Source organism: Nansenia antarctica (assembly GCF_963989245.1).
Source record: "Nansenia antarctica genome assembly, chromosome: 18".
Lineage (NCBI taxonomy): Eukaryota > Metazoa > Chordata > Actinopteri > Argentiniformes > Microstomatidae > Nansenia > Nansenia antarctica.
In genome coordinates this window covers 16416531-16488619 of record NC_137691.1, presented here as the reverse complement: position 1 = coordinate 16488619, position 72089 = coordinate 16416531, and the positions used below count along the sequence as shown (strand labels likewise).

At 45.3% G+C, this 72089-nt stretch overlaps 1 protein-coding gene across 1 annotated transcript; it reads left to right on the top strand.

The window, feature by feature from the left end:
• Positions 1 to 50984: 50984 nt before the first annotated feature.
• Positions 50985 to 69604, top strand: LOC308173025 (ankyrin repeat and SOCS box protein 3-like; the record flags this gene model as incomplete). Its single annotated transcript, XM_080547991.1, has 9 exons — positions 50985 to 51124; positions 65216 to 65376; positions 65625 to 65795; positions 65888 to 66000; positions 66126 to 66261; positions 66569 to 66746; positions 66938 to 67147; positions 67855 to 67988; positions 69558 to 69604. The coding sequence occupies 9 exons, from the start codon at positions 50985 to 50987 to the stop codon at positions 69602 to 69604; spliced, it is 1290 nt and encodes a 429-aa protein (XP_080404117.1).
• Between the last annotated feature and the right edge of the window lie 2485 nt (positions 69605 to 72089).

The window sequence follows — 72089 nt, the reverse complement described above, 5'->3', positions numbered from 1 at the left end:
AGCCGTTGTATGTGGCCCTGGCCCGGAGCAGGAAGGACCGCCAAGCACACCAACAGGCGTTTATCACAGAAGAGTACAGTGTCTGCGGCATGCCCGACCTAGTCATCGACCCCTACCAGCCTGCTCCACCATCTGGATACGTCATGGCTCCCGTTCCACAGCCCCAGACCTGTGGTGGTACTACCTACTACCTCACCAACCAGCTGGATCAACTGAGACCTCCTCCTGGCTGGGCCACCAAGAGTGTGCAACCTCAGTACTTCCAGAACATGCCCTCCTACATCATGCCTCACTACCCACAGCAGCACATGGCTCCTCCCCAGCTCCAGGTCCCCATGCAGCAGCAGCAGCCTGCTTCGCTGACTGCCTCCATGCTGGCCGCCACTCCTCCTGAGGAGCGGAAACAGCTGCTGGGTGAGTCTACTTTACGATCTTTAGATCCCCCATTAGCTATACTGTATAATAACTGTTACTGATTGGTTTGATTCTCCATCCCTCCAGGTGAGCATCTCTTCCAACTTATCAAGGAAACTCACCCCAGTCTAGCTGCCAAGGTTACAGGGATGCTGCTGGAGATGGACAACGAAGAACTTCTCTACATGCTGGAGGCTCCAGAGTTCCTGAGCTCCAAGGTGGATGATGCGGTCGCTGCGCTGCAGGCACACTGGGCTAAGGAGGCTGCACAGAAGTCTGACCCCCGACCAGCTTGAGTTCAATGAGACTAAGACAAGGGATGGAAATCCAGACATTTAAAACCTACTCCTACAACATTTAAACATATTTTAACATAGAACAGCTTTTGCTATATTTTTTGATATTACAGTATTAATAAATTATTTCATTACCAAATGAACAAAATGTACTCTGCTATGTCTGAGTGTCCTTTACTGTGTCAGTGATCAGAATATCAACAGTGTGGTCCTGTAGAGAGAGACTTGATAGCTCTGCATTTTAGATTGTACATTTTGGAAAGTCATTTGGAAAGTCATTAAATACCGCTGACTGTGATCAATTCTCAAACTATCTTCAGAGGCCAATACATCTCTGTGCTTCTAGATCTGGGACAAACAATAACATTTGAGATCAGCAAGATTTGTTTACCTCTATTTGATTAATCTCATTTTGGAAAACTAAGTAAGAGCTTTTATTCAAGTGCAGTGGGCTCATTTATTATACAGTATACAATCGTTCAATCATTTGCTATACACTATTTTAAAAAAATCCATTCTGTTTGCAAGATAGGACTTTGATTTCACTAACTAGTCATTTCATTTACTACACATTATTGAAAAGGGATCGCTATTCTGTAGCCGTCATCAAACATCAAAACATCTCTGTGTTTATAGATCTGGGAACAAACAATACGATTTGAAACTAGGGATGTACCTGAATACGAAAATGTTATTCAGAAAAGCATAAATAATGCAATACACATACAGTTTCTAGTTGCTCATTATTATTCTGAAAAAATTTCAATATTGACATCAACGCAATCAGTCATTATGTTTCTTAAATCAATTCATATAATTGTGGATGGCCACAAGATAAAAATGCCCATTATGTTTGCGATATATGAGTTTGATTTCACTAACTAACTAGTCATTTAATTCACTGAAATAGATAGTTACTGTACTACTGACTGCAGCATTCATCTCTGCTCATTGATGTAGCCATGTCACACAGACACATAGTACACATATTCACAGGGTTCGAGTTATGTGGGAGCCAATGGGAGCTGAGCTCCCATAGAGATGGTCTGAGTCTCTCTGAGCTCCCATGAAGGCAGTAAAATCAAAAATCTGTGGGGGTCGCTAATAATACATTACCACAACTATTATTTGATCAAAATGTCAATGTAATGAATATTATTTAATTTATATTATAAATATTGTAAAATAAACACGTTTTCCAAAAGAACTACGCGCACCATTAATCTCCTGTGAATGACAGTATGCCTTTGACTGCCTGCACTTCACCACCAAGACACCATGGGGCGCAGTAGAATATTGTGCAACAGCAAAAGGTTGATTAATCAGCTGTGCGGTAAACCGTTGGAACACACAGTGCACAGCTGATTAATCAATTAAACCAATAGAGTGAGACACCAGTTGCCTTTCAGGAAGTAGTGAGATCGTGCACCTAGCCTATTATTGAGAAGCAAACATTCATTCATTAGTTATACAGGAGTATATTATACAGTAGCTACCATGCCGCCCAAAAAAAGGCCACTGCTGCCGTCATCAAGCCTAGAACATTTCGGGTTTTTATCAAAGAAACCTGCTATGACACCTAACGTTAGCCCTGCTGCTACTACTGTTACTGCTACTACTGCTGCTACTACTGAGGACTCTGCTACCAGGCCTGAACGCGCAACACCCACACACAGTTCAGATGAGGGGCAGAATGAAGAGGTAGGGGAGGCAACGCCACAGAACTGGGGAGAAGATCAGTGGAGATCCTGGAAAAAAAGAAACCCCTGGCTATTTGCAAATGAGGATGGCCTTGGATGCCTTGCCTGTAAAGAGGCAAAGACTCTTTTACTTTCAGAGAAAAAGTGGGGAGTGCATTTGGCGGATGCCTGGATCAATGGGACAGTAAGTAGCCCCGTTCAAAAGCAGTTGCGGAAAAAGATTTATATACACCGCGACAGTCATGCTCATAAACGAGCTGTTGAAATAGCAGAGCTTAAACAAAAGGAAGTGCTTCCTAAGAACGTAGCAGCACTCACTTCCATTATGTACAAGGAGACAGCAAGTTCGTTCAGGGCAGCCTATACTGTGGCTAAAGAAAGGATGCCATATACAAAACTGAATCCAATCATGAAGCTTAATGAGATGAATGGCGCGATAGTCGGCCCTACTCACCGATCAGATCATTCATGTGCCCAGATTGTAGAGCACATTGCACAGGAGAAGAAAAATAAATTCATTTCTAATGTCAAATCACTTAATTCGAGTATTAGCATAACAATAGATGAAAGCACAATTCATGGACGAGCGTACATGATTATTTATGTCAGATGCGATGTCACTGGAAATGGAGATGTGGACAATGTGTTTTTTGACATAGTTGAACTTGACCAGGGCACAGATGCCGAGTCCCTGTGCAATGCACTGAAAAACAGCCTTCGATCAGCGGGAATGGATGACGAATTTCTTCGGAAAAACCTAATCAGCATAGCCACAGATGGGGCGGCCGTGCTAACAGGGAGAGTGAATGGACTCATAGCTAGACTGAAACGGGACTTCCCTCGGCTGCAGGCAGTTCACTGTCTCGCGCATCGGTTAGAATTAGCGGTGAATGACTCATTGAAGGAGGTGACTGGCTGTAATCATTTAGAGTTTTTCCTCTCAAAACTCTATGCTCTTTACCACCAGTCCTCGAAAAATGCAAGGGAATTACAGGAAGCAGCTGCGGAACTGAACCTGCAGATACTGAAAATAGGGAAAGTGTTTACAATAAGATGGGTGTCCAGCAGTTTCAACACTGTCAAAGCTGTGCTGAAGGATTTTCCAGTGTTAGCACGTCACTTTAAATCAGCTAGTGAAGATGGCTCACGTTCCGGTATGGAGAAGGCCAAGTACACTGGTTTACGTAAGCATCTGACATCCACTGGATTTCTCTCTGATTTAGCGACAATGAAAGACGTGTTACGTGAACTACAAAGTCTCTCCCTGAAACTACAGAAACGCGACACATCCCTGATTGATGCAAGCCGCCACATTCACCAAACGATCGAGGTGCTCTCTGCCATGAAGGACCAGGGAGGGAAAACAGAAATGAAAGTCAAAATGGCCATAACCAGCGGTCAGTTCAAAGAGGTTGCTCTCACCGAAACGCAACGTAAAATAAACAAGTCCCAATTTTACCAGTCAATTATTGATAATCTCACCAAGCGTCTCCCTGACAGTGAGCTGGTAAGCATGTTGAAGCCTCTGGATCAGCACTTCTGGCCAAAAGAGAGGGCAGAACTTGTTCTATTTGGAGAGCGTGAGGTGGGGAAGTTTGCTAAACTTCTCGGAGAGCCTTCGAGTGATGCTGTCAGTGAGTTCAGAGACTGGAAATTACAAGACAAGGAACAGCAGGGTAAAACCTTGAAAAGACTTATAGTGGCGAGCAACACTTTTCTTCCGACCTCTGCAGAGTGTGAGAGGGGCTTTTCTGGATGCAATGACACTGACAGTCAGAACAGGAACCGGCTGCAAGCCAGGAGCCTTACCGCATTGTTGTTCGTGGACTTAAATGGGCCTCCGATCGACAAATTTGACCCCCTCCCGTTCATCCAATCTTGGATAAAGAAAGGACATCGGACGTCAGCATCATGGGTTCCAGGACCGCGACCGCAGCCTACTGAAAACAGACCACTTTGGTCTATCTTGTCTCCGTAAAGGTAAGGTGGCTTTTACTTTTTACTAACCTAGTGTACTAACCTAAACTGTTACTGTACCCAACCCTAACTATATGTTTACATGCCAACTAATTAGCTAATTCATTTCTGTCATTTAGAGCTGAGGGGAGCAACAGAGAGACGGACAACAGGACAGCTACAGAGAGACAGACAACAGGACAGTAACAGAGAGACAACGGGAGAGGAGAGCAATAGAGACAGAACTGAATGCACTGAACCTTTTTTTTATTCTTTGCATTATTAACACTGTTGTGTTATTGTGTTATTAAAGTGTTTAAGTGTTTTATGGTAAAGCATTATGAGTGGTGTGTGTGTGCAGGGTGCTCGTGAGTTGTATATTTTGGGGAGGGGGGAGGCTTGTGTATGGGGGCGGGGGGTCCTCACACAAAGGAGTAGCCTAGGGCCACTGACCACCTTAATCCGCTACTGCCTATAGCTAATTAAAACTTGTAAGTCCCATCGCTGTGTGGGCATGATTCGCGCGTGCATGAGAACATTTCGCACTGTTATTTTGGAGACCCCCACAGAGTTCATCTTATAACTCGAACCCTGCATATTCATCTGCTACCTTTATTAACCTGAGTGTAGCTGTGAGGCCTGTACTAGCCTTGTTGACTAGACTTCCTCCTTGTCTGACACTGGGTATTGGACCGTACCGACGTCCATAGACCGGTCACTCTTCCACCTCAGTGTCTGTAGTTGACAGGGTAACTTCTCCATGGCCCACACGGTCATTTTAAGGGTGAAAGTTGAAATTATACAGTGGTTGTAATGCCAGTGCGTGTTTTATGCGCGTGCACGCGAAAAAAATTCGTGCACGCGAAAAAAATTCGCGCGCGCTGTGCGCGCGAAAGAGTACCCCCCCGCCACACTGCTGTGCTCCACCCAAATTTTTTTGCACCAGCCGCCACTGATGGATACAAAAATTGGAAACGTCTCCGGCAGGCCTGTGACAAACACGAGTCTAGCAAGCCGCATGCTGTTGCCCTCACCAAGTTGGATGGGCAAAGCCATGGACCCCAAAGCCGTGGGACAGTGTTAAATCAAATGCACGGTGATGCCGTTTCATTCATAGAGCGAAACCGGCAACACGTTAAAGTTGTGTTAGACATTGCTATGTTGTGTGCCAAGTTGGAAATTCCACTTAGAGGTCACAGAGAAACGGAAGAGGCGCTCAATAAAGGTAATTTCTTGGAGCTATTCAAGTTCATGTCAAAATATGATCCAGAAATTGAAAATAGACTGAAGGAACTGCCTCGAAATGCCACGCTCCTAAGCCATCACATTCAGGATGAGCTGCTTGAGGCTGCAGCCTCACTGCTAATTCGAAAGATAAAGTCTGAACTGCATGAGCAATCCACATATTATGCCATACTTGCGGATGAGTATAAAGATCTATCCAAGCGCGAGCTAGTTGCTGTCTGTATTCGATTCATTCATGGAGGGGTAATTAAAGAACGAGCAGTAGGCTTTGTGGAAACTGCGGAATTGTCTGCTCAAGGAATATCACAGAGGATCCTAGTGTGTATTCGTTCATTTATTTGTTCATACATTCATTTATGTACCTATATATTTATTGTTAATTCTGTCAGACTTGGTCCTCCATAGTTGATGGTTATTGGTTAATTCATTGAATTGCGTGCGCTTGAATGCCTTGCGTGTGTGTATTATAATAACTTGTTTGGCTGTCCGTTGCATTGGGTAGACAGGTACTTTATTTATTTTCCGTTCGTTTCATGGTCTGCATAGTGATCTCCTCCAGTCCCTGCGAATATTTTGCGTGTGTGCATGCGTGTTGGTCGTACCCAAATGTTTCGAGCACCCACGGGCAGAAACATAAATCGGCGCCTATGATCGCGAGCCCGGTTGTGTTCCATCCATCTGGCTGCTCATACATAGGTCTAAAACGTGCGGTGATGAGTTTCACTCAGGCCCACCCAGATTTTTCCAGGCCTACCCATCAGCCACTTTCTGTATCCGCCACTGTGTGGCTCCCATATGAATCAAGTCAATATGAATCAAGTGGATATGAATCAAGTCAATATGAATCAAGTGGATATGAATCAAGTGGATATGAATCAATTGAATATGAATCAAGTGGATATGAATCAAGTCAATATGAATCAAGTCAATATGAATCAAGTGGATATGAATCAAGTGGACATGAATCAAGTGAGTTTCAACCTTGAGGGGTGTGATACAAAGTATTCTTGGTCCTTTCCTGCGTCCCAACAGTTAAAAGTGCCACCTCTAGATTGCATAGGGAACCCATAATGGACTGTACACCAACATATTTCCAAGGCTATAAACATGATCCCTACCACTGTACTCAGCAACACTTGTAGAATATGGATCAAGTGAGTTTCAGCCATGAGGGGTGACATACAGCTGTGTCTTGTCATGTCAATTCTACTAATTAACCACTAATAAAGACACACGTGAGTTGCTAGGCTCACAAGAATTGACCCCTAAGGACACACAATGTGATGAAACTAAGTCTCCTCAGGTTATTAACACTAGAACAGCCATGAGGGGTCATGACCCCCCTGTGAGGAAAGAAAAATGTGATATCTTTGCACTTTGATCACATTTCAGGACCCTCCTTTCATGACTTGTCCGAGATATGTGCGTTCTACCACCCAGTATCCTTACATTTTCAAAATCACATCAGGATAACCTCTTCTTATCCACGGACCCAGATGGGCATCCGAAGTGATATAAAGAGTTTACCTCGATCAATTCTCTTCATCGATATCACATTTTTTTCACAATTTTGCATGCTATACGATGCCACATTTTTTTCCCGAGACGGTAAACACGGCCTAAGTCACATCCAGTTTTCTCCAACTGGAGAATGTGTCATGTCCGGTTTCAACGCCAAATTTCCATACCATTGGTCGGCCAACCCAAAAAAAAAAAAAAAATCTGATACATGAGAAAGGTCAAAGGTCAAAGATGGTGCCAAAATATCTCCAAATGGCCTAAACATATAGGTGTCCGCCTAAACATACCTGTACTAAAACAGGTACAAAGTTGCATTTGCTCACATTACTAGCATCAACTTTGGCACAAGTACTAATAAGACCCTGAAGTACTGATTCCTAGATGATTTGGGCTTGGTTATCAGGTTTCCAAGGTGATATTCACTGTAAAAGCTGTTGTTTTTTTAGGCGGAGACTGAATTTGAGATGTTTTATAATGTTCTAGCTCTATTTGCTCTGACACAGTAACATAGATTTTGATTCTGACACTTCTACAGCCACCCCACAGGTGTTAGCTTTCATTTGATAACAATATCATTATGAAGGCCCTTGTGATTGTGGAGATATTCTATATTCACTGTGGGCATGTCATTTCGAGCAGAAAACCAGAAAAATTAGGTGGATAAGAAGAGGATAAGATAGTATAAAGCTATTTTGCAGTTTTTCTGTGTAGGAGGTAGGCTAGTTTACAAGCGGCCAACTAGTGGTGGTTGTGTGAAAGTAGCAGGTTAGCATTGTAAAGAGGGGGTCATTTAGGAGGTAAAAAGGCACGGCTGTTCTAGAAGCTGGTAGAGGAGCAAGAGAAGCGAGACCCAAAGCAAAGCTCTGGCTCAGTTCTGAGGGGGGCTGAGGGGTCACTTCCCCAGCAGACAGCATCTGGTACTAATAACACAACAAGGAAGACAACAGGTTAGCACTTCTGGACATTTGGGATTTGATTTGATTTGTATTTGTCCCAAACACAATAAACATATCAAAACATAACAACATGTCTGTCTCAAAGCTATGTATCTGTGTATTTTTTCAGTTTTTTTTGTGCCATCCCACCCTTTTGCTCCATGGATATGATTTTGTTTGTGGTTGCTCTTATCTTATTGACATAAAGCAGTGACAAGTGAATGCAGGAGTATAAAAGGTTCAAACAACATCACTTTATTAGCACACAACACACGTGTCAAATATGTCACCTAATGGCTAGATGTTTGGGGAATTGTAGTCCTAGATTTAGTGGACTACAAAAACACGTACACAGCTGAACTGAAATACAAACATAACACTGAGACTACAAACTATGAGTAAAAGTAAGTTATGTTAAAACTATTGTTTGTTACATTGAGGCTCTTCAACCTTTAAACTTTCATAACATCAAAAATAAGAAAATCACATAAAAAAAAACATCATTAAACAATCTGTACACGCAGGCTAGAGGCCAATCTAACAAATGTGGGGGAGGAACAGTGTTGGAGTACGTCCAGGCGTATGTCCAGAAAATAAGCTGTTCTAATAGAAAACTGAGAAGTGATAGGATCTATATCTTAAGAACATATCTGAGAGTGGTGTCCTGGGGTAGGAGTCAAACCCAAACCCGAAGGTACAGCAAGAAAAGGTCAAATCTCTGGACCGTTACAATGTAGCTGATGGATCTCCCTATCTCTCTATTAGTGAGTGTAGCTGATGGATCTCCCTGTCTCTCTATTAGTGCCGTGTTGCAACAGTACAGGTACACACGTTGATTTCGTTGAGTATGCGTTAGTATTTTTCGCACAACAGTGACTGAAATTCACTTTCTCTCCAGCAGGGGGCGTCAGCAGCACTGGAAGCAACCATCCCTCTCATATCTACAGCAGTCACAGAACAGCAACAACAACAAAAAATGACCGTTTTCATTGCAGTTTAAACCTCAACACCGTTTGTTTGTTTTATTTAAAATTCTTTATTAGGATAATAAGATTAATCTTATCGTCGTCGCGATGGCGTCCTCTGTGGACCCTTAAGATGTGTCATCTCGTTTTAGAGAGGGTCCCAACATATATCACAATCATAACAAGAGTGTCAAAATAATAAAGAGTACAATTATGACAAAGACAAGAGACAAACAACAACAACAACATTACTTAATGAAAAACATTGAAAACATTACAACCACAACATGCCCAAAGTGGCCAATAAACTAAGGGAAGGTGGATCTACATCTATACTTTAGACAGCTGAATATAAAATATTAAGTGACAACTTCAGAGATAACAAGAACAATCAGTCACAAAGTAAGAAGTCAGTGCATGCTTAAATCTACCAACAGATGTGATGGATCTAATGTTAACTGGTAAATTATTCCAATCAGCTGGGGCTTTAAAGTTAAAGGCTCTTTTGCCAATTATTTTCTTACCTTGAGGAAATGGAACTGAGAGGAGTGCCTCGACTGGAAATGTGATGTTAAAGGAACAAGATACTGTTTTAAATAGGGGGGATCCTTTAGATGAATACATTTAAATATAAATTGAAGCCTGTGTCTTCTTACATACGGAGATGGGAATTTAAGTGTCTTAGATGTCGTTAGATCCCACAAAAAAGGTGGTGGAATCGCCTCTTTCTTCCGAGACAGTTTTAACTGCAAACAGACATCCTTCTGGGAATTTCTATCATTTGAATATCTTTCAGTTGTTTTTAAATGTTCCACTCGAATTCTTTTTATAATTTTATACAGACCACACCAATACTCTACTAGCTTCTTTAATCAAATCAAATCAAATCAAATTTTATTTGTATAGCGCATTTCTTACAAGATGCAACTCAATGCGCTTCACACAATGAAAATGTTCAGTCAATCAGTCAATCAATCAATCAATGCTGACAGAGCCGCGAGCAGGCAAAAGTAAAAACCTGTACACTATGTAGCCAGGAAAAATTCCCTTGCAGCCCTCTACCAATAGAGCGACTACTAGCCAGTTTGCCTACCAGTACCCAGCGGTGGGCCCCCACACCCCCCCCCAGGGAGCCCCCGCCGCCCCACGCACCCAGCCCGCCCCACCACCAACACACCCGGCCCAGCCAAGCAAGCACAGACCCAAGGGGCCCCTTACAAGGACGGCCAAGCAGGTGCCCGGCGGCGGAACAGACCAGGCACACGGGGAAGCCGGGGGGCCCCAAGGGGAGGCCAAGGACCACCGGCACAAAGCAAGCAAGCAAGGGCAAAAACCTGTACACCATGTATCCAGGAAAAATTCCTTGCATATTATCGGCGTACACACTGTCCATACATTTTGTGTTATATCTGCATCGTTCTGCATCCAGCATGAATGAATGAATTAATGAATTAATGAATGGACTTTATTGTCATTGCTACAGTACAGGTACCAAACAACGAAATTTAGGAGGGGTGGCTCCCCTGGTGTTAGGAAAAGAAAGAAAAAACAGCATGGTCACAGGTCCTGCCAAAAGAGAATCTTAAGCACAGTTATGATGCAACAACACAATAAAGACAATAAAGATGACAGCAATACAACCTGATGGTGGTCCTGGTACACCCTTGTACCGGTTCCAATACTGCTCTGGGTGCTATTGGGAGCTGACAGTGCCTCATCAGCACCCGGGTCCATTTTCCTGTCAACACAAATCTCAAAACACGAGTATGGTGTAATGGCCTAGTGATCCTAGTTCTATAATGTCCAATGTCTCCCTTAGTATCAAAAGGCGACATTGAATAAGTAGTTTTTGAGGTCACGCTTAAAAATGTCCTGAGTTTTAGACAACCTCAGGCCCTCAGGTAGGGTGTTCCACAATCTAGGAGCATATATGCTAAAAGCTGATCCTCCAAATCTCTTTGTCCTAGCCTCTGGCACTATTAAAAGTTCCGTGCCACTAGACCGTAGGGGTCTAGCTGGTGTGTATCTTATGAGCATGTCCACCATGTAATTGGGTGCATCACAGTGGAGTGATTTATAGACTAGTAAAAGGATCTTAAAGTCTATTCTATGACTGACAGGGAGCCAGTGTAGTGATCTCAAGACAGGTGTAATGTGCGCTCTTCGTTTGGTCCTAGTAAGGACACGAGCAGCAGCATTTTGAACCATTTGTAGTCTATTAATCATTTTTTTGGGGAGACCTGTCAGGAGAGCATTACAGTTCTATATCGTGGAGCTCCGCCCCATAGGGGAGCTCTGGTCCTATTGGTTTACCCGCTACCTAAAGTAGCCAATGACTGAATTTTTCAATGCCTGCGCCCACCTGGGGTGCTATATAAAGGGGCGTACTTCGCTCCATCATTCTCCCAAAAAGTTCAGCACGGGTTTATATCTGAAGACTGAGAAGGACGACTACTAAGACTGGAGAACCCGCCAGACTTTTCCCTTCAAGATATGGATCGTCCGCCGCCTATGGAGAAGTTCCTCCGGGACGCCTGCCGCTGCGACTTCCAAGCAGCGGAGGACACTTTTCAGCGGAGGATACTTTTCCCTTCAGCGATGGATCGTCCGCCGCCGACCACGAAGAAGTTCCTCCGGGACACCTGCCGCTGCGATTTCCTAGCAGCGGAGGACAAGCACGACTTCTGCCACGTCTGCCTCGGCCCCGAACATGCCGAGGCGGCGTTGGTCGCCTCCCCCAGCTGCCTCCCCTTCCACCTCCTTTCCGTCGCGGAAAGGCGAAAGGGGATGGCCTGGTTCAAGGAGAGCGTTCCCCTGGCGGGCGCTATCTCGGGGATGCTATCCGACTCGAATAGCTCTGCCGATGATGCGTCCGGACAGGCCCCAGAGCGGCGTTCTGGGCAGGCGCCTCCCCAAGTAGGGATGGTCCCGCCCGCTCAGCCGGCCCTGACATCACGCCGCCCTCACCCAGCTGAGTGGTCGGTACCGGTGTCAGAATCAGAATGCTCTGATGAGCTCGGTGCGCAGGCGGCGGCGGCGAATTACATCACCACAGACCGACCCAACGGTCTGTCTGCAGCGGAGGCGGAGTTTCTGAGCAAGCTCAGTGCCGCGACGATGTACCTGGTCCACCTCTTCTTCTTCCGCCGTGGTGACGACTAGGCCGTCAACGGCTGCGAAACTGAGTTTTCGGCGTGATGCGGCACTGGCTCCACCTCTACCGACGGAGCCATGCCCCACTCGGCATCCCCAGCCCCCGCCGCTGACCACTGGGAGGGCCCGCTACGGCCCCCCACGGCAGCGTGACCCGGTTTCACTGGCGGAGGGGTCGGTAATGACCCCACCACCGGTTTCCTCTTCATGGCTGCTACCTCATAAAGAGGCAAAGGAAGGAAAATCCCCACCTTACTTTTTCAGTAAAGGTGATTTTCCCATGTTATCTACCAGAGCGGAGACCCACCTGCCTTGTCAGAGTGTGGGCCAATCGCTACCGGTTAGAAACAACGCGGAGACTGGCCCAGCTTACCGGCGTGTGGCCAGCTCTCTGCCTAGCGGACTTACCCCTATCACGACACGAGGCGGGTTAAACACCCCTGTCTGTAGCCGTATGGAGGGACCGTTATTTACATCAAAAACTCCTCCATGTCTATCAAGACCTGGCCCAGCTCATGAGCGTGCGGCCGTTTTTTTGGTTATCAGGCATAATAAACCTACGTCGATAAAGGGCATTGTTACTCAAAACAAACACTCTTTACAGACGGCAAACCATCCCTAAGGAGGTTTTTCCATGGTATCTACCAGAGCGGAGACCCACCTGCCTTGTCAGAGTGTGGTCCAATCGCTACCGGTTAGAAACAACGCGGAGACTGGCCCAGCTTACCGGCGTGTGGCCAGCTCTCTGCCTAGCGGACTTACCCCTATCACGACACGAGGCGGGTTAAACACCCCTGTCTGTAGCCGTATGGAGGGACCGTTATTTACATCAAAAACTCCTCCATGTCTATCAAGACCTGGCCCAGCTCATGAGCGTGCGGCCGGTTTTTTGGTTATCAGGCATAATAAACCTACGTCGATAAAGAGCATTGTTACACATAACAAACACTCTTTACAGACGGCAGCCCATCCCTTTCGAAATGACCCCACCTTGGGCTGTGCCACCTCCTCGGTGTGCAGCGGTGGCTGGGATCATACAGAAATTCAAGTTTTTTCTGTCGACTGCACCACAACAGACGGTCCAGCCGCTGTCGTTGCGTTATGCAGAATGACTAGAAGGGACAGGTATTCTGTCGGGCTGGCTAGACAGGACATTGAGGAGAGGATATGCACTACAGTTCATTCAGCCTCCTCCGCCCTTCAGGGGCGTGAGAGAGACTGTTTTTTGTCCTGCCCGATAAAGACACGTGCGCTCCAGGAGGAGATTACGAATCTCCTAACAAAGGGCGCAGTGACATTGGTTCCGAGGGACCAGTGGGACATGAGATGGTACTCCCCGTATGTCCTTGTCCCAAAGAATTCGGGAGACATGAGACCCATACTAGATTTCAGGGTCCTCAACGAGAGAGTGGCGAAACGCCCCTTTCGTAGATACCTGAGGGTCGCGTATTTCATGTGCCAATCACAGAGTGGCACAGGAAATTCCTACGTTTTGCTTTCCAAGGGAAGGTTTACGAGTACACGCGCCTGCCCTTCGGGTACGCGCTTGCTCCTCGTTTTTTCTCCAAATGCGTGCAGACAGCACTCGAACCACTGAGGCGAAACGAGATACGCATATTAGCATATCTCGACGACCTACTGGTCTTGGTCCAATGCCCAAATCGAGCCATTCGGGACGCAACCTCACTGGTGCAGCACCTCACTCAGCTGGGGTTAGCGGTAAACTGGACAGAGAGTGCTCCGTGGCCGGCTCAACAGTTTTCCTATCTAGGCATTCAGTTGGATACTGCCGAGATGAGGGCCAGTTTATCGGCACCACGGAGAGCGACACTGACGTCAGCTCTCCGGGTGTGTCGAGTAACAAATACAATCACCGCTCTGTCAAGGATGTCCTTACTAGGACTGATGTCTGCAGCCCATGTAGTGGTCCCCTTAGGCCTGTTACACATGCGCAGACTGCAGAGGCGGTTCGCACGACTGCGACGGGTTCCAGTGAGACGCCGTCGCAAGTTGATTGTAATACAGAGATCGGTCAAAACTGACCTGAGCTACTGGAGTGACCCGCGCGTCATCGCGCGCGGAGTCGCCTGAGTTCGATGAAAGCTCTCCACATTCAGGTCTGCTCAACGAAGGAGCAGATCTGTTATCACGGGGAGGCCCGAGGGACGACGACTGGAGGTTAGCACCCTCCATTGTGTCGCTGATTTGGGCACGGTTCGGGCAAGCAGAAGTGGTTCTGTTTGCGTCACGGACGAATGCGCAGTGTCGCCTTTGGTTCTCCCTGCGCGAACAGGACAACCCGCCATTGGGAGTCGATACATTCGCACACCACCCATGGCCGAGGGTCCTGTTATACGCGTTCCCACCCCTGACATCTATCCTCCCACTGTTGGCACGAGTGAGGTCAGAGAGGCTAGAGTTAATTCTTGTAGCCCCGGACCGTCCCGGAGCCCCGTGGTTTCCGGAACTGATGGAGATGTTGGTAGAGGGCCCATGGCCCATACCTCATCGACAAGATGCACTCTCTCAAGCCAGAGGCTTGGTGAAGGGGCCGCCTATGAGGGGGGGCCCCTCATGGCCTGGTTACTGAGAGGGATTGTTAGAACGCAGGGGTCTGACAGACGTGGTCATTCAGACCATTCAGAGTGCGCGCGCGCAATCCACTGCAAAGGGATATGCGGCGCGCTGGCGAGTTTTTACACAGTGGTGTGAGGGACAGGACGTTGACCCTGTCTGTTGTCGGATCGAAACGTTCTTGTGCTTCTTACAGTCGCTGTTGACAAGGGATTGGCGGCGGGAACTATTACAGTTTACGCGGCTGCCATCTCAGCTTGTCATGAGGGTTTTGCGACAACGACACTGGTTTTTCAGTCATTCGCTGGTTAAGCGTTTTTTGACTGGAGTGTGTAGGCTTAGACGCCCTCATAGGACTCTAATGCCAAAATGGGACCTGTGCGTGCACGCTGTGCGTGCCCCCATTCGAACACTTTGTCACTGTGTCGTTGCGTTTTTATTGTCTCTCAGGACGAGTCTACTCCTCGCCTTGACTACGGCTGAGCGAGTGAGTGATTTGTGCGCTCTCTCGTCACGGGCAGATTGTTTGATCATATCTGATGACGAAACAAAAGCTGTATTACGCCCTAACCCGGCTTTTATCCCTACGGTTAATCGTGGGTTTAGGGTTCAGAGCTATGCTCTGAGCGCCTTTTTTTCCTCCTCCTCACGACGGAGAGAGGGAGAGGCGTTTTACATTGTATTGTCCGGTGCGCGCGTTGGCACAATATGTGAAGCGCACGGCAGGACTGAGATCTTCTCCCCGGCTTCTGATCTGCTATGGCGGACAGAAAGCCGGGACACCACTCTCGAAGCAGAGGCTGTCCCTTTGGATTTGCGAGGCTATTCGCATACGAATCGAAGGGGCAGCCCGTGCCGACTGGCATTCAGGCTCATTCCACCAGGGGCATGGCCACATCAGTGGCCATTCTCAGGGGAGTGGGAGTGGAGGAGATATGTGTGGCGGCGTCTTGGTCGTCGCCATCACTTTTTATACGGTATTACTTGAAAGATATTTCTTCCTCATTCCAGATTCTATTCAAGTGCTGTCAGGATGAATACGGATGTGCCTGGGGAAGGGACCCTCCTCCAGGACATGTTCCGTTAGATCAACAACCCTACGTGCTCACGTAAGGGTTAGGTCAGTGATATTCTTCCTCAATCCTTTCTCATTCTGTCCTCAGTTTTGCTGATGACTGATGTTGTGGGAAGGGCACTTGGATTACCCTGGTCATGGGGATTCTATTCAAGTGCTGTCAGGATGAATACGGATGTGCCTGGGGAGGGGACCCTCCTCCAGGACATGTCTGTTAGATCAACAACCCAACGTAAGGGTTAGGTAAGTGATATTTCTTCCTCATCCTTTTCTCATTCTGTCCTCAGTTTGCTGAGGACTGATGTAGTGGGGATGGCACTTGGATTACCCTGGTTGGGGATGCTATTCAAGTGCTGTCAGGATGATTACGGATGTGCCTGGGGAGGGGACCCTCCTCCAGGACATGTTCCGTTAGATCTACAACCCTGCGTGCTCACGTAAGGGCTAGATCAGTGGAGCAGACTCGGTGTGGGTTGGGCCAACTTTTTAAGGTTGTCTTGAACCAACATCAGTGGTCAGCTCCGGGTGCCGCTGAGATTGTTTTCGGATTAATAGTCTCAGTGGGGGTACATTTGGCCTCGCTCGCTCCGCCTAAACCAATAGGAGCAGAGCTCCCCTATGGGGCGGAGCTCCACGATATAGAACGATAGTTATGGAGATAGACTCCAGTTCTATGAGTGGAGCGGAGCCCCATAGGGCTGCTGGCCCACTTCGACTCGTTCAAACCCGGCTGTTTTGTATGTTTGGGAGAATGATGGAGCGAAGTACGCCCCTTTATATAGCACCCCAGGCGGGCGCAGGCATTGAAAAATTCAGTCATTGGCTTCTTTAGGTAGCGGGTAAACCAATAGGAGCAGTTTAATAGAGCAGTGTTAAGAGCTAGTGTTTTCAAGTGTGCAGATCATTTCTCTCTCCCAGTTTTCTCGCCAATGATCAATACCTCTGTTTTTTCTTGATTGAGTTGGAGAAAGTTTTGTGTCATCCAAATATTAATATCGGCAATACAATCTATCAGGTGGTCGATCATCTTGTAGTCGTTGGGAGTTACTGAGATATAAAGCTGAGTGTCGTCAGCATAGCTGTGGTAGTTAACGCTATGCTTCTTGATAACAGAACTGAGGGGTAGCATGTATAGGCTAAAAAGCAACGGTCCTAAAATGGACCCCTGGGGAACTCCACAGGTTGTGCTATAATTTTTGGACTTATGGTCACCAAGGGCTACAAAGTAGTCTCGGTCAGTCAGGTAAGTCCTGAACCAGTTTAAGACCGGACCTGAGAGGCCAACCCAGTTTTCAAGTCTCTCAATAAGTATGGAATGGTCTACCGTATCAAAGGCTGCACTTAAGTCTAAGAGTACAAGAATCGAGAGTTTTTTCGAGTCTGCATTATCCTAAGGTCATTAGTTACCTTAAGCAAAGCGGTTTCTGTGCTGTGGTATGATCGGAAACCTGACTGAAGTGGGTCATACCTATTATTTAAGACTACAAATTCATGAAGCTGTCTATACGCTGCCTTTTCTAAAATGTTGCTTAGAAAAGTGAGATTGGATATTGGTCTACAGTTTTTTGGATCAGAAGGATCTAGGTTACTTTTCTTCAGGGTGGGTCTAACCAGGGCAGTTTTAAGCGCCGCTGGAAATATCCCTTTAAGTAGGGAGTGATTTCCAATGCCTAGTATGTCATCAGACACAGATTCAAAAATGTCCTTAAAAAAGGTGGTAGGAATAGGGTCAAGAGGACACGTAGACGGTTTAAGCTGTGACACAATTTTACCTAATGTTTCCGTACTAATCATGGTGAACATGCTCATAGTCATGTTCTGTGGTGGTGGATCTGTAGTGTTACACAAACCTAGTCTTTCCTGAGTAATACACATTCTAATATTTGTTATCTTATCCCTGAAGTGGGCTGCAAATTCCTCGCATTTGGTGACAGAGGCTGCGCCGTCTAGAGTTCTAGGAGCAGGGTTTACAAGGCAATCAATTGTCGAGAACAAGGGTCTGGGGTTATTCTTGTTTGTAGATATTATATTTGAGAAGTGATTTTTTCTAGCATTTCGCATTGCCAAGTTAAAGGCAGATAGATGTTCTTTAAAAATATTCTGATCAATCTGTAATTTGCTCTTTCTCCATCTGCGCTCAGCTTTCCTACATGTTCTCTTTAGGAGATTTATTTCACTGTTTCGCCATGGTGCTCTCCTCTTGGCTCCAACCTTTTTTAGTTTGGTAGGAGCCAGGGAGTCTAGGGCCATTTTTACTTTATTGTTAAAGGTAATTACTAAGTCGTTTTCACATAACGTGGGAGTTGTGTGATTACTGTTCATCAAAGCTTTGAAATTCTCAGCCACTGCAGGGGTAAGATAACGTTTTTTAACAACACGTTCAGCATTGCTTTCAGCTTTACGTGTTACAATGGTAAAGAAAATACAGAAATGGTCAGAGAGGGCCAGGTCGCTGATACCTGATATTGAGACCTCAAGACCCTTTGTAATCACAAGATCAAGGGTATGGCCATGATTGTGAGTGGGTTCATTGACATGTTGGATAAAATCCATAGATTTCAAGAGGTCAATAAAATCCCTAGCCCTCAAGTCAGCCTCATTATCAACATGAAAGTTAAAATCACCAGTGATAATAATCCTATCATAGTTGGGATGGATAATGGATAGGAACTCAGAGAAGTCAGGTAGGAAGGTAGGGGCTGGTTTCGGCGGCCTGTATACAGTTACCGTTAGAATAGGTGGTTGGCATGCCATAACTGTGGCATGATATTCAAAAGAGGAGAATATATCAAAGGATATGCTCCTGCAGTTTAAGTTATTTGAAGCTATGGTAGCTGTTCCTCCCCCCTTTTTCCCATTTCTGATTGATTGGAAAAAACTGTAGTTGGGGGGAGATGCCTCAATAAGGGCTGCTGCTCCATTTGTATCTAGCCAGGTTTCTGTGAGTAGCATACAGTCGAGTTTTCTATCACAAATGAGCTAATTTATGATAAATGTTTTTTTGTTCGATAGGGACCTGATATTCAAAATTGCCATGGAGAAGTCATTTTGACACTGGGACTGACTCGAGGGAATACTTAATGAAATGGGTAATACATTTCTCAAATTTGCGCCATGTATTACCTTATTTGTGGTGGTGGGAGTCCGATGGGAGACAATAGTCGGGATGGCATGTTTGGTGTTAGAGGAATGGATCGGACTCATCCCACATCAGCGTTGACAGGGCACCGGCCAGGTCCAGGGCTGGGCAGCGAGGTCCATGGACATGGACAGCAGGCGGGCACCATACCTGTTTGGGTGAAAACAGGTAACAGCTCACTACGGTTAAAGAACGTGGTGAAATTGTCTATAAATGGGATTTGCATACGACAGCAGTATCCCTGTAGCCAAAGGTGAAGACTTCGAATTCTACTGTATTTGGTGTCGCCATACCTGGGACTCGGGAAGGGGCCCGAGATGATGCAGGTCTTACCTGTGCCCTTGACGGTGGTGATGAGGGCTCAGAAGTCGTCCTTCAGCTCCTCCGACCTCTCCCGTCCGATGTCGTTGGCACCCACGTGGATGATGACAGAGGTGGCCTGGGGGGCATCTTCCACCAGCATCGGGACGACCTCGGCGACGTCCCTCACCTTGGCACCTGGGATGCAGTGGGTTCTGGCCTTCGGGACTGCAACATGGCGGACCATGGACGAGCCTATTACAAGCACAGAGGGGGGGGGGGGGGGGAGAGCGGGTGCGGGGGGGGGGAGGAGACACGAACTGTAGTTTCCTCTGCTGGCGGCGTGATGGACCTGTAGGGGGCACAGGGTGGGAGAGGGGGAGAGAGAGAGGGAGGGGGGGGGTGGTGGTGCAGGCCCTGGCTCTCTTCGGCTTCGGTGTGGACTGGTGGCTCTGCAGCGCCTCGTAGCTGTTCCGCAGCAGGAGGGCCTCATGGGGGTTGGTGCCAGGGGAGTTGATGGTACGACTCCTCTTCCTGACGGTGGTCCAAGTCCCTGGTGATGTAGGGACAGAGTGAGTTTCACCTGGGATTGGGCTTACAGGTGGAGGTGGAGGCTTTGATGTTGTGGTTTGTGTGCTTTCTATGTCTGTAATTATTGTTTTATGTAATGTGTCATAAAGTGAACTAAGATGCGACTCCCCTTGTCTGATCTGGTGGAGAGTTGAGATTCGTCCCTTCATCTCCTCAACCTGGTAGCTAAGCTCCAGGCAGCACTGGCAGGCCATGAAAGAGAAAAGTGGTGTTATTTGCAGAGAGAGAGAAAAACTATTTGATTATGGAAAAACAATTTGATTATGGTGAGCTACAGGTGGCCAAAAACAACATCGTTGGGGATAGCTGTGTGATTATTCTGACCGAAACCTGGCTAAATGACAACATTGTGGACGCTACTGTTAGCTTAGAGGGGCGCACGCTACATCGCGCTGACCGAACGGAGCTTAGCGGGAAGTCAAGAGGAGGTGGGATCATAATATCGACGAAGGATAGCTGGTGCTTAAACACGAAAACTGTAAGTAGCCACTGCTCCCCAGACCTGGAATACTTGACTGTTAAATGCCGACCCACATACCTCCCTAGGGAGTTTAACGCGGTGCTAATTACATGTGTGTATATAGCGCCTAGCGCAGACAGCAAAGTAGCATTGGCGCGACTATATGAGGTCATTAGTAGCCAACAAAGCACTGATCCACAGGCTATTCACATCATAGCGGGGGACTTTAATCATGTCGACCTGAAGGCAGTACTACCCAAGTTCTATCAGCATGTAAAATGTGCAACGAGAGGAGAAAAAACACTGGATAAGGTATACACCAACATCAAACGTGCTTACAAGGCTAGTCCGCTAGCTCATCTAGGCATGTCTGACCATGTGTCAATCCTCCTGATTCCTGCATACACTACAATGGGGAAAAGTGCTCCCATCACCACTAAGACTGTCAGAACCTGGCCAGAAGGGTCCGCTCCACTGCAGATCTGCCTAAATGACACCCTATGGCAGGAATATGAGCATGAGGACCTGGAACAGTACACGTTGTCGGTTCTGAACCACATAGTGAACTGCACCAACTCAGTCACCGTGGACAAACGGGTCCGGGTCTACCCCAACACGAAACGATAAATGAGAGGGACAACGCCTTCTTCGCAGGGAAGCGCACACCGCTGTACAGCTCCACCAGGGCCAACCTAAAGCGCGGCATCAAAGCGGCCAAGGCAGAGCACAGAGAGAAGATTGAGGAATGCCTCCTGAGCAACGACTCCAGGCGGATGTGGCAGGGGGTTCAGCAGATGACAAACTTCAGAGCCAACAGGCTCACAGCCGCAGAGGACGACCCCCTGCTGGCGGGAAAGCTGAACACCTTCTACGCCCGGTTCGACGAGGGGCGAACGGAGGTAACCACAACACATAACACTGAAGGCGGTGGACCCCAGGAAAGCCTCGGGGCCGGATAGCGTCCTGGGACGGGTGCTGAGAGACTGCGCCGACCAGCTGGCCGGGGTTTTCACCAACATCTTTAACCAGTCCCTGTCCCAGGCCACCGTCCCACCCTGCCTGAAAACCTCAACTATCATCCCAGTCCCGAAGAAAAGCACGGTGAGCTGCCTAAACGACTACCGCCCGGTGGCACTCACACCAATCATCATGAAGTGCTTCGAGAAACTAGTCCGGGCCCACATACTCACACGCCTCCCGCCCAACCTGGATCCATACCAGTTCGCCTACAGAGCCCACAGGTCCACAGAGGACGCCATAGCGACGACTCTCCACGCCACTCTATCCCACCTGGAGAGGGGAAACAGCTACGCGAGACTGCTCTTCGTGGACTTCAGCTCCGCCTTCAACACCATCCTTCCAGACAGGCTAGTGACCAAACTACTAGACCTGGGTCTATCACACTCTATATGTGCGTGGATCAAGGACTTCCTGACCGACCGCCCCCAGAGGGTGCGGGTGGGCCCCCACACCTCCACAGCCCTCAGCCTCAGCACTGGGTCCCCCCAGGGCTGCGTGCTAAGCCCCATCCTCTACAACCTCTACACCCACGACTTCACCCCCGTCCACCCCAGCAACTACATCGTAAAGTTTGCAGACGACACCACCGTGGTGGGATGTATCTCGGGGGGGGACGAGGCGGCGTACAGGGATGAGGTAGAGCAACTGAGCAAGCTGTGCAAGGTTAACAACCTGCTGCTAAACAAGTCAAAGACCCAGGAATTCATCGTAGACTTCAGGAGGAAAACGTCAGAGATCCAGCCCCTGCTCATCGACGGAGAGAGTGTGGAGAGAGTCTCAACCCTCCGATTCCTGGGACATCACATGCGGGATGACCTGGCCTGGAAGGACAACACAAAAGGCACCATCAAGAGGGCACAACAGCGGCTATACACCCTGAGATGCCTCAGGAAAGAACACAACAAGCAGGAGATACTGGTGGCCTTCTACCACGGCGCAGTGGAGAGCATCCTCACCTACGGCATCTGCAACTGGTTCCACAGCTGCACAACAGCGGAGAGAAACGCGCTACAGAGAGTCGTGAGAACAGCACAAAAGATCACCGGCGCCCCCCTCCCCTCTCTGGAGGAGCTGTACAACACACGCTGTCTCAGGAGGGCCTCCAAGATCTCCAGGGACCCGACCCACCCTGGGCACGTACACTTTGTCAGGCTGCCCTCGAACAGGAGGTACAGGACCCCGGCCGCTAAGACAAACAGACTGAAGAACTGCTTCTACCACAGGGCCGTCAAGGCCCTGAACACAGAAAAGGCCTAAGTTCTGGGCCCAGGACAGTCCGGACGGATTGTATGGCAGCTAGTGCTGAGGCACAAACATGTACATTTTCAAGCCTGCAAACTGTGACACTTTAAAATAACGTGAAAAAATACTTTTGTGCAATATGACAACCCTAGTTGACTATCTGTGCAGTATAGTACAGTGGATTGTGTACATAGCCTTTATTGATGTAAACCAGCTCCTTACCTTCTTGTGATTTTATGCTTTTATGCTTTTTCTAAAATGTTTTTTTTTTTTCTTTCCTAACACCAGGGGAGCCACCCCTCCTAAATTTCGTTGTTTGGTACCTGTACTGTAGCAATGACAAATAAAGTCCATTCCATTCCAGCTAGGAGTATTACAGAGATATGTGATATAAGAATATATAAGGTTATATGGATATATGTATGGATATATGTATATCCAGTGTTTCAACTCTTGCATCTCTTCCCAAGAGAGGATTTGCAGCAAGTCTACCCAAAACCGCAGCTGATGAATCATATGCAATTCCCACTCTGTTTATCAGAGGAGTGTAGAGGCGCCACCTAGCGGAGGCAAGGAGAACCTGCAGCCATGCAGCCAATGATGACAGATCTGAGTAGTGGTCTGATTCTCAACCCTTCTCACTAATTGTTCCCCCTCCTCTGACCCTCCGCGTCAGCTCTGCAAATCGACAGTAGAGGAGAATCTTCCTGTGTATTGCAGTATATTGTACCTTTTTGTTAGTTAATTATTTACAATGAAATTGCTCATACATGTAGTAGGCACCTCTATAGATATTAATATCCAGGCTAGACTATATTTCTATAGTGGAGAAAATACCCGGTGGAGAGATTTGAATCTTTCACTTTTAAAGGGAGGGAGGAATGATTCTTAATCATAGAATGAACATGTATTTATTCTTAATCATAGAAGTAACATGTATTTAATGATAGAATGAACATGTATTTAATGATAGAATGAACATGTATTTAATGATAGAATGAACATGTATTTCGTGGTGCAACATGGTGTTGTTGTCCTTGTAGCGGCATCTCTTGTGTGTCTTCAGCAGCGTGGCTCGTCAATGCAGCTTCGCCCATCGCATCAAGTTTGATCGATTTGCCGCAGGCTTTGCATCGGGCCATATGTAGGTTCAGTGAATCTTTAATAATCCATTGCTTGTAAATGTCTTTAGTGAGCCACACTATTATTAGTATTCTGTAGTGAAGAAAGTAGTTAGGAAAGAATCAGACCGGGAGACACGCAGCTGCTTTTCACTTCGCACGTTTATTCAACTCCTTCTCTTCACATCCGGAAGTGCATACATCACTTCCGTCAGTGCATACATCACTATCATACTAGCGCCCACTGGCGGTATAAACAGGACACAACATTTCCCCCTTTCTTAAAGGAATTACAGTACTCCAAGAATGCAATATTCTGTAGACTGGTGTCAGTACAATTGAAATAAAATAAAAACTAAGGAAATGAAAATGAATGAATCAGCAGAATGAATAACAACAATAAACAGTTTATGACAGTGAAACATGAAATGAACATTCACTTTTGTCATTGCATTGTAGGACCTTTTTGTACTAAGTTAGAACCGTGTTCTATCCTACCCTTTTTGTACGTTCTCTACGGCACAAAGTCTACCAGCCACCTAGGTGGGTTTCTGACTCTAAGGTTCCTTCTTGGACCTGGTTCATTAAACACATTCTCTGTCTCGGGCACCATGAACTCCTCTAGCTCAATCTCCTTTTCACCACTGGTGCCAGACAGAGCATCCTTGGGGAAGCGTGTAAGCTTGGATGCATTCCATTTTCGACCATCACTGAGCAGGTATGTATTCTGTCCTGCTTTACTAACTACTGTCAGCGGTTCTGTGAATCTTGATGATCCCTTTTTTACATGCTCCGGTCTGCGGACACGTACGGTGTCATTCACTTGGAACATGGGCATTTTCGCTCCCCTCATTCTGTCTGTGTACTCCTTACTCTCCTGTTGCTTGCGTCTCACTGTCTCCTGCACTTTCTCATGTGACTTAATTTGTTGTGAGACAGGGAGGACATTTAGTTTTGTACGCATCTTTCTGTTCCTCAGCAACTCAAAGGGAGTAGCTCCTGTAGTAGCATGCGGCGTAGCGCGATAGTTCAGTAAGAACTCTGTTACTGCATGTTTCCATGGCTTGTGCATTCTCTCAGCCGTCTGAATACACTCTTTGAGAACTCGATTAAATCTCTCAATAGCCCCGTTGGCTCTTGGATAATAAACACTGGAACGCAGGTGCTTTATCTCTCTCTCTCCCAGAAAGCTTGCAAAAGCATGGGAGGTAAACTGACATCCGTTGTCAGAGACCAGGAAGGAAGGGTTACCTTCACGACTAAACACTGTAGTCAAGAAGCTAATAACCGCCTCTGTAGTTACAGTAGAGACAAACGCCACCTCTGGCCACTTACTGTAATAGTCTGTGAGTGTAATAGCATAACGGCAGTCCCATGTCGCACAGTCAAAGGGACCAACAATGTCAATGGCCACCTTCTCCCATGGTCCACCTGGCAGTTCCACTGGGGTAAGTGGTGCAGGCGCAGTTTTGGCTGTTTTGTCATTGTATTGACAGGGTACACATGAGCCTACTAATGTCTGGACACATCTGTCCATTTGCGGCCACCAATATAGCTCTCGTAGTCTCTGTTTAGTACGCACTATTCCCTGATGCGCTTCATGAGCTAAATTTACAACTTTAGACCGTAGTGTAGTAGGAACCACCACACGGTCGGAGCCTCTCATGACAAGTAGTTCATCCACAGCCAGTTCATCTCTCACTCTAAAATATGGAGCAAGTTCCTTTGTCACATTCTTACTGCATTTTGGCCAACCTTTCTGTATCTGCTGTCTCAGTTGAGTCAGTTCAGGACAGACCTCACAGGCAGCAGTGAACTCGGTCACAGATATGGCATGTGAGGAACCTGTGAACACAGTAGCCACCATGTCTGGCTCCTCCTCCACCTCTCCTGTCGAAGGCAGAGGGAGTCTGGACAAGCAGTCAGCAGTCACATTACGTTTCCCTGGATGGTAAGTGACATCATAAGTAAAGCATAGTAGACGTGCAGACCATCTCGCTATTCTCAGACCTGCGCGACCCGTACCCCTGGAAGTGAGTAGGGTTGTCAACGCTTGGTGGTCTGTGCGTAGGACAAAACGATGTCCCCACAGGTAGGTTCTCCACCTTTCCACCGCCCAAACGCATGCCAGCGCCTCACGCTCGACGGTAGAGTACTTTCTCTCTGCAGGAGAAAGTGTCCTGGACGCAAAAGCTATGGTTCTCTCTGTATTGTCTGGGTGAATCTGGCTCATTACAGCCCCCAATCCATAGTTAGAAGCATCGGTAGTGACATAAGTAGGTAACTCAGGATCATATAATGCTAAGGTAGGACTCTCAGTAATCAGTCTCTTAACCTCAGTAAAACTGGACTCTGCATCCGCTGTCCATTCAAACTTAGTGTCAGTAGATTCCCTGAGTGTAGCACGTAGCGGTTCCACCACAGTAGAGAAGTCAGGTATGAATTTACTGTACCACGATGCAAGTCCTAGGAAGGACCGCAGGGAGGATGTGTCGTGCGGGGCAGGCGCGTTCGCCACAGCACTGACCCCGTCTTGGTCAGGATGAAGACCATCTTTGGACACAGTGTGGCCCAGGAAGCGCAGAGCTTTCTGGTTGAACTTACACTTGTGCATGTTCAGTTTAAGTCCCACTTCATTTAGAGCATGTAGCACTCTCCGTAGGCTGACATCGTGATCCTGCTGTGTGATGCCGTAGCAAATCACATCATCCAGGTAGGCCTGTACGCCTGGCAGGCCTGTCAGTACAGTCGACATCATTTTCTGAAAAGCTGAAGGAGCAGAAGCGAGGCCAAATGGCACTCGGCAGAAACGAAAGAGACCCTCATGCGTGATAAACGCAGTTAAATCATGGCTATCTGGATGCAATGGCAACTGGTGATAAGCAGAGGCTAAGTCTATAGTAGAAAAGACTGTGGCTCCACGGAGCTCAGCGAACAGTTCATCCATGTGCGGTAAGGGATGACAGTCACTGATGATTGCCTTATTAGGTTCTCTGAGGTCAACACACAGGCGAGGCTTTCCTCCCCCCTTTCTCTGGGTCACAACTATAGGGGAAACCCATGGAGATGCGTCTATACGTTCTATAACGCCTTTTTCCTGTAGATCTGCGAGCTCATCGGTCACAGCCTGCCTCACTGAGAACGGAAGCCTCCTCAGTTTCTGCTGTACTGGCACAGCATCTGGTTTAACCTGTATTTTGTGCATAAAACCTTTTGCACACCCTAACTCCTGTACTAGAACCTCTGGTTCGGTCTGTGGAGTGGTACTCTGTACAGTAGGTGCTCGGAGCACAGTAGGAGAGCTAGCAGAGCTAACAGTAATAATTTTGTTACCCTCAATGCACATCTGCAATGCTACAAATAAATCTAGTCCCAGCAATGCATTTCCTGATTCAACCACTATCAATGAACCTGTAACTGAATGTCCATTAACAACTGTAGCATGCATGCAACCTTTAACAGGAATTTTCTCTCTGGAGTAAGTAAGCAGATTCACTGTAGGCTCAGCAAGGACACATGTATGGAAAAGTGTCTGGTAAGTACTCTCTGGAATAATAGAAACAGATGAGCCTGTATCCACTATCAGCTCAACATCATGGGAATGATAATTTGCATCAACTCGTACAGTACACATAATTTTATCATTCACGACGGCCCCCTGCATGTAAAGCACAGTAACGTCATTCACCACTACCTCACGCACCTCTTTTTGAGCCGATCTACACACCTTGGAAAAATGTCCAACTTTTCCGCATGTATTGCAAGTCACCTTAACCGCCGGGCATGTAGGCTTGTTAGCTAAGTGTCCTGTGGATCCGCATCGGAAGCAGGCGCGCTGATTCCCAGTTGTAGCTGGCTGGCTGTAGACCGTGGCAGGTGCAGTCGTCGTCGGAGCTTTCTTCTTGCCCTTGTCGAACCTCCTCCTCGTCGGCTGTTTCTCGATGGCTCTCACCGAAGCTGTAGCTCCAGAGAGAACGTTGGAGTTCCGTAGTCCAGCCTCGATTTGTAAGGCCATTGAAGTAGCTTTGTCCAGAGACAAGTCCGATTCAAGCAAAAGTCTGTCTCGTATGCGTGTATTAGCAACACGCTCAATCAGTTGATCACGAATCATTTGTTCCTCCATGGCACCAAATTCACAAGCTGCAGCTAGCTCGCGTAATGAAGCAAGGAACTGATTAACCGTCTCGTCAGGACCCTGAGCTCTCTGTCGAAATTTGTGACGTTCAGCAATCACATTCACCTTAGGAACAAAGTACTTTTTCAGTCCATCCACGGCAGAAGTGTAGGTAACACCCGTATCCTTTAGAGTGTAGAACAGTCTTTGTCCTTCGGTCCCAAGTGCATGGAGAAGAATCGCGCGCTTTCTTTCCTCCGGCCATTTTTCTCCGGTAGCATCAATTACGAGCATGTAATTTTCAAACATTCTCAACCAAGTAGGAAAAGAAATAGCAGGTTCGCCTGGCACAGGCATGAACGGTGTAGGTAAGGGTACGGAAATAGCCATCCTCGTCGCCAAAAATGTGGTATTCTGTAGTGAAGAAAGTAGTTAGGAAAGAATCAGACCGGGAGACACGCAGCTGCTTTTCACTTCGCACGTTTATTCAACTCCTTCTCTTCACATCCGGAATTGCATACATCACTTCCGTCAGTGCATACATCACTATCATACTAGCGCCCACTGGCGGTATAAACAGGACACAACACACACATCCTGAAATGTACATTTGCCAGGCATAACTACAGCTGCTTGCTGCCGCTTAACCTGCACCGGAATGTCCTTGAGGCGCGTGCGTGGTGCGACTCAGATAGCGGGAGAGACATCCAGACAGCGTAACGGAGCATATTTACTAACATTACGTTCAAAATAATTGAATTGAATTCCCCCCTCTCTCCCTCTCTAAAACAAAACAAAAATTGAGAGAGAGGGAAATGCAAGCACTTTCAAGGACCCATGTCTATTTTTCAAAACTTTCAAGGACTTCAAGGACCCATGGGAACCCTGCATTTTGATCATGCTGATATTTTGATGATATCATATTATTTTTATGATAAAGGGGCTTTAATGATCAGAATGAGAGATGAATACATATGGGGCTTTTAAATATTATTATTTGTATTATTATCATTGTTTTTAATTATTTTCTTTGGTTAAAAATGGAGCTCCTGAGATCAGAATGTTCAGAAAACATGCATTATGACGTCATAATCAGTCGAGAGGACATTTGACGTCACAATCAAATGTCCGCTCCAAGAGCCACGCGCCAGTGTATCAGGCCAGTTGAACTTCGGTATGAGAAGGAGCAACACGCAAGGTAAGCCTGTGTTAGCTACTTGTCAAAGTCTATGGGCTTGTGATATTACAGGGTTGCCACGCTACCTGGAAAACAGGGAAAACATGGAAATTATTGAGCCCTGTTCCATACCTGGAAAAGGCATGGAAACTGAGCAAAATTGAAAATGTACATGGAAATCTTGTGTTGTCCTGGAAAATTTGATAGGCTTTCTAAAACATTTAATAATTTAAGTTTATTCTCAAATTTAAGTAGTTGGCTTGGAACTGTCTGTGGCTGTTTTAAATGTGGCTTTATCAATGTTGGTTGACATGGTTCATTGTTGCAAACTAACATTGATGTGCTTGCTATCTAGAGCTTGGAATGTGTTGCTAACGGTAACGGCCAATAGCGCTAATACTTCCTGATATCCGCGAGTGGGGGGCGTGGTTAAAACGGTCTCAGCGTAGGAACGTTGGATTTACTCAGGAAGTGGTAGAAGTTTGACTGGCGATCAATGCAAATGTGTGATCTTTGCTACTTTAATAGATGATGCATTTGCCAAGTGATCAGTATTTAGCCTGTATGGTATATATAGTACATGTATGTGTGTATATATATATATATTTATATGAAGATGTTATAGCTAGCTAGCTACGATTTATTATCTAAATAATAAACAGCAAGCAAGATCCAAAACTTGGGCCGGTGGATGAGGGCAAGTGTCACATTGGACAGACTACCAAAACAGAACGTATCTTAACTACAGCAAGTGACACATCAACCTCTATTTCATGATTTTTAAAATATATAACGACGTAGATCATTGATCGGCAACGACACTATATAATTGTTTGCCTGACTGGCCATCGGATTTGGGCTCTTAATAGCTAAAAAGCAATACTGTTTTCTTATTTTAACGTATAAAAGTAGCAAAGACCATACATTTGCATTGACCGCAAGTCAAACTTCTAACAATTCTACCACCCAGAAATTGGGTCGACGGGTGGGGGCGGAACGTTTTAACGGTCTAGATATCATCACAAAACATGGTACGTGGAAAATCAAGAGGTGGTATGGAAAATGATTTCAAGGCAAGCGTGGCAACCCTGTATTAGTGATATTATTAATGTCTAGCTAGCTAGCCTGCCCTGTACTCACTGTGATATTAATGTGGAACATAGAAAGGAAGTGGGATGACCTTACTTTGCCTTTGTAGAATCCAATTGATAAATCTTCAAGCCTTAAGTTCAAGCCCTCAAACATGTGTATGAAGCATATGCATCTCTGTAACTGATGTGGCTATTGGAACTTGTATTCCACTCAGATGGGCAACGTCAGTCACTTTTGAGGTTCAAACAGCCTCACAGTCATCCATGAACTCAAAGGGGACAAGTCATTCTATAATAATAATAATATATAAATATAAAATACGTAATTTCACATTCTCTTTCCTTGTTCAGAAATGGCAAATAAAAAAGAAGAGTCAGGGAGGTCAGGGAGTCTTTAATTTTGACGAAGCTTGGAGGTTGGAAAATCAGTCGGACGATGAGGAGATCACCTTAACCAAAGCCATGAATGCAGCCAGCCTGGAGGACCAACTCAGTGGTGTGTGTGTGTGTGTGTGTGTGTGTGTGTGTGTGCGCTGAGTAGAGATCAACGTGGGTCTTGTGCGTAAATTACCAGAGAGTCTTGAATTACAGATTTGCACATAAAAAATTTGCCTTGACAAGTAAAAGTCTATGGGCTTGACGGCCTGACTGTATTCATAGGATTGTTGTAACTGTATAGGTTACATGATTAACTTTATAGGTTACAGGATTAACTTTATAGGTTACATGATTGATTAATATGTTACATGATTGACAATTAAAAGAGATTGATTAATATATATTACATAACATAAAGAAGTACATTTCTGTTGTATTGGCTAAGAATAGGTAGAACTGCAGGTCCCAGAAGGCCTTGCGGCAAGACGTCATGGAAGTTGACAGTTTAGTTTGTTGGTTTTGAGAAATGCAAATTGTAACGTCCAGAATTAAAGTGAATATCCAATAGCTCTTTTATTGTTTGAAAGTGATCAAAAGTGTAGGCCAACAGATTTTTTATATAAAGAAACTTTCGCTTTACAACCCGACGTCCTAGCCATCATTTTTTAAGGTAGAAATACTACAAGGATATGGCTTTTTCCCACGTTGCACCTGTTGTCATGACAACAAATGCTTCAATCATAATGTCGCGCAATATCAACAGTCAGTCACTTTTGAAGTTTAAACAGCCTCACAGTCATCCATGAACTCATAGGGGACAAGTAATTATATAATAATATATACAGTACAGGCCAAAAGTTTGGACACACCTTCTCATTCAATGTGTTTCCTTTATTTTCATGACTATTTACATTGTAGATTCTAACTGAAGGCATCAAAACTATGAATGAACACATGTGGAATGATGTACTTAACAAAAAAGTGTGAAATAACTCTAAATATGTCTTATATTTTAGATTCCTCAAAGTAGCCACCCTTTGCTTTTTTGTTGTTAATGAAATATTTTTGTTGTTGTTGTTAATAAAATATATTATAATAATATTAAATATATATATATAATAACATATTATTATTAACACATATTATATTAAATATTATTATTATATATTTTATTAACAACAAAAAAGCAAAGGGTGGCTACTTTGAGGAATCTAAAATATAAGACATATTTTTCAGAGTTATTTCACACTTTATTGTTAAATACATAATTCCTATGTGTTCATTCATAGTTTTGATGCCTTCAGTGAGAATCTACAATGTACCAGTCATGAAAATAAAGGAAACGCATTGAATGAGAATGTGTGTCCAAACTTTTGGCCTGTACTGTACATCTAAAATACTTAATTTCGCATTCTCTTCCTTGTTTTTCATATTGTAGCCATGTGGCCACGGTTGCCTGTGGCCACGGTTGCCCCCATCATGGCCGCCCCCGTGGGCAACCAGGTCCAGGGAGCAGCCTCCCCCCTAGAGGTCCAGGCTGAACCCGAGGCCACCTCTGCCTCTATGGCCGTGGCTGCTCCCGGGGACAACCAACCCAAGGCTTCATATGCCAATGTGACCAAGGTGAGAGCAGCCGAGAGACTGGCCCAGGCCCAGACAGCAGCCCAGGCCCAGACAGCAGCCCCACAGAGAGCAGCCTCACAGAGAGCAGCCCCAAAGGCCCAGACAGCAGCCAGCCTGGAGGACCAACTCAGTGGTGTGTGTGTGTGTGTGTGTGTGTGTGTGTGTGTGTGTGCGCTGAGTAGAGATCAACGTGGGCAGGGCTGGACTGGGACAAAAATTAGGCCCTGGCATTTTTGGCCCAGACAGGCCCACCCCAATCGGTCGGACCACACCCACCAGCACAAAAATACTTGCCTTATATACTCGGCTTATATACTGTGCTGTACAGTCATATGACAAACTGTAGTATTCCCCCAAACCACTACAAAGACGACTACATACAGTAAGCAATGGTACCAGTGCAAGTAGACCAGTGTACTCAGTGATCAGATTCCAGAGCGAATTTACGAACGCAGCCTTGTTGTTCTAGATTTTTTTTTCCATTATCAACCTATCATTGCGCTTTAGAGTAAAACAAAGCACGCAACTGTCGCGTCTATCTTTTCATGGCAACTCTACATTGTGATTTACAAGGGATATTAACTAATATTAAGTAATATTATTACTTGGTTACATTTTGCAATTGATCCGCGGTACACATGCGTGCCGAACCGTGGGGGGCGATCCGTTACACCCCTACACAGCTACCTATATTTTCCTTACCGGGTCAACGGTTACAGGCTGACTCGGCCCCGCTTCTTCTGTATCCTCTCTATCCTCTGTATCTGTACCCTGCTCCCGCTCCTCCCTGCCAGCCTCCTCTTCAACCTGTTGCTGTTGCTGCTGTGGTAAACTTGAGGGTGCAGCAAACATGTCCCTAATGTTTACACATTTGGCAGCATCTGCCTCGAGTTTCTTTTTGTTTTTCTCCCTAAGTTTTTCGCAGCCTCCCTTCCGTTTTAGTGTGCTTTTGCGCTCCATCTCTCTTAGTATCTATCTAGTAACTATCCAGGCTAACTAAATTTATTTTGCCTGCCGGCTCGGCCCAAAACTACCGCGAAACTGAGACGGAGGTCTGGTGCTGCGTGCGTGCGTGACCCCTGACCCCCCCCCCCCCCTTCTCTCTGTTGATTGGGCCAGCCCAGTGTCTGTATCTAAAATGTACAAATGGGCCGCTGTCCCTGATTTATGGGGCGTTCAATGGTAGCTTTCGATTTATGGGCCGTTCGATGGTAGCTTTCGGCCGGGCCGGCTGGTAAAAAAATAAATAAAATAAAAATAAAATAAAATAATAAATAAATATTTTGCTGGTCGGCTCGGCCCAAAACTGCCCGGTATGCCAGATGGCCAGTCCAGCCCTGAACGTGGGTCTTGTGCGTAAATTACCAGAGAGTCTTGAATTACAGATTTGCACATAAAAAATTTGCCTTGACAAGTAAAAGTCTATGGGCTTGACGGCCTGACTGTATTCATAGGATTGTTGTAACTGTATAGGTTACATGATTAACTTTATAGGTTACAGGATTAACTTTATAGGTTACATGATTGATTAATATGTTACATGATTGACAATTAAAAGAGATTGATTCATATATATTACATAACATAAAGAAGTACATTTCTGTTGTATTGGCTAAGAATAGGTAGAACTGCAGGTCCCAGGAGGCCTTGCGGCAAGACGTCATGGAAGTTGACAGTTTAGTTTGTTGGTTTTGAGAAATGCAAATTGTAACGTCCAGAATTAAAGTGAATATCCAATAGCTCTTTTATTGTTTGAAAGTGATCAAAAGTGTAGGCCAACAGATTGTTTATATAAAGAAGCTTTCGCTTTACAACCCAACGTCCTAGCCATCATTTTTTGAGGTAGAAATACTACAAGGATATGGCTTTTTGCCACGTTGCACCTGTTGTCATGACAACTGATGCTTCAATCATAATGTCGCGCAATATCAACAGTCAGTCACTTTTGAAGTTCAAACAGCCTCACAGTCATCCATGAACTCATAGGGGACAAGTAATTATATAATAATAATATATATCTAAAATACGTAATTTCACATTCTCTTCCTTGTTTTTCATATTGTAGCCATGAGCAGGAGGACTGGGAGGAAGCATGAGGATAGAGGGGACAGACCTGTAACTGTAAGTGTAACCATCACCATTAGCACACGTCCCTGCAGTTATATCAGTTTTGTGTAACCATGTAGCCATGAATGATGCCACACCTCCTCTGTTCTGCTCCTGCAGCAGGTCTGCTCGGGTGACGAGGCCACCAATGTCTCTGTGGCCACGGTTGCCCCCATCATGGCCGCCCCCGAGGACAACCAGGTCCAGGGAGCAGCCCCCCTCCTAGAGGTCCAGGCTGAACCCGAGGCCACCTCTGCCTCTATGGCCATGGCTGCCCCCGCGGACAACCAGCCCAAGGCTTCATATGCCAATGTGGCCCAGGTAGGCATCCCGCAGGTAGAGGCACTCCAGAGAGAAGCCAGCCAGGCCAAGAGAGCAGTAGTAGCCCAGGCCCGAAGAGCTGCCCACACAGCAGCCCAGAAAGCAGCCCGTACCCAGAGAGAGGCCCAGAGTCCCACAGCAGTCAACTGGGCCCAGGGTGAAGCCGAGAGAGCAGCCCAAAAGGCCCAGAGAGCAGACAAGATACTGGCACAGGCCCAGACAGCAGCCCAGGCCCTGACAGCAGCCCCACAGGACCAGAGAGCAGCCCAGGACCTGAGAGAAGCCCAGGACCAGATAGTAGTCCAGGCCCTGAGAGCAGCCCAGACAGCAGACGAGAGAGCAGCTCGTACCCGGAGAGAAGCCCAGAGTCCCAAAGCTGACCCATGGACCCAGAGGGAAGCCAAGAAAGCAGCCAGATGGGCCGAGAAAACAGCCCAGGACCTGAGAGCAGCCCGACAGGCCCAGAAAGCAGTCGAGAGACTGGCCCAGGCCCAGACAGCAGCCCCACAGGGAGCAGCCCCACAGGTCCAGAGAGCAGCCCCCCAGGGAGCAGCCCAGAGCGCAGCCCAACAGGTCCAGAGCGCAGCCCAGGCTTCATATGCTTCTGTGGAGAAGGTAAGACCCACCCCATGTCAGGAGACATGTGCAATATACAGTAGTACAAAGGTAGTAATGTACATCAGTAGTGCAAAGGTTATAGAGTGATCACATTAACCAGGGATGAGCAGCCATTATTAAGTATTGTCATTGTCATCATAGTGTAGGCATTTTCCATTGTCATATCTATAGTATCCTAAGGTGGGGGGGTGGTACTGAGAGTCATAGTCAAGTGTGTGTGTGTGTGTGTGTGTGTGTGTGTGTGCGAGGGGGGGCAATAGTTCAGTGGGGTATGTGGAGGGGGGGATTGTTTATCAGAGTGATAGCTCTGTTATCTCCATCTGGGAGTTTCAAAGGACTATGGTACTGTATTTGATAACTGCCCACTCACCCTATTTAGGATTGCTAAAAATAGACAATACACAAAGATGAGGGGAGACAACTGACTGGTTTTATTCTCAGAAAAGACAAGGGACCCCTCTTGCCAAATACATTTGAGATTGCACCTTAAGTGTGTTCACTGTATGTCCACAGGAGTGTAAAGAGGCCCAGGTTGCCCTGCTGTTGGAGGCAAACCAAAGAAAGGCGGAGCAAGAGCTCTACATGGCAGAGAAGGCCCGAGTGGCAGAAGAAAGAAAGGAAGAACAAGGGGTCTGGAAGAGGGAGATGGAGGAAGCCCAGGCCAGGTACATGGCAGAGAAGGCCCGAGTGGCAGAAGGAAAGGGAGAGCGAAAGATCTTGAAGAGGGAGGCGGAGAAGAGAGAGAACGAGGTGGAGAAGAGAGAGAAAGAGGTGGAGCAAGCTCAGGACGGGCAAATGAAAGAGATGGCCAGAGTGGAAAAAGCTAGAAAGGTAGAGCAAGAGGTCTGGAAGACAGAGAAGGAGAAGATAAAGAAAGAAGGGGAGGAGAAGGAGAAGCAACACAGCGATGCAGAGAAGAGGCTGAAGGAAGAGAGACAGAGGGTAGATGAGGACAGAGAAGAGCTGGACAGGGAGAAGAAAATAGTTCAGGATCTTCAAGATGAATTGGAGAGGAGGAAGAAAGTGTTGGAGGATAGTGGGAGAGAGATGAAAATGGAGGTGAAAGAGAAGATGGAGGTGATGAAAAGGGAAGAGGAGGAGAGAGAGAGAGTCAGGAAAGAAGAGGAGGTAAAGAGAAACAAGATGGAGCTGAAGAAGTTAGAAAAGGTCAAGAGAGAGAGTCAGACAATCCTGGAGGATAAAGAAAAGGAGGTGAATGAAGTGAAAGAGAGGATGGAGGTGATGAACAGGGAAGAGGAGGAGAGAGAGAGAGTCAGGAAAGAAGAGGAGGGAGAGATGGAGAAAAGAGTAAGGACAGCAAAGCTGGCAGGCTTAGGGTTAACACTAGGCTTAGGCTTAACACTAACCCTAAAAATGTTTAGATAATTTTTGCATTTTAAATAACTGTCAGAGCAAATCAATAAATGTCCTGAAATGTCTAAAAATGTTTTTTCACTTTCATTCTGGGGTATTATGTGTGGATTGATGGCAAATTATGACTTTGCTTGTTCTGTAGACATGGGTCTACGGACATCAACTAAACTTGTTTCTCTAAAAGCTTGTTTACTTTGAGAGAACCATAAACAGCAGAGGAACTATTAGCTCTTACAGGAGATACGAGAATGATAGTGATTTGGGATATTAAGATACACAGGTTACACAGTGTCTAAACTAGCAAGATAAACACCTTATATTAAGATACCCAGGTTACACAGTGTCTAAACTAGCAAGATAAACACCTTATATTAAGATACCCAGGTTACACGGTGTCTAAACTAGCAAGATAAACACCTTATATTAAGATACCCAGGTTACACGGTGTCTAAACTAGCAAGATAAACACCTTATACTGATCCACGGGCTGAACCAGCGCTGCACACAAGAGCCCTCGGCATGACGAGTCTCATCATGATTATCTACAATCATTCACCTGTAGGCGTACTCAATTTACAGTAAGTTGTCAGTGAGGTCACCTTGTTGCGTCCTTCTGAAAGGTAACAAGTTCTACAGCAATAACTGTAAGCAGTTGCAGCACAGCTGCAGGACGGAATACCACTGGCATCCGTCCAAGTTCCCTGCTTTTCCCAGTTTTTTCTTACATTACAGAAAGGTTCCACCTCTAAGAGGACGGTTCTACCTCAACGAAAGAGCTTGAAAAGTCAAAAGATACAGCCTAATGTTGTTGCCTGTTCAGATACAAAATAATTGGTCTGTTACAAAAGACTACAAGTGATTTCTATTGCCTCTGCCCTTAACGGCAGCAAGCAAAGATGGCCGCTTGACTGTACTGTGACCCCACTACATGAGCTCTCAGATACATAGATCACCCATACACCCAAAAAAATCAATTACACAGATAATGTTTTTGCAATGTTCAAATATATTTAATTCATAGGCAGTTATGCACATCTTTTCATCTTTGATCTTCTCCATAGTTTTTAGAATCAAATAAAACATACTACTCTCTATTAGAGGACTTATTGTTAGGGATATTTGAGCTCTGTGGAGGTGTGTCTGGTTCTGCTTACACTGCCTGGGCCAGAACCACCATGTTGTTCTGTCTGTCAAAGACGGTGTAGAACTCCCTGACGAAGAATCTCCCCAGGTCCACAGCCTGCTACTGACACCGCTGCCCAGGCCAGAGTTCTAGAACGCTGCCCAGGCCAGAGTAGCAGCCGTCGGAGTTCTAGAACGACAAGAGCGGAGGAATTTACTGATGGAATTCCACTTCTACTTCAAGAGATTTAAATTAAATGTTGCTTTAGGCATTGGCTGGGTGGGCTGTCAGTAATGGAACCTGGTTAACCCATGGTTAATGTTGTTTGACACACCTACTAGCAGAGTGGACTGATCATAGGCTGCAGCAGCAGCAGGAGGTTGCACTCTCCCTAGTGGCCTGTAACATCATCTCAGGGAGAGCACTCCCCCTAGTGGCCAACATCATCTCAGGGAGAGCACTCCCCCTAGTGGCCAACATCATCTCAGGGCGAGCACTCCCCCTAGTGGCCAACATCATCTCAGGGAGAGCGTAACGGTGATGCACCTGATGTAGCTACTTGTTGCTCATAACTGATGCTGGTAAGCGTGCTGTAATGCATGTTTGGGAAGACTAACAAGTCATTGGGCCATGATCGATAATAGCTGACATGAATGTGATAATGACAAAATACAAGAGACAAAACAAACAAAGTTGATGTTAGAAACTGTTAACGTAATATAAGAACAAACGCTTGTGTATCACACACTACCAGTGAGACAGTTCAGAGGGGAGAGGGGGAGGGTCTGGGTTAGTAACAGACAGGAAATCCAAAGCCTCTGTAGAGGGTGTAGGGTTAGTACAGATGCTGCCAGTATCACTCACACACAAAGACACACACACACACACACACACACACACACCACTTCCACCTCAGCTCCACCTACAGTCCCAGTCCCAGTCCCAGTCCCAGTCCAAATCCTACTCCTAGTCCCACCTACACCTCAGTCCTAGCTCTAATCCCACCCGCAGCCCAAGTGCCCCCCCCCCACCCCCCCTGTGTCCTCCTCCAGACAGGCTTGTTAGCATGTCTACAGCTCTCCAACCGTCAATCAACAGAGTTCATTGGCTCTCATTGAAACCAGCTCCCTACGATGTGATACTTGGTGCTTCCCAGAGGGGAGAGAGGGTAGAGGGTCTCACCGCAGAAGCAGGAAACGACACATGGCTGTAGAATTGCTGAAGGTTTTTCTCGTTTGCACGGAAAAGACTGTGGGCTAGTGGGTAATTATGTATACCCGGTAATGTGTAAATTGGTCTGCATTTTTTATTATGTATCTCTTATCTAATCCTGTCCCGCCGACCTCCGCTGCCTTCCCCCCCGCCATCTCCCGCCTCTCACCGCCTTCACTACCGGACTGCAATACTCACCGCCTTCACTACCGGACTGCAGTACTCACCGCCTTCACTACCGGACTGCAGTACTCACCGCCTTCACTACCGGACTGCAGTACTCACCGCCTCACCGTTCCTGTCCCCCGGCTCTGTGTTGCCGACCGACCCGCTGCGCGCCGCTCTCAGACATCGCTGGCCTGGCCGTGCTGTGCTACTACCCTCGTCCCGGGAGGTAGCCACCGCTCCCTCCCCGGTTCGGAGGTTGCCATCTCCGCAGGTGAGTGTCGGTCCTTCCCAGCCTTCACTCACTGCTGCGCGATTTGGTCGCTGGCATGGCACGGCTAGGCTGGCCGGCCGCGCGGGTTCGGTCCCAGGCTGGCAATACAGATGACAACGGCAACGGCGGCACCGCGCTGTCGCTCTGGTTCACTGCCTGTCGTCTTGCCCTGGACTCCCGGCCATCTCACCTGCCCCCCACCTCCCCCTGCCCTTCTCTCGTCTCACCTACTCACTGAACCACAACCATCGCCTCACTGCTGCTGCTGCCACCAAGGCAGGCAGGCATTCTCCGCTGCCGCCGCCACATCCATCGAGGCTCCCAGCAACATCAACACCGGACTCTACACCCCCCCCCCCCCTCCCTCCCCGTTCGCTGACTCAGTGTTCCATGTTACTTGTTGTTGTTACTTGTTGTTTTTGTTTCTCCCCATGTGTATCCTATATTGTCAGCGTCTTTGAGCCTTGGAAAAGCGCTATATACATTTAATAAATTATTATTATTATTTATTATTATCTCCTAAGTGTTGAATACCACAACACACACACACACACGCACGCACACACGCACACGCACGCACTCACTCATGCACACACACACACACACACACACACACACACACACACACTCTCTCTAAGAAGCACGTCTGTGTCCAATCAAGATAAGGGAAATAGGAAACACATTGTCTATTGTTGGATGAGCTATTATGTCAACATGTACAAGACACATTCATCAACTCATTAACTCTTGACAACATGACACACCATTAAGCTTAAATAATAGTTAGATGGGCAAAACAAAGAAATGAATATATTAAATAAGTCAAAATACCTCATTCCCAGCCTCATCACCAGTATGGGAAGGTGGGGGCCATTTTGTGAGATTTACAGTAGTAAATGCAAGCAACCTGGTGTGGACGTCTGCCAGTGTCTGTCTGCCACTGAACCAGAATGGAACAGAACTCCTATGAGCCCAGCCTCAGGCAGGTGGAGGGTGACATCTAGTGGACAAAAAAGAAACTGCAGCTCAACACAACTCTTATTATTGACACTTCACTATGATGGTGAGGTGTGAAATGAGATCATGTGAAATGTCTTGAAGTAGATGAGTCTTTTTTTCTCAGGACTGCCCGAGTAGCTCAGTGTGTTAAGTCTCAGTCTGTCTTTTTAACGCTGAAGGCCAGGGTTCAAATCCAATGACCTATTGACCTTTTCTAGACTGTGTCTGCTGCTGCTGCTGCTGCCTGTATGACAGTGTGATTGATTCTATCAGATATGATTACATGACTACATGACTACATGATGATACACATGATCAGATAGATAGACAGAGAGACAGAGGACAGAGATTCTACACTGATCAGAGCCTTGTGAACAGATGTGGGACTGAATTTCTTCAAGTAGGCAATTTTTTTTTTCTCTTCTCCCAGCTCTGTCACAGTGGCTCAGTGTGTTAAGTCTCCTGTCTATTAGACCGAGAGGCTGGGGTTCAAATCCCCTGTCCAGTGTTTTAGTATCTCTTGATTTGTTCCAAGTATGTGACTACTCATGCCTGTCACACACAGGCAGACAGAGTCACACACACACACACAGACACACAGACACAGACACACACACACACAGACAGCTCATTCAACCTGCACAGAGGAATTGAAGAATATCATTATGGTCTGTATCTGACAATGACCTTTCATGACTGGCACGGTGGGTCAGTGTGTTAAGTCTCCCGGCTGGCAAAATTTTGCCGGGGGGGGGGGCATCAAATCATACTCTCACCTAGAGCCGGACCTGGTTGTGAGAGACGCCACTGCAGTCTTCCCAAGGTAAAATAGACACTTAAAGTACAGTAGCCTACCCAGCAAGCACCGACGGACCTGGACGAATTCGGACCAGCCCGATAACGGCCAGACCACGTAATATCACAACTAGTTAGTATCTGGCCCAGAATATCACCCTATTTCAACTAAAATATATTTCAATTTTTTTATATTTGTCGGGAGAAAATACCCAAATGTGAAATCCCAGCAACAACCCGTCAACTCTGGTGTGAAGTCATCTCTGTTGTGACAGACAGACATCAAAGTGGTTTTGATTTAAAAAAAAGGGCCGATTGCGTCACAGTGATGAGCGTGACGTCACGGGAAAAGCACCGTGGCCTTACTCCGTCCACTCTCCCCTCCATAAGGGGAATGATTTTCTCTCATTTTGCGTCTGTCTGTACGCGAAGAGCCACACAATAAAACCCGCTATCAATTGGAGATCACCTGCTCTTGTCTTCACTGGTAACATAAGCAGTTATGGAACTAAGTAGGAATTAGAAGGGTAAAAGAGAACTGATAAAATATGAATAAAACATTAATAGAATGTAATAAAGATAATTTAAAAAATAATATAATAATACATTATGACATCACAAAGACATGTGACAGGTATCTTGAGCATGATTTGTCCAAAACAAACCCAACCAATTGTAACTCTGTCAATGACAATAAAGTTCAATCTAATCTAATGTAATCTAATCTAAATGAAAGAGCGGATGAATAGATGAGAGAGGAAGTACGAAACAATTAGGAGGTTATTCTGTGTGGGTTATACTGAGTGGTTAGTCGAATGTATCGATTGCAAGTCGCTTTGGAATAAGGCGTCTGCTACATTGTGACATAAAACCAGTAGTGAGATTAACTGTAGTGTTTTCTTTAATTAAATGAATTACACGTCAGCATATTGTGTTACATGAAACACGTAGTTGGTTAATATAATGTGATGTACAACATCTCAGTCTTCAACGTTAGGAGGATTTATTGCAAACATAACAACATACCAGTATTCAGTCACACTCGGCTTCTAAACACCAAGGCCACATCTGGGTGGAAGGGGCGGTGACATGATGCAGGAGGGGACAAGGACATCTCAACTCCTACGACCTCGATTCCTCCTTCACTCTCCAGGAGGGAGAGGATGGGAGGAGAGGAGGGGAGGAGAGGAAAGGAGGAGACAGGAGGAAGAGATGAGGGAGGAGAGGAGGGTATGAGAAGAGGACAGGAGGATTTGAGAGAAGATGATCTAGAAAAGGCTAGGGTTGGGTATCGTTTGGGTTTTATCCGGTACCGGTACCTAACCGATACTTTAAAAACGGTACCTGTACCGAAACGGTACTTTATTCGGTACTTTGGATTTTTTTAAATGACATATATATATAATAATAACACGGTTGACAACATTAAACAGCTTTTCACTTTTTTATTGCCGAGGCACAATATTAGTTAAATATACTCAAATTAAAATAAATGAAAATAAAACTCCTGCTGACTGAGGCACAATATACATATATATATATATATATATATATATATATATATATATATATATATATATATATATATATATATATTACAGTGAAATATACACTCAAATTAAAATAAATAAAAATAAAACTCCCACCTCAGCAATTCTTTTGCAAAAAGATCAGCATATTTGCCTTCTCTGGCAAAATATGACACCTCTCTTGACTTTTTTATTGTCATTTTGACTTTTTTTTTGTTTTGACATAATTGTCAAATGGCACAGATTTATAAACATAAAGTAAACAAATATTGTTTGCTCGTCATCTAGGCCTATAAGTGACTATATATAATACCACTGGCTTGTTTCGATTATAGTTTAGTTCTGTTTGATATTTCCGTGGATGTTATCGTAGCACTTACAAGAAGATATACCGATGATTGTCCGCGGAGAGCTGCGTATGCAAGACAACACTGAGAGCGAATCGAGTAATAAATGATCATTAGGCCATTTGGCTTCATTCATTTCAAGGACTGTCACGTCCAAGAGAGAGGGGTGATTCAGATAAACACAGGTGACTTGCGACGGTGGTCACAAACGCGATTGTGTGTGTGTTTGTTCACCTTTCCTGACTACTGTCTGAACTGTTTGGGGGTGCGTTCGTAAATACGCTCAGGAAATCCGACCAGCACTCGTGGAACGCCTCTTGTCCAATCAAATGACTCGGTCCCTTTATGACGTTGAGCCCAGTGTGCACTCCGGCGCTCTCGGAGCGAATTTACGAACGCAGCCCTCGCTGTGTTGCAGCTGGAGCCACAGAAATGGCGTCATCCCCTGCTTTATCTAGCGCAGTAGACAGCCTGGAGGAGACAATTTTGTTGGAGCTTTTGTTGTGAGGTCTTCTCGGTGACCTCGTAGCTAGGCTAGCTAGCGAAATTCGATAATATGATGATGATAATAGTAATAATAATAATACAATTCAGATAATATAATAATTTAGTATATATGCTTTCACTCACTCTTCTTAACTCGTAACACAACTGCTCAGCTCACTATCACGACACGCACTGAGTGGAAATTTAACAGGCGATGTGACGTCACGAGTCACCAGTTGACTGTTGCATGACACCGGACACCAGGGGGCGAGATAGAAAAGTAACGAAATGAGGTACCGAAATCTCCTTTGCAATTCGGTACGGTATATACCGAATGTAAAGTAACCGGTACCTACCAGTACCGATTTTCGGTTGCCCAACCCAAAGGCTCATGTCATGACACAACCTTCTCCCTGATCCGATCAACAAGCACATGAACATACAGTAGATGATGGTGCAGCCAGCAGACCCCCCCTTCTTCTTTAGGGCTCCTGTCTCCTTTAAACACCTCCCACACTGGGAGCAGTCGTGTTAACTAGTGTGTGTGTTCTCTGGTGTTTCTTTAGGGTTCCTGCCTGACTGAAACTCTTCCCACACTGGGAGCAGCAGAATGGCTTCTCTCCTGTGTGTGTTCTCTGGTGTATCTTTAGGTTTCCTGCCTGACTGAAACTCTGCCCACACTGGGAGCAGCAGAACGGCTTCTCTCCTGTGTGTATTCTCTGGTGTGTCTTTAGGTGTCCTGCCACACTGAAACTCTTCCCACACTGGGAGCAGCAGAACGGCTTCTCTCCTGTGTGTATTCTTTGATGGCTCTTTAGTTCATCTGCCCGACTGAAACTCTTCCCACACTGGGAGCAGCAGAATGGCTTCTCTCCTGTGTGTGTTCTCTGGTGTATCTTTAGGGATCCTGCATGACTGAAACTCTTCCCACACTGGGAGCAGCAGAATGGCTTCTCTCCTGTGTGTGTTCTCTGGTGTATCTTTAGGGATCCTGCATGACTGAAACTCTTCCCACACTGGGAGCAGTAGAACGGCTTCTCTCCTGTGTGTATTCTCTGATGGCTCTTTAGTTCATCTGCCCGACTGAAACTCTTCCCACACTGGGAGCAGCAGAACGGCTTCTCTCCTGTGTGTATTCTCTGATGGCTCTTTAGTTCATCTGCCCGACTGAAACTCTTCCCACACTGGGAGCAGCAGAACGGCTTCTCTCCTGTGTGTATTCTCTGATGGCTCTTTAGGTTTCCTGCCACACTGAAACTCTGCCCACACTGGGAGCAGCAGAACGGCTTCTCTCCTGTGTGTATTCTCTGGTGTGTCTTTAGGTTTCTTGCCTCACTGAAACTCTTCCCACACTGGGAGCAGCAGAACGGCTTCTCTCCTGTGTGTATTCTTTGATGGCTCTTTAGTTCATCTGCCCGACTGAAACTCTTCCCACACTGGGAGCAGCAGAATGGCTTCTCTCCTGTGTGTGTTCTCTGGTGTATCTTTAGGGATCCTGCATGACTGAAACTCTTCCCACACTGGGAGCAGCAGAATGGCTTCTCTCCTGTGTGTGTTCTCTGGTGTATCTTTAGGGATCCTGCATGACTGAAACTCTTCCCACACTGGGAGCAGTAGAACGGCTTCTCTCCTGTGTGTATTCTCTGATGGCTCTTTAGTTCATCTGCCCGACTGAAACTCTTCCCACACTGGGAGCAGCAGAATGGCTTCTCTCCTGTGTGTATTCTCTGGTGTGTCTTTAGGTGTCCTGCCACACTGAAACTCTTCCCACACTGGGAGCAGCAGAACGGCTTCTCTCCTGTGTGTATTCTCTGGTGTCTCTTTAGGTCACCTGCCCGACTGAAACCCTTCCCACACTGGGAGCAGCAGAATGGCTTCTCTCCTGTGTGTATTCTCTGGTGTCTCTTTAGATCGCTCATATGACCAAATCTCTTTCCATACTGAAGACAAGACTGAGTCTTCTGTCCTCCTTGAGTCTGTGGTTGTGATTTAAGGTGAGTTGGACAAATGAAACTCTCACTGCAATCTAAACAGTGGTGATTCTTCTGTCTTGAGCTCCTCCTCCTCCGTCTGTGTTGTTTATGGCTTCCTGATGCGGTGGAGCTGGGCTCCATGTCTGAGTCTGGGTTGGAGCTCTCTCCTGTAAGAATAGGAACATATACAGGATTAGAAACAACATGAGAACAAGTGCTGCTTCCATAGACTCAGCAGTGCCAGAAGTAACACCACATCTCTGGAGTCTGCACACGCTGTGGGAACATGAAGTGTTCAGAGAGTTACAGAGATATTACAACAAATGGATACCGTATCAATGTTTTATCATTAACAATTGATTTAAAGCATATTCTCTCAAACGGAGACAGAATCCAAGTTTAACGTTTCAGTTTAAGAGTATTCACGTTGTATCTAGTTTAACTGTCACTCACTGTCTTGCTCAACAGTTGTAATTCCATGATCAGTCATAGACAGGGGTGCAAACTGGTGATGGCCCAAAAAGGTGACAACATTTTTTTCATTGAAAACGACGGAAATTATCATTGCGCGGCGCCCAGGCACCTTCCCATGATGCAATGCATCATTTTTCTATACAAGCTCTGTTCAAGGGACACATATAAAGCCTGTCAGTGTTATTCAGACCTATGAAGCAGTGGTAACAATAATGAAAACGCATTAGAATTAGATGTATAATTTATTTTGTAAATATATTTTGAACAATATTGAACTATAAATAACATTTATTTTTTAACAAATAAAACCAATTCTGATGAATACCCCAACCATCCACCCACTCCAGTCCATCCCACCAAGCACATCGCTTTTTTTGGCTTTTTTGCCTGTACCAGCACTTCCAGTGCTTTTTTTCTTTTTTGAGCAGCCATGTGCCTCACTGTGGCTTGCCTGTCCTCCTCCACTGCAGTCTTCCTGCTTTGTGCAGCACTGGTTGTTGGCTGGCAACCAAACTCTTCCTGCCTCCCTTTTTTCTTTAACAGGGCCTGTTGTCTGCGAGCCTTGTCCTTTGAGCCTGCAGTGTGGATGTTCTTGCATAGGACCTTGTCAACCTTTGAGAACTTGACATTCTCTCTCCTGAACATCTGGATCGCTGTCTGACCCCTGGACCTGAGGGCATACTTGGTGGTCTGGATGGCATTAAAAGATGACTCCACCATTGGTCCATGGAAAATGGAGAGTGCCGCTCGAACCACATGGTTGAGGCCTGGGTACCTTCCAGTGTCAATAATATTTGCCCACCAGTTACCCATGTTGTCCCCATCAATGTACAGGGGAAGGGTGGGATCATTGCTGAATTTGACCACTTCCATTGGCACGTCAAATTGGGGTGGCACCAAGTGGCTCATCATCCCTGCCAGCCGCTTCAGGAGGATGCCCGTCTCGGAGTGTCCTCTCACCAATGGGTCCAAAGCAGACAGTGACTGCAGGGTCCTGCTGTCCAGTGGCAGCTTTTTCTGCATATATGCCGCTGTCGACATGTATGCAGTCTTCGCTGTTTCGAGAAACTCTAGCACAGTCTGGAAAACATTAAAACGATTGCAATTAAATCATTTTACCTGGAGAAATGTATAAATGTTTGATTTGCCATTTTTAATACATTTACTAACCTGATTGCGTGGATTTTCTGCCTTCAGTTTCTCCGCCACCTGTCCGACATACAGCTCACAGAGAGGCAGCATTTTGTCTTTGAAGTCCAACTCCATGAGCTTCTTTGGGGTGGTGTGGAGATTCTCAGCCTTGATAAAGCACCCCATGAAGGTTTTCACAACCTCAAGCTGCTTGTCATGCAGCTTGTGGACAAGGGTTTGGCTGCCCTGTGAATAGTGGCATTATTATAAAATGCTACAACAATTCTATTACCATACACAGACATGACTTGCAGTTGAGGGTCTGTTTATATCACAATCTAACTAATGAGAGAATACAAGGATAGGCCTATTTAGTTTATCTATCAGAGATTGATAATTCACTAATTCATTAATGTGAAAATACACACCTGGAACACCATCACATACTCCTTCATGATGGGAAGGACGCCGAGGTAAATGCTCAGCTGGAGGTCTGTTTTGCGACTCTCAAACCAGAGCTTCTTCCACACCCTTTCTTTCCTGTCCTTCCCAACTTGCGTCATTCCTGGAAGAGAGAGATGAAATACAATGTATTTTGGAACCCGAAGTAGAGCACCTTATATGCAGGGAACATTCGGCGAGTGCTGAGGCCCACATCATAGGCTGAAAGCCAACGATGCGCCACAAACCGCTGTGGATTGGTGCCTGGAATGCCCATAAACTCGCATACCTCCATCAGGTATTTCAACTGAAAACAGGCAAAAAAAGGGCTTACTTAGCCTATTTGCCATTATGCAACAAGTATTTCTGGTACAGGCATATATTTCACAATATCTATGACAATTACCTGGTCTGAAGCCCACTGGTGATCTGTGTGGAGGTCCGTGAAAAGCTGCTCAAGGTAGTGGCCAAAGGGCGCAGCAAACATTTTGGCGGCATTGTGGATGTGGTGGCAGGAATCTCCATCAACATCCAGGAGGTTCTGGCAGTACTTCGACCTTATCCTGGTCTCCAGCCCGGACTTACTCCCTCGCATGACGTTGCAGGAGTCCATCATCATGCTAACCATGTTAGTAAATGGAATTGAGTGTTCCTTGAAAAAGGTCACTAGGGCCTTTTCCAGATGTTCAGCAGTGCCCTTTAGGACTTCAATGGAGCCAAGGTGCTCGACGACCACATGCTTCAGCTCCTGATTAAAGTAGCTGACAAGGATTGACAGCACCTTCTTATTGGAGCTTGATGTGCTCTCATCCAGGTTGATGGAGAAAGGGCATGACCGAATGTTCTCAAACGTCCTCTCTGAGAAGGTGTGCCCCAGGCCCTGGACCATCTTGTATGTGGCAGCTGTCCGGGATAGCTTCATGCCTGCCAGAGCTGGTTTATCCAGAGCCAGTGTCTCAGCAAGCTCACGGATGACAGGGGCTATAGAGAGGGGAAGGGAATGTTCTGCAAGAACTGCAAGAACCATTGCCTGGAAAACCCCCGAAAATAGTATTAGTATTTTATATGTTACCACTTGCACATAGCTTGTAATAAGTAAACATGACATCATTATAAAAATAATTCAATACTGCGATTCACTGTATATGGGGGATTTCCTATTCTGATTAACAAAGTCTAGGCTTACGACTTTATATTATCTGTGCTAGTTGTTATCTATATAGCACTATATGCACACTCACCTCTGCATTTGCTACCCTTTCAAACAGGGGTACTGGCACCGTAACTCTTTCTCTCATCTTCTCTGGGCCTTGCACTGATGGGCCCTGAGCAGATGGGATCTGCTGTGATGGACCCTGAGTTGATGGGCTCTGCTGAGATGGGCCCTGACTTGCTGACGGTGGTATGACACTGTGTGTGGTCATAATTGTCACCACTTTTTGGCAATGTTTGTCAGTTTTACAATGTGCCACAAGGGCATGGCAGCCCTTGGTTGAATAATTAATCTCTTTGCAGCAGAGGCTGCACCGGGCATGTCCTGGTTTGTCAATCTTTTAAAAAAACGGAGACATAGGGAACACATATTCTTTGCCCTTTACGTCACTCTTTGAGTCTAGCTTCAGCCAGGACCAGCTCCACTTGCACCCCACTCCTGCATCTAGCTGAGCCACAATAATGGCATCTTCCTCTCCAAATTCTTTCATTCTCATTCTGAAAACAAATTGAAGCGGGTGGTACAGTTAGGCTACTAGTAGTTAGGCTACTGATGATGCTAAAGTAGATATCAATGACTGCGTTACATGCACACCATATTCCTGTATTCAACCAGTACGCGCATGCCCAGTGTACCTTAATACGCAGTTACATGCGGCCAGATTATTTTGCCCTTTCAAATGTAAACAGAATATTCCAGTTGCTACAGCGCATATAAACACCTATAAACACCTATTCGGTTACAATACCCTGCATATTGACTTTAATCTGAATTTGGTGTGCTTGTAAACGTAATCTATGGAGAAGAACCATTGCTAATTTACGTTACGTTAGCAAGCTAGAAGAAACCTTAACATGTCAAGTTACCTCACCACCCGCATTTCTTTTTTTATTAATATATACTTCATTTTTTCCCACCCCCATAATATAATTACTCAAACAGGTTACTTACCGTGAGTGTGTGCAGTTCTCCACGATGCAACTCGCTGGCGAGGAAATCTGAACTAATTACAGGCAGGTGTCAGGTGTCACTGACTGAACTGGTGGGAAGCCTCTTGTCTTGAAAGTCTCGAAGTAGTACCAAATATTTTATTTAATAATTAAGTGTCGTGAAATTCTAAGTCTTTACATAATAGGGTACGATATTTATAGTAGCTTTCAGTTGTTTGAAAACGGTACCTTTATCCGCGTTCGTAAATTCGCCAGAGCCCAGCCCACACTGGGTTCAATGTTATAATGGACCAAGTAATTTGATTGGACGAGAGGCCGTCACTCGCAAAGTGAATTTACGAAGGCGGCCCCGCCCCTACATTCTCAGCTCACTGGACACTGACGTGTTTCAGTTCAGTGAATGGACTACGCGCAGTGAGTCGAAGCTCTGAGAAGCACTGAATGATTGGATGAACGACTCTTTTGGACAAATCTTTTTAGTGAACTGATTGTAATGAATGAGTTCACTGAAACGAACTGCTTTGCCCATGATGACGTCACGACACAACTTTCATGACCCCCCCCCCCCCCTATTATAATTTTTTTTTTGCAAATCTCCATGATTCACGTGGATGACCTATTTTGAGTTAAAAACAGCGAATTTCGCCGAAAGGTGACTAGTTTGCATCAATGCTAGTGCTGCCATCGCAGTCGCTCATTTCTCCAGTTTATGTGCGGATGCATCGGTCAGTGTGTGTAGAGGAAGTTTTCTATGAATCCCCAAATTTGCGTCAGTTACGTACGCCTTCTTTTGTGCGTACGCAACGTTTAGAAATGACCCCCCCTGATCTGACCCCCGCCCACCCAATACAGTAAAACCTCACCTGGTCTGAACTCCCCCCTCTCCTGAGAAGCCTTCTTCAGATACTTCAGTGTCTTCTCCGCCGCTTCCTGCTCCATCTTCCTCTTCCTCTTCAAGCCCCGGACGTCCAGAACCAGGTTGAGCAGCTGCTGGACCCTCTGAGGTTCCGACGCGGGGCAGGGAGGAACCTCGGGAGGCTGCGGACCCCCGTTGGGCTTGGGGACCTCCGGGGCGGGCTTCTCCGGACTCTCCGGGTCCGAGAGGGAGCTGGCGGAGTCCGGCAGGCTGCAGTGGGCCTCCACCAGCTCCTTGGCCTTGGCCACGGGCACCAGGTAGATGGTGGGGCTGTAGAAGTAGGAGCGCAGGTACCCGTCCATGTTGAGCTTGTGATGCTTGGGCTTAGGGAAGAGTTGCTCCCGGTCGTCCAGCTTGGCGTCGTACTCGGTCATGGGGAAGGGGCGGACCTTGTTGTCCTTCAGGCCGCTGAGGTAGGCGAGGGCTTGGCGCTCCACCCCGGCGGAGATGTCGGCGGGCGGGTTGCAGGCCACCTTGACCAGGGCGTGGTGCAGGGCGGGGAGGAAGCTGACCAGCCGCGGCATGACCGAGTCCAGCGACTCGGAGGGCAAAGGATCCTGGGAGGCCGGGCATCTGGACGCTTCACAGCGAGAGAGAGAGAGAGAGAGAGAGAGAGAGAGAGAGAGAGAGAGAGAGAGAGAGAGAGAGAGAGAGAGAGCAAGGGAGAGAGAAGACAGACAGAAACAGAGACGTTGAAGACTACAATGAAGGAGATCTGAAGACAGCATTTAGACAGTATTTTCTTTTTTATATTAGGTCATAAAGTGACTTGCATCCAACGGTACAGAAAATAGATTTCAGCTTACACAGCTAGCAGAAGGAGATTACAAGATGGTGGAGGGAGACATCAGAGGACAGGATCATTGGAGTACATGGAATGGAATGAGGAATGGTGTCAAAAACATCCTGTATTTGATAGCGTTCCTCATTCCATTGTGTTGCATTACAATGAGGTGTCCTCCGATTTCTACCTTCACCAGCCTCCCCTGACAGCTACATACCAGGGATTGAGATCAATTTCGTTACTATTGTCCATTTCCCGTACAAAAATGTTGGTTCATTCGTAGCATTGTTTAGGAATGTACCCAGACCCTGATGTCTGCTACGTCATGTACTGTACTGTAATTACAGAGATGTTGTACTGTTAATCCGGTGCGCCCTGTATATGAAAACAGTTCAAAAATAGGCCATTCATTGAAGGTGCGCCTTATAATCCGGTGCGCCCTGTATATGAAAACAGTTCTAAAATAGGCCATTCATTGAAGGTGCGCCTTATAATCCGGTGCGCCTTATAGTGCGGAAAATACGGTAATTATTTTTTTACTTACTAGGTCAAATGACCCCACCCATGGCTGTTGTAGTGTTAATAATCTCATCTCCCTGGGGGAGTTCAAAACTCTGATTAATTGTGTGACAGTAGAGTGCAGTAGAGTAATACTTGACAGATAATGTAATACTATGTTCATTTTCAATCCAGAGTTCGACAATTAGTTTTTTAAGAATCCAAGACTGTTGTATACACTGGATTTAAGAATCTAAGAATCTTATTTACACTGGATTTGAAATAACAGAATGACTACTGGGTTAAATGACAGACTTGCATATGTGCAGATTACTCAGGGACATGAACAAAACCTTTGGTAACTCTTCATTTGAGGAGGGTATACAGTGGGTGCGGAAAGTATTCAGACCCCTTCCGTTTTTCCACATTTTGTTGTATTATAACCTCAATTTAAAATGGATTAAATTAACATAATTTGCCATCAATCCACACACAATACCCCAGAATCACAACAGGAAATCAGTTTTTTTATTTTTTATGTTAGTAAACGTTTTAAAATTGAAATACTAGAAACCCCCCATGTAGAAAGTATTCAGACCCTTTGCTATGACACTGTAAAAGCTAAAATGCAAAAATGTCATCAACAAATGACTCCATACGTTTTTTGGAATGAACATATTTGTTTTTATAGGGTTTCTAATTTGCATAGGAGTCAATGAGACTCTGTGTAGATCAGGTTGCCATAAAACATTGAGAAAATGGAGAGTAACAAAACTGCTCAGGAATGTGACCCTGAGGCCTGGGGAGACTTACAAAAAAGTTGAATGGTGGAGGGGTAAAAGCACAGCCGATGGGACAACATCATGCCAGTCACTCTACAAAATTGGACTATAACCGAATGGCAAAAAATAATCCCTTAATGTAAAAAATAATCTCTCTCGTATCCATAATTGTGTTTTGCAGGAAATGTGTTTATTTGGTTGTACTACAAAGCATTACGTTTAGTACAATTTTGTAGATTTTTTGATTTCATGTTGTGATTCTGGGGTATTGTGTGTGGATTGATGGCAAATTATTTTAATTTAATCCATTTTAAATTGATTCTATAATACAACAAAATGTGGGAAAACTGAAGGGGTCTGAATACTTTCCGCACCCACTGTACATATGCATTCATTCATTCAACACATACACACTTACATGACACCTGACACAAACATATGCCTACATATCCCCTCATAAATTGTTATTATATCACTTTCATCATCTTCCTGTGCACATATGCAAGTCTGTCATTTAACCCAGTAGTCATTCTGTTATTTCAAATCCAGTGTAAATAAGATTCTTAGATTCTTAAATCCAGTGTTAATAAGATTCTTAGATTCTTAAATCCAGTGTAAATAAGATTCTTAGATTCTTAAATCCAGTGTATACAACAGTCTTAGATTCTTAAAAATAAAAAGTAGAACTCTGGATTGAAAATGAACATAGTATTACATTATCTGTCAAGTATTACATTATCAGTTTAAAAACAAAAAAGACCCACCTGAAAGTGTAAGAAATTCCCAATAATGTAATAAGGTATTACATTATCAGTAAAAATGTTATTACAATATCAGTCAGGTTATTTTATTACATTATTGGTCAATTATTACATTATTGGGTTTTATTACATTTTCGATGGAGTTAAGTGGACATTTTATTACATTATAAGGTGTTATTACATTATCAGGAAATTATTACATTATAGGGTGCTACAAGGAGGTTAGATGTCATCCAGGTTTTTATTTCGAGCAGGCAGTTGATGAGGGACTGGGGGGGGAGCGGAGAGGATGGGGTGGAGCTGAGGTAGATTTGGGTATCGTCGGCGTAGCAGTGGTAGTTAAAGCCGTGACGACGGAGGATCTGTCCGAGTACAGAGCCTTGCGGGACGCCTTGGTTGACTGGGGCTGGGGGGGAGCTTGAGCCGTGGATGGAGACAAACTGTTCCCTGTTGGAGAGGTATGATGTGAACCAGGAGAGGGCTGTACCAGTGACACCCAGGTGGGTGGAGAGGCGGTTGAGGAGGATGGTGTGGGAGACAGTGTCGAAGGCAGCAGAGAGGTCCAGGAGGATGAGGATACTGATTCCATTGTGTGTGTGGTGTGCGCCGATATTCCCAATTCAGCACACTACAGTGTTTCCTCTACATGCATTTCATCGTGGCGGTCCGCCACGATGGAATTTCCTCCGCCACCATGCAGATTTCTCAACCAAAAAAAAAAAAAAAAGATTTAGGCCGCTTTTCAGACCTTCACAGCGCTAGACACACCCACAAGCGCGAAGCGACGCGCTTGCAAAACTGTTTTGTGATTCCTCATTTAAATTACGTTGTACCTGTTACAATGACAATAAAGATCATTCATCTTCATCAAGATGAGAGATGGAGCGATCCGCTCACACAGCTGTCCCGCATCCGCTAATCAGCGCAGCACCGAACCGCCGGGCTCGTTGAGCGGATGCGAGGCAGCTGTGCCCGGGACCGGCCACTTCACATAAAGGAAGGAAGGAAGGAAGGAAAGAAAGAAAGCCGTGCACAAACGAGAGCTAAGTCAGACCGGGACGCTGCCAGTATGTGTGAGAGCCGGACTGCCGGCGTGAACATTTGAACCGTGTCATTTTATTTAATGGACCATTTCGTTGTCTGGTACCTGTACTGTAGCAATGACAAATAAAGTCCATTCCATTCCATTCCAGAGAGGGACGGACGGACGGACTACCCTTGTTTTTAATTTACAGGAAAACATTTTATTTTCGAGTTTTGGCTGAAATGACGTCGTTGTTTTGAGCGCGCGTGCGCGTGCACGCGAAAAAAGTCAGCACTACCCGCCACCATGGTAAAAATTCCTGGAGGAAACACTGCACTACATACATAAAGATTAGGGATGCACGATATTATCGGCGCCGATATTTATGGGAAATTAATGTTATTAAATATTTATCGGTTTTATTACATTTTAGCCGATATAGAGCCGATACTATGAAGCCAGAAATATTTCCAGTTCCGGTTGTCACGCTCATGATGCTGCGCCTGCGTACAGCCACGCAGTGTAAAGACGAGAGCGAAACATGGCTTCCCCGGTGTGGACATTTTTCTGAGTTTCTGAGGCAGATAGTGCGTTTGCAATTTGCAATACATGTTCGGCAAAAGTTCGGAAAGGAGGGCAAAGGTCTACGAGTTACAACACAACGAATCTCATAAGTCACCTGAAGATTCACCATTGCAAGCACGCTGTATGGAAGGAATATGATTTTGGCATTGAATACAGCGATGAGGGAACGAAAACAGTTAACAGAAACGCGTGTCGCAGAAATGCTTCACGCGTGTCGTATATGCACATAATATGCGCACAATGCATATATGGGCTACACCACTCGCATACGTGAAACCGCTATAAATAGCTCTCTTAATATGTATACTTTGAGGAATTGATTCATTGTTATTGTTGTCCGGAGGCTATCGGTAATCGGCTATCGGTTTACATGGCTTGTAAATATACTTTCGTTTTAGGACGTGTTCAAAAGCAAGGACTGTGTGATCATCTAATTATGTGTAGTTATGTGTTTTTAGCATGTTGATGTTCTATCAGCATGTTGTGATGTTATTAAAATACAGTTGAAACTTTCGTAGTGCTGTGCTTTGTTAGCCGCTAGCTGTTAGCAGCATTTATTTCCGGTTTCCTGGATGACAGCCTTTCTTACCTTCAGGTGTGCATGAACTACAGGTTATCAAATGTGAAATTATATCTGTTCTCATATCGCTTATGATATCGGTTATCGGCCACAGGGAAGCGGGTAAACATCGGTTATCGGTATCGGTTAGAAAAAATGCATATTGTGTATCCCTAATAAAGATCTGTCGTTACGACAGTCTAGAGTAGTGGTCACCAACCCGTCGATCGCGATCGACTGGTAGATCTTTGAGACTTTCCCTGTAGATCTTTGATTGACTTTCCCTGTCCCAAAAAATAATAGAAAATGAGACAAATAAATACACAAAGAGCCTATGTTTTGCACGCGCCTCTCTCTCTCTCTCTCTCTCTCTCTCTCTCTCTCTCTCTCTCTCTCTCTCTCTCTCTCTCTCTCTCTCTCTCTCTCTCTCTCTCTCTCTCTCTCTCTCTCTCTCTCTCTCTCTCTCTCTCTCTCTCTCTCTCTCTCTCTCTCTCTCTCTCTCTCTCTCTCTCTCTCTCTCTCTCTCTCTCTCTCTCTCTCTCTCTCTCTCTCTCTCTCTCTCTCTCTCTCTCTCAAACTGTTGTGTCGCAAATGCTGCATGAAAGTGACCAATCAGATAAGAGAATAGTACTGCTACGTGACTCGCAAAAAAAACTTTTGTCAAAATGGTTTTCCAGGATTCTACAACAAAGGAGGATTTCTTCACTCTTTTGCACTTAAAGGAGAAAACGAGGGGTGTGGATATTTACAATGAGTTCAAAAAATATGTCGGTGAAAATGACATACCCATTCATAAACTAGTGGCGATTACTACTGACGGGGCCCCAGCAATGCGCGGTGCGCGCAATGGATTTATTGGACTGTGTCGTAATGACCCTGATTTTCCCTCCTTCGTCAGCAGGCCTTGGCTGGTAAGGTGTTGGACTTTTCCCATGTAATGACACTGGTGGTGAAACTAGTCAACTCGATTCGAGCGAAAGCGCTTCAGCACCGCTTATTCAAAGCGTTATTGGATGAGCTCGACGCTGCTTACGGAGACCTGCTTCTCCATGCTGATGTGCGGTGGTTGAGTCGCGGCAAAGTGCTGCAGCGATTTGTCGACTTGCTGCCCGAGATCAAGACGTTCCTGTCGACAAGGCAAAAATATTTTCATAGGCAAAGGACTTAAATTGGTGTGGAAAGTCAGATCTTTACCTTTTCTTTTTACTGTTTCCCCCTGCTTTTATATTCATTCTATGCATGTATATGTTTTTATATATGTTTTTATTCACTTTATGTTCTTATTCCTGTTGTAAAGGACTGAGCTGCATTTCTTGTATGAAAGGTGCTATATAAATAAAGCTTTACTTACTTAGGCCTACTTACTTACAAGGAACGAGGAACACAAGGAACTGGCAGACGATGCGTGGCTACTGGACCTGGGGTTCCTGACAGACATAACCGCAAAACTGAACGCACTCAACTACGAGCTGCAGGGAAAAGACCGACACCTTCCCCACATGATAAGCGCAGTAAATGGGTTCAAGGCCAAGCTCTGTGTTTGGACCACACACACCTAAAGAATGGGAGGCTGACACACTTTCCCAACCTGGAGAAAATGGCACAGGCCTTGGAAGACAATGATGCTTTTCACCCTGAGCAGTACTGTGCTCCCCTGGACAAACTGGCAACAGAGTTCAATCGGCGTTTTGGTGAGTTAGATGTCATGGGAGATATTGCTGCATTTGTCTCAAACCCATTTGTGCCCATTGATATAGAGATCTTGTAGCAGCCAAATTCCAGCAAGTATTTACTTTGCCAAGTGGAGTTGACATGGAGATGGTTGATTTACAAAATGACATAGAGCTGAAAGCCAGGTCAAGGGACAGTGACTTTTGGGGACTTGTCAGCAGAGGGAAGTTTCCTCTTCTCACTGCATGTGCACTAAGAGTGAGTGCCTACTTTGGATCCACATATCTCTGTGAAATGTCATTTTCAAAGTACAGGAGCCGCCTTACTGACAGACACCTCACAGACTGTCTCAGACTGGCAGTCAGTAGCTATGAGCCAAACTACAAAGCACTTGTAGACAGTATCCAGTCACAACCATCACACTGACTTGAGTGAGTAACATGACTGTTTCGATGTGAAAAGTATTGCTGCATAAGATGACTGCACTTAGCACTGACTGAGACACAAGTACACATTACAGTTCTACTTTATAAAATGCTATACTTGTAAATATGTTTGTCAATGTTAATAATATGAGAAAGTACACATTAGTTTTACTTTTGTTTTGATGTGAAAAGTGATGCTGCATAAGATGACTGCACTTAGCACTGACTGAGAAAGTACACATTACAGTTCTACTTTATAAAATGCTAATTGTAAATATGTTTGTCAATGTTAATAAGTAAGAATAATAATTAAGTCAGTCAAGTGTCAAAATGTCAAGAATGTCAGCTAACATTACTATGAACAAAATTATTTTATCATACATTCCTCCATTCCATGCCTTTATTTTTTTGTGTTGTAATGAAATGACATAATCAAACTTTGAATTGAATTTCAGTTATGTACCATTCTTAAAGCAAGACAGCTGCCTGATATGCTTGATACAGTCTTTTTTTTGTTGTTGCATCAATTTTAATGTTGGACCAATGCATTGCATCTAATTAAAATACAGGCAAATAAACGTCATTAAGTACTATCTTGGCTGTCTTTTTCTCTCAACGCTTCAATAGGTAGATCTTGCCTTCACCAAGGCCGAGGTCAGGGATCTTGGGCTTAAAAAGGTTGGTGACCACTGGTCTAGAGTCTCGTTCCCCAAGCCAGAAATCTTGCGTGATCAAACGTGATCTAACGTAGTACCCTGATTAACCTGTACGAGGCAGCCATGTGCGACAGGGCAAATAAAGTAATGAAGAACGAAAAGAAGAAGTCAGCTCGCTTCTTGATTGGCTACATTCCATCCACGTCACAATCGGACTCGGGAGCAGGGTTGCCAGATGGGATTGACACTCTCTAGGATAACCACAGTCTAAAACCACTAATTCCACAAAAAAAACTAGCCCATCTGGCAACCCTGCTCGAGAGTTGTCAGGAGTCGGTAGTTGCCCACACACAAGAGGACTTTTGATCGTAAACATTGAACACGTTTAATATTTACGATTGTCGGCCCCGACCACTTTCCGAGCAGATTGTCGGGAGAAATTGAATCTTAAAACACCTCACACCACAGGATAATCTTGTAGGATAATCTTTAGAGCCATCCGATAATCGGGCATTTGCTGTCCTTGGTCGGAAGGAGGGAAATCAGCCAGATTATCTTTATGTGTGTACCAGGCTTTACAGAGAAAATCCCCATTCATAGTTTTTCTTTGTCACTTCACTTGCTTCACTCATACCGAACCGTGGGCCAACTGAAATTAATATTCTTACTTCCCCTTTACATTGTGTGAGTCTCCATTTTTATTACGGCCAAGAGCCGGTTATTATCATTTTTATATGTTATGATTATGATCATTTGTTGTCGTCATACGAAAATTGTCTTTTTTCATTGGCAATTTTCATTGTGCTATTGAAATTCTTGGTGTGCTACCAAATTTTTCAACATGGTAGCACAGTGCTACCTGGGGAAAAGGTAAGCGTCAAGCCCTGCTTAGCTAGCCAAAGTATTTGTTACGGTATGTTTACAGGGTTTTTCCTGGCTCAAAATGAGGCGGAGGTGGTACCACAGGCGTTTGACATCGGGGGGACCCATGAAGCGGGGCTGTCTGGGGATCCTCACACGGGCATCAAACACTTAATTTCTTGCATTCTGGTGAATTGATATGCACCAATTTGTGCCTTTTCTGCATCAATTTATGGTGGAAATGTCATTATTTATGTAAAGGATTACACAATATTCAGGCACCAGATGACCATTCAAAATATAATGCAATATAAGGCTCTCAGGCATTCTGTACTTCCAAAGTCGAGAGCTAAAGCAAATAATATTAATAATTTAATTTGACAGAATACATGCTACTGAAAACAGCTGGTTGACTGTCCGCTGTGAAAAAGCTTGTCCGTAACGTCCGTTACACTTTGCGGAGCTCCTGTAAACAGCTGGTGGGGAACAGCGCTGGACCGGAAGCTAATCAGCCGTATTAGTAGAAGTGAAGTGATTGTGCATGTAGTCTAGGGCTGTTACGATTATTCGACGTCATCGACGTCATCGATTACGTCAATACGTCGGTTGCCGTAAAATGCGTCGGTTAGTCGTAAAAAACAACATGGCTGCGACCAGTGCAAACACGGAGGCAGAGCTGGCCTACTCGAGCTGGCGGCTAAAAGACTTCGCCCACGATCGTCCAAAGTATGGGAGTACTTTACAAAAAAAGAAACCAATGGCAATGTGGTGGTCTGTAAACTGTGCAAAAATGAATTGGCCTATCACAGCAGTACGACTGCAATGAACGAGCACCTCAAGCGAAAGCATCCTGGAGCGCTTTGTGAAGACAGCCGCAAGCTAGCACCGTAAGTCAGCGTTGTATTTCTGTTCACTTTTCCGGCCGTGTATCAGTGAAAAATGGATAGCTACTAGCTGGCTAGCTACGGTAGCCTTACTAGCCTATTGTTATTGTGGTGCTCGCACCTACTGTACGTTATCTAGCTCGTAGCTCGCATGCTACGTTAGCATCAATTTAGCTAATCATAACATAGCAGCGAGAGTAACGTTAGCTATGTAGCTGGCTAGCTACGGTAGCCTTACTAGCCTATTGTTATTGTGGTGCTCGCACCTACTGTACGTTATCTAGCTCGTAGCTCGCATGCTACGTTAGCATCAATTTAGCTATTCATAACATAGCAGCGAGAGTAAAGTTAGCTAGCCATGTAGCTACTAGCTAGCTATGTGTTGTGGTGATGGACAGACTTCTAAATGGCCATGTTGGCTAAACATAGCAGTGAGGTGGACATTAAGGGGCCTACACATGATAAGAAATGTGTGCTTTTTTTATTTTCAGGAAGCAAAGCAGTGTGGAAAACTTTTTCCACAAAAAGAGCACAACTCCATGCACACCCCAGATGGCTGCTCAGCTTTCTAACAGCATCTTACAGATGATCGTCAAGGACATGAGACCTGTTGCTATTGTGGAGGGTCAAGGCTTTCGTGAGATGATCAACACATTTGAAGTTAACTTTTATATTTTATAATATTATATTTTATGTTGAGATTGTTATTGTTAAAGATTGTTACTGAGAGTATACGGTATTCCGGTTAGAATGTCACTTTTTTACAGAATTTACTGCATTCCTTGCACTTTTCCTTTTACTTGAAGTTAACTTTTATATTTTATAATATAATATTTTATGTTGGACTGTAAGAAAGAGAGGATCTTTTTTGTTGTGTGGAATATTGCCCTGCAGTGCAAGAATAATTGAATAAAATACTGAAATGTTGATAAGAGAAGTTTTTGACATTTATTTGGGGAAAATTAAGTGATACATTAATCGAACAGCAAAAAAATAATCGTTAGACTAACCGTTAAATTAGTCGTTAGAATAACCGACTAATCGACAAAATAATCGTTAGATTAATCGTTAGAAAAATAGTCGTTTGGGACAGCCCTAATGTAGTCTGATTATCATTATTCATGATCGCAGAGAATTCAGCTACATTTTCAATTATTAGTTCTATTCTGTCATGAGCATCAGAGAATGACTGACAGGCCGGTAGAATATGAGAATGGGATCATTTGAATAATATATTCAAATATATTAGCCTATAAGCGTGTGTGTTTCATGCAATACCATTATTGCATGAAATGGTCAACATTTGAATGTTGTCAGCTACGAAGCGGATGTGTTTACTAGAACATGGAAATGCAAACGCTAATCACATTATTGCATTACAATTGTCATATTGACTCAAGTAATGCAGGAAAAAGTGGAAAATGCTATTGTGGGATTGCATAGTAATTTTCAGTTCAGAATGAACTTTTTTCAGAATGAACTTGCATACCAGCTACATGAAAATTAAAATGCAAATCATATGATTGCATTTGATTTTGAATATTGACCGAAAGAATGCGTGCAAAAGTGGAACAAGCAATTGCAATCTCAAATTGCATTAACATTTGAATTAAGTCCACTATATGCTTCCATATACTGGTAGCACTGACTTTACAACAGGGCAATTACACTCACCAATAACAAAGACTTACCATCCATCTCACTGTCTTTCATCTCCACTCTTCCTCTGTCCTCTTCTTTTACCATCACTCCCTCCTCTCTCATTTGGTCTCCTCCATCCTCTTCTTTTACCATCACACCATACTCCTCTACATCTTCTTCCTCCAGCTTCACTGCCACCATCTCTGGACCCCACTGTGGGCTTTTCAGGGCTGGAGAACCACAGCCAGATCCGGGGGACTCGGTGCATTCTGGTTCATACATGGTTACCATGGTTACATGAGCTGAAGAGGACCTGCGGCTAGAAACACTGGAGGCACAAACAACGCAGGGTCGATTAGAAATGACAGACAAACAGTTCACTGAACTCCCATCTAGTCTGACAGGACACGTCCTGCAAATGGACATGGATTACTGATTGTATTTGTTGTAATTAAAGGGTCTGGAAAGTAGACATTACATGGTTCCAATTGTATTTTGTTTCCAGGAAAAATGTTAACAAAAAATAAATGGAAATAAGCTTCTTGTTAGGCTCAACTTCCTGGTCAGACAGTTCCGAGGGCTGTATGGGCGTGGACTTTGCACGCTTGACTGGCAGCTCCCTTTCAAGCTAGCTTGCTGCGATATCATACATGACATTCATCTATTAGATGTGCTTATAGTTCTGCCCTTTAATTACCAACTGTTTAGCTGCTGTTGAAATGTGTTACTGAGCTAATTCAATTACAAATCGACTTATTAGTCATGTAACTGGCAGTATGATTCATCATATCAATTCAATGACCACCATTTGCATACTTGACACCTGGCACCCTATGGCGAATTATTGAACACAATACTTGTGGACAGGATTCACAGCATGTGTGTGACTTACTGATCAGTTGGAGCACAATGGTGTTGCTCTCGTCTTCTAATTTGCTGCTGTATTGTCACAATATCCGCCATGTTTAATTTCTTCCCACACTGGACGTAGCACTGGCGCATGTCGTCATGACCACAACCATGTTTCGTTTGCCCAGAGATTTGCCCTGCCGCTGTCCTTCTCTGCTGTTCCTGTAATCCAATCACTGAGCTGCTCTTGTGACCACCTGACTCACATCCAGGATGTGATTGGTCCGCCCTAGCGTAGCCTGTGGTTGGCCTTTGTTGAGAGGAATTCCTACCATAGCACTCTTCGATCTTGACCTCTTGACCTCTAGTCTTGACCTCTGAACTGGCGTTACTGTCACTATCCATGTCATTCGGTGCTTCAGAGAGTCGATGCCTCTCTTTAAGAGCATGTGCATCTTGCCCTGAGGCATTTGTGCTGAGCATCTCATCTTTGGCCTTTTGGTTTTTGATGTAGTCCCGTAAAAACCTATCCCACGGTGTGTCGTACTCTTCTTTAATGTTAGGAGAGTGATGGTTCCTACTGTGGGTGGGAGGTGGTGGTAGTGGTGGTGGCTGGAGCCTAATAAGATTGTCCTTCCGGTGGTTCTGTCCTTCTGTCTCTGCATCAGAGGACCCAAGGTGTGTCCTCTGGCTCTCTGACACTGAATAAGCAGAAGCATCCATCTCACTGCCCAGATGGAGAGTTAACAGTGCAGGGAATCCTACCAACACAGATGATCAAAATATTAAAACAGAGTGACAGAATTTCATCAAAACATTATATTTTATTTTATTTTTTTTACCAGAATTGGAAAACAGTGGCCAAGCTACTGTTAGGTGCATATATATATATATATATATATATATATATATATATATATATATTTGGACTGACAGAATTGTTGTTATTTTAGCTGTTTACCAAAACATATTCACGTTACAGTTATAGAATGAATATGACTCTCAAATACCCTCTTTAATTTGAGGGTATTCACATCCAAATTGGAGGAAGGGTTTAGAAATTACAGCTCTTTAATACGTGGCCCCCTCCTTTTCAAGGGACCAAAAGCAATTGGCCCAATGACGTGACATGCAATGTTGATGTCCAAACCCCTTTATGAAGTAAAAATAAGGAAAATGTTAATATAAAAAAAACCTTTATTGAATATATTAATCTCTGTTTATTAAATGATATGAAAATGGTATGAGGGTATTACAAAGTTTAAGAATGATTAGACTTGTGGCGGATTTTGCTTTTTTTTTTAAACAAAGCTAACAAAGCTACCTCACAGCAACACTGCAACTCCTACCGTCAGGTCGGCGCCTCCGTTGTTGTTCAAGCTAGTGTCGCTTTCCCAGTCGTTGTGTAATAAGTGAACATGTTGTAATGTTTGCCCTCTGGCACAGTTATAAACTTAATAAATGACTCGTGTTGTCTTCGGTCTCAGCACTGGGTACGTTTACTGGTCCACCATCTTTGTTTCACATCCGGTTCCTTCTTCTTCTTCTGTTGGGTTTAACGGCAGCTTGCATCCTTCGCGTTGCACTACTGCCACCTTCTGGATTTATCCAATTCCTACATTGTCCATTTCGTCACAGTCTCCCTATCAGTCAGTTTCACTATGTTTCAATTTAAAGACCAGGTCTTTGTTGCTCCTAGTGTGGATAACCATCAATTTGTTTGCACATTCAGATAAATAAAACAGCTTGAAAGTGAACCCGTGTGCCTGCCTGGTCTGTCCGGATTGTGAGGGTGACACGAGGGCTGAAGTTGGAAGCAGATTCCCGCCTGCCTGCCGGAGTTCATATTAGGTAAAAAGGGGAGGGTCTAAGCAGACGCCGTTCCGTATTGGTCCTAAACTACCATGTGACATTATACGGAAGTAGTTGAAAGTGGGCGGCTACATCTGTGTTTTGTTTTGTTGATGTTGCCAAATAAACAGGACTGGCAAACACTTCACTTTGCATAACTGGATTCATATGGTAAACCCACGTTGATTTAACATGAATTCCTTTTTATTACAACTCTGAAATAAGTATTGCATTGCTATAAGCCACCTTCTACGAGAGACGTGATTGCCTTGTTGTATTGAGCTCTAGCGACAATCATTGAACCGCACACCTAGCCTGCTCGCCATCTGGCTACCTAACCAAGTAGTTATTATATCAGTCAGATAGCAGAATTGAATTGGACATGACATGAGGTGTTCACAGTTTACGAATAGTGTGGAAACGTATAATTGAGCGATCATCATTACCCCTGTCTGTTTTATCATAGCCTGCATTCCTTGCTTCTCTGAACCCTCCTGTCATCGCTCTCTCTCCATCTCCTCTTTCTCCACTCCACCCTCCTCTCACCACCTCTCCTCTCTTATTTCAGACTTGGTTGAGGAGGGTGATAGGATGGACTTGAGTGTTCAGAGACAGATCTGTCAAGCAGTACTGTTCTTTTTTTCCCACCATATTTTTTTGTGCCTTATACTTTTTACAGGAGTTGTATATTTGCACTGAATTGATCTTCTTTTAAGTAATACAGGCTAATTAGTACTTACTTAAATTCCACTCCACCCTCCTCTCACCACCTCTCCTCTCTTATTTCAGACTTGGTTGAGGGTGATAGGATGGACTTCACTGAGTAGTACACAGACACCGTTTCCAGCGTTGCTGCGGCAGTGCGCACAGGTGACCGGGGCCTGGTGCGTTCTCTGATCCAGAGGGGCCTCAGCGTGGACATTAGAGACATCCGTGGCTGGAACGCGCTCCACGAAGCTGCGGCGCTCGGTGCAACGTCGTGTGTACGTGTGCTCCTCAGGGCTGCAGGTGAGAAATGAGTGGGAGAGCTTTGCGATGATGGCTGTCTGCATGCTTGGTGTTACAATTGAATATTTACATTGTCACTTTAGCCATTTATGCTCTGGTGAAATAGAGAGGATGAAGGGGACGGTGCCAAATTAGGTAGTTGAAACATGCCACGATATTTACTCCCCCTCTCAATCTTCCCTATTGTTGTGACTGTAGACCTTGTGCACTCTCACCTAAGATTCCCTCTCTCCGTTGACTCTGAGCAGCAGGTTCCTCCCGCGGTCATTGTGACTATGTTGCCTCTGTAACACACGAGGGTGAGTCTGCTCTGTACCTGGCCTCACAACATGGACACCTAGGAGTGGTCAGACTCCTCCTCAGAGCAGGTACCAACCTCAACCAGCCAACCACTGACCTGTCCTGTCCTCTCTACACAGGTAACACACACACACACACACACACACACACACACACACACACACCCTATGAGGCTTGATTACTCAATGTCATTGTGTATATTTGTGAATAGCTATAGATGGTGGGCATAAGGAGGTTGTACAGTTGCTGGTCAGGAAGGGGGCAGAGGTCAATGGAACACACACTGCTTCAAGATGGACCTGCTTTCACCAAGCTGCCTACAAGGTACACACACACACACACACACACACTCACACTCACATTCACACATACATACATACACACACACACACACACACACACACACACACACACACACACACAGAAATTCACTCCCACTCTCTCCTCAGGGTTACAGGGAGATTGTGTGTATCCTGGCGGGCAAGTGTATTCTTGAAGTGTATGACGACGACTACAAGATCACACCCTTGTTTGTAGCTGCACAGTACGGACAGCAGGAATGCCTGCAAATCCTCATTGATGCAGGTACACAGCTCTGCATCTGTATGCTTTTTGTAAATGGCTGCTTGTGTGTGATGGCTTACTGGTGGAGTTGTTTATATTTTTCATGTGCATAATCATTACAGTTGTTTACACGACAAAAAAGATGAAAGATAAGCATCCAATGCTATGTATGTATATGTATATATATATATATATATATATATATATATATATATATATATATATATATATATATATATATACAGTATATATATAAATATTATGGGAGCCAATATACTGCCTATAAATACTGTGATATATTGCATATTAATATATGTCTTGGTTGTAGGTGCGAATGTTAATGCCCAGGCATTGGACTTGGCTACGCCCTTGATGGTAGCCTCTCAAGGAGGGCATGAGGGTTGTGTGGATGTTCTCCTCACCCACGGTGCTGACGCAAACCTAGCCTGCCATGGCGCATGGCCACAGCTCCCCATCCACGCCGCAGCGCAGTTCGGACACATCAGGTATGCAAACATGCATTTGAAACATATTTTCTCCTGCTCAAAGAAACATGGCATCTTCTCACATGTGTGTGGGTGTGTGTGTGTGTGTGTGTGTGTGTGTGTGTGTGTGTGTGTGTGTGTGTGTGTGTGTGTGTGTGTGTGTGTGGTGTGGGTGGGTGGGTCGATGGGTGTTTTTGTCTTTGTCCTTGCAGTATCCTAGCCAAGCTTATTACTGTGACGGATCGTGCATGTGACCGTGGAGTGGCTTCAGTGAGTCTGTTGTACTTGGCTGTGGAGAATGGACATAGCCACGCTGTGGAGCTGCTGCTGAGAGAGGGCTTCAGCCCAGACGGCCAGAACTCTAACTCCCGCTTTGGCTCGGAGTCACCCCTATCCTGCGCCCTCGGACGCAGAGATAACTGGTATACACACACACACACACACACACACACACACACACACACACTATGAGTGACATGGATTGATTACTCACACACACACTTCCCTTGCACTCCACCAGTCTTACCTTTACCCTCATCTCTCTCTCTCTCTCTCTCTCTCTCTCTCTCTCTCTCTCTCTCTCTCTCTCTCTCTCTCTCTCTCTCTCTCTCTCTCTCTCTCTCTCTCTGTGTCTCTCTCTCTCTCTGTCTCAGTGAATCTGTCCGGTTGTTGTTAGCTGCGGGGGCAAGTTTAAATCAGGAGGTATGGATTTATGCCATTTGCACCCACAAACCCGAGCAGCTGCAGCAAATAATCCAGCAAAGGAGTATCTCCAGACCAGAGCAGTTGAGTAAGAGCATCAACATATCCGGACCAGAGGAGAAGAGCAGAAGCATGTTCACGCCAGAGGAGTTGAGTAAGCTGTTGTATGTGGCGCTGAACGCAGGCTTACAGACGGCTCTCTACTGGCTTCCCGCTCTATTGCAGGCAGGACTGGAGCCCTCCCTTTTCCTGCAGCCCATCATGTAAGACACACACACACACACACACACACACACACACACACACACACACACACACACACACACACACACACACACACATACACACACACACACACACACACACACAAACTCTTATAAGCTAATGTCACTGCTTTACATTGTCTGTTGTGTTTGATTGGTTTCAGGCTGAAGAAGGCGGATCCTGAGGTGCTAAGTTACTTCCTGGAGTTTCAGAATTGGTCGACTCTGCCGCGGCCGCTATTAGACATACTTGACCAGCGACGAACACAGAACACCTGGACTCCACGCTCACACCAAGGTAAGACACATGTCAAGTGTAAAACAGAATATAGCTGCCCAATTGCATATTGCCCTGATCCCAACACTCTACCCTGATAGTAGAGGTGTACAGAGATGTCATTATCTGTATATGTATCTTACTTTCCTGTCTGTCTTCACTATATCTGTCCAATAAAATTAGAAATATGAGTGGGACTGCCCCACTCAGAAAAAATGACTTAAAAAGAAAAATCGTATCGAATCGTGAGTTGAGTGTCCTATGTTGCAAACAAAATGGGCATTTTTATTTTGTGGCCATCAACAATGATATGAATCGATTTGAAGACACATAATGGCTGACGCACAGACATGTCAATCATAGCTTTTTTCTGAATAATAACGAGCAACTTTGGGTAGAATCTGTGTCTGGTTCCATCGCATTACTTGTGCTTTCATCTCTCACATTTCACGTGTGTATTCTCATGAACTGCCAATTATGTAGTTCACTTGTTTTTAGGTGGTATGGGCTAGTGGTCTATTTGGCGAGTATATAACAGCCACACAGGGCTCTACAGTGCGACCATTTCACTCGCATTTGCGACTAAAAATACATCTGTGCGACTAGAGAAATAAATTCACGAGCACACGTGCGAGTACCGTTTTTTTTTTTTTTTTTTTTTTTATTCTAAAAATAAATCTGCGCGAACCGTGTGGCCACATTTTAAGCCGTCAGCCAGCCCGCTACGACCACGGGAAGCGAATTTGCGAAACCTAGGATGGTAGGGGGTGGCAGGGAAATACCGCTACCTGATTGGTTGGCGAAGCACTCCCTCATTGCCCCCTCATTGACTGGCAATACCGCTACCTGATTGGTTGGCGAAGCACTCCCTCATTGCCCCCTCATTGGCTGGCGAGTCTACCATCTAAAGCCAGACTCCTTGCTATAAGCTATAGCTTGGGCTAACGTAAACGCTAGCATGCGGCGTGTGAACAGGTTGAAATGCACGCCCAGAGAAGTTAGAAGTCATAAGGAAACATGTTTATTGACTGGGCAACACAGTGTAAAAATACACAGCTTCATAAAATAAACCAGAAACACTCATTCTGCAGTCTGCACGTTTTGGAATGGAATGGAATGGACTTTATTTGTCATTGCTACAGTACAGGTACCAAACAACGAAATTAATATTCCGATATTAACCACCCACAAACCATATTACTGCATAAGCAACCACACAGGGGAAATACAGTATCAAAGGAGCAGTACATTTCAGGAACATTTCAGAACTTTAGGAGTTGTTTAAACTTGAACTCTCTTAGATTATATTCAAGCCGATCTTCAGACTTAATGTTCATGGCTGCCTCGATCTTTTCCCTCTCTCTCTCGTCTTTTCCCTCGCTCACTTCTCCTTCAGTAGTCTACCTTAATTGATACAAAATGTAAAATGTTAGACATGTTAGAAGGGTGGGGAACAATGAGACTGTTACACTTAGAATGTGTTTTTGAGATTAGATTGCAAGTGGACAGCAAGAAACATTGCTGTTTAAACTTGTAATATGCGTCTCCCAAAAAGTGTTCCACTGACCACCTCTGTCCACTTGTGTCCAGATGTCATTGACAGTTCAGCCAAGTTCCTCAGCAAGCATCCAGCGTAGATAATAATAATATATATATATATAGATATATTAGATAGAAAGGATAACGTACACACGACTGCTCGCATCGGTTAACATTCCGGAAAGAGGAAGATTTATTTGGCGCTCTAACATTTATAGACATGAACGTAGCGTGAGTATGCAAATGAGATCAACAGTCAACGTCAACAACGTGAACGTGACATGTTTCTTTATGACTTCTAACACTGTAGCTGATCGGCTTGAATATAATCTAAGAGAGTTCAAGTTTAAACAACTCCTAAAGTTCTGAAATGTTCCTGAAATGTTCTGCTCCTTTGATACTGTATTTCCCCTGTGTGGTTGCTTATGCAGTAATATGGTTTGTGGGTGGTTAATATCAGAATAAAACGTGCAGACTGCAGAATGAGTGTTTCTGGTTTATTTTATGAAGCTGTGTATTTTTACACTGTGTTGCCCAGTCAATAAACATGTTTCCTTATGACTTCTAACTTCTCTGGGCGTGCATTTCAACCCGTTCACACGCCGCATGGCTTTAGATGGTAGACTCGCCAGCCAATGAGGGGGCAATGAGGGAGTGCTTCGCCAACCAATCAGGTAGCGGTATTGCCAGCCAATGATGGGGCAATGAGGGAGTGCTTCGCCAACCAATCAGGTAGCGGTATTGCCCTGCCACCCCCTACCATCCTAGGTTTCGCAAATTCGCCCACGGGAAGTCATGTTAAAAGTGAAGTTACTTCTGTTAAACTGGCGCTAAGCTAACATCGCTAATCGCTAACTTCCTCCTGGGCCTTAAAGAGACAAGCGCCCTTTTCTCATCTCAAGCTTCATTAGCTTCATTAGCTCACCACATCTACAGATTTGGTCCCACACACTCCAGATTTGAACCCAAGGTTACAAACAGGGTTAACTACCCAGGGTAGAAAGTAGAAAGCTCTCAGACCTTCAGAACCCATTGAAAGTAGTGGAGGTACTCCAGAAGTCCAAATGCATCTCTAATCCTAGGAAACCCTAGGAAGCAAGTTGCCTAATGGCATGAAAATGCAACATGTTGTACTTGAGTGTGGCAGAGAGGTGGGACCCCCGGGGATGGTGGTGTGCTAACAGCTAGCCGCCGCAGAGGCACCGTGCTGGGCTGGCCACCTCCACATGTCACCACCCCGGGCAGCATGGGGCTGGGGACTGGTCATCTGGATGTGGGGTAGTTTAATACCCCTAGATGTGGAGTTGTCTGGCCACCGTGTGTGACTGATGTAGCCTGACCCAGCAGCAGGGAGGTGGGCAGCATGGAGACAGACCTCTGCATGGCCTGGCTGGGCTGCTAGCTGACAGACCTAGCCCTAAAGCCTGGCTGGGCTGCTAGCTGCTAGCTGACAGGCATGACATGGATGAATGAATGAACATGCTGCTAACCAGGAGAACTTGACACAGCTAGTCACCATAATACAATGCCATCAACTCTGCGTCTAGTAGGGCTGTAGGCATGGGCCAATGTGTGATTTTGGTGCAAAAATGGCAAAATCACTAATAAAAATGTGTTATAATTACATTTTTCACTGTGCTCCTAAATTTATTTGTGTGCCCCTAACATTTTTCATTTAGGAGCACATGTGCTCCTAGTGAAAAAGGTTAGCGTAGAGCCCTGCCACATATGTGTCTGTGTCTGTGTCTGTGTCTGTGTCTGTGTCTGTGTCTGTGTCTGTGTCTGTGTCTGTGTCTGTGTCTGTGTCTGTCTGTGTGTGTGTGTGTGTGTGTGTGTGTGTGTGTGTGTGTGTGTGTGTGTGTGTGTGTAGTGTCTCTGCCCTCTCTCTCTCACCTCTGCAGGCTCCAGATCAGGGTGATGTTGGGCTCTGAGACTCTGATGCAGACAGCTGTAGTTCAGCAGCTCCCTCTGCCCCCTCCACTACAGACATACCTCCAGTTTACAGACATCCTACCACCCTCATAAACATGTTTGCACCCCCACCCTTAGAGGCATCCTCATGTCCCAGAGGTGCCTGTAATCGGGCCCCTATTATAGGGGATGTACGCAAACATAAGATTCAGCTTATGTCATGCCAATTTGACGTCATTCAGTTTGTCACGCCTACAGTTTCACCTCATTCAGTGCTATGACAGCTGCATTTCTTTATGGTTTGATGAAATGCGGACAGGCAGGAGCAACAATGGTAACTTGTCGGTCTTCAGTAACTACTTATACTGCAATAAGAAAATGGAAAGACTGGAACCCATGCTGCACGCAGACTTAACTGTCAATGAACTGCAATCTGTCAACAATGCGCTGTGAGGTGAGTTTGTAGGAATGATGGCAAGCTGTCTTACCACTAAATGTGTAATGCACAACTTTAAGGTTGACCTAAACTAAAAACACAAGATGGCAGCATTGAGTTATTTTTTGTTTTTATGTTGTGTATTTTACCTTATTGGTTATGAATCAAAGAACAGTTATTGAGTTTAAGACGATTTATTTAAAGTACAAAAGTATACAGTTACCACAGCTGGATTT